This window comes from Amia ocellicauda, chromosome 6 (assembly GCF_036373705.1).
Source record: "Amia ocellicauda isolate fAmiCal2 chromosome 6, fAmiCal2.hap1, whole genome shotgun sequence".
Taxonomy (NCBI): Eukaryota; Metazoa; Chordata; class Actinopteri; order Amiiformes; family Amiidae; genus Amia; species Amia ocellicauda.
Genome location: NC_089855.1, coordinates 26,143,040 through 26,215,128, shown reverse-complemented (window position 1 = coordinate 26,215,128; position 72,089 = coordinate 26,143,040).

Sequence of the window (72,089 nt, the reverse complement as noted above, 5' to 3'; positions counted from 1 at the left end):
CCAGACTGAGCATTGAATGGAAGTCACTGAGGGATTTATATGCAGTGGAGAGGGAAGCAGGAGACCAGTGGTGGAGATGCTGAACGAATGGGGAAGAGGACAGGACGAACAAGTGCCCATGGTGTTGTGGAATGTTAATTGAATAATAGGACATGAGTTATGCACCATTATTGTACTCTGTTAATTGACTGACTGTAGCCCATCCGTTGCTCTGCACAAGTCACATCAACCTCTGTTGGCCTCTTTCATCAATGAACTGCTTATGACCACAGGAAAACCATTGTATGGATGTTTTGTGGGTGGTGGACCATTCTCAATACACCCATGACACTGAATAGCACACACTGAATCCCTACCTGCATTAAATATCATAGATGCTGTCATTGACTGCACAATTTTCTACAAAGTTCTACTATATTTTTTTCACTTGGAAGATATGGGTAAGATGTGTAGAATTTTTTATTTTTATTTGGAATCACCAATTATTTTTTATTTTCACCCTTATGTTTTGGAATTGCCAATTCTGCTAATGCATCTCGACTCATTGCTACGTCCTCAGCCACTACAGTTGGGAAGGGTGAAGAAGCCGATTGGAGGCGAGGCATGTTCCTCCTGGCAGAACTGCAAACCTGCAGGCATCCAGGTAGCTGGCATTAGATGCTTGTTAGCAATGAGTCAAGAGAGTCGGGGACAATTTACCTCTCCCTAGCCCGGGCGGCGGTGACCAATTATGCGCTGCCGCTGAGTACTCCCGGACAACAAAAGGTGAACATTTTGAAAGGGGGTGTAGACTTTCTAAATGCACTGAATATACACATAAACATATATAGTGCATCTCTGGCCTTATAACTGGAGATTCAAACATGCATTCTGGCAGAAAAGCTTACAAAATGCATTAAAATAGCTGCTAGAACTTAAACATTCAATTCTGTTTATTTATTTAAGTGTACATTATATAAAATATAGCAATTTTAAGATATATTAATTGTATTTTTAGTTTTACAGCTTTGGAATGCTTGTTCAAGCGTAAGCTCATTAATTTGTAAAGTTTAGGAGCCCTGTGCACCCAAGGGCACTCACTCCCTGCTGTCCCATTCCAATTTCTACTTTCTGAACCCAAGGTTTATAATAATTGCATTTTTAAATATGTATATATATATATATATATATATATATATATATATATATATATATATATATAGTTTATTAAAATATCCTGATTTATGAGTTGCATTTTTCTTAATTTTATGCAGCATGTGTACACTGAACACAGACATAAATATTGGCACCCCTGTGTTTCAAACAACTGGAATATTTTCTACTGCCTACTAGCAATGCATCTATTTTCTCTGGTCACATTCTTTTCTGATGAATGAATGAACAAAGCTGTGGTGTTTCAGTTTTGAGTTAAAATTAAATCTCCTTATTTTAAAAAAATATATTTTACCTAACTACAGAAAGACTGCTGTGTCCTGTTTTAAAATTCATTTCAATTTCAGCTACATATTTCCTTGGGTTATCTTCTTGGGTTGCTTTCTTTCTACTGTTTATATCTCTGGATGTTTTTTGTCACAGCTGGAAGGGTGGTGATTTTCCCCCATCTGGATGTATTTTGCATAAGCATGAACACTGTCTCAGATCAACATTATACCTCCTATTGTGGTATACCTGTTTAACATGTATCCATTAACATGGTTTTCTCTTATTGCTGTAAGCAGTTGTATGACTCCCACAGTTTAACATAGCTTAAGGGAACAATGCACATCATGCTTAGCAGTTTTTGAATCGATAGCTCAGGGTAATGACAGACAGGTCAAGTAAGAAGAATGATCAAATACTATTTAAGAATGTATCATTTTAAAATGCACACATATTCAGGAAAGATTGTAAAAAAAGAAAGACTATTAAGCTTCATCAAATTATATTTATGTTTAACCAAGCTTTAACACAAATGCACTTGGATCATACAGTATATTCTTCCTTAAGGATAAACTACAATTATGTAATTTTTTTATTGATCTTGGTAAATTATTTTTTAAAATATATTACATGAATTACAAGTTGATTAAAATAATTAGTTTAACTGTTTATTGTATTTAGCTTAAGCATCATAGAGAATATTAAGTGTGGTTTGAGAAAAGGTTGCTTCTGCTTAATCAGACTTTTGTTTGCTGAAGTTATTCTAAGGCCAAACAATATTATTTTAAGTATACTGAGATATTCTTAGTCTGGAAACAAATGCCTCTAACAGCTTTCATTAGCATTAACATCCATTATGGTATTTTCTTTCTTTAATGATATAAAGCTATGGAGAAGTAACATTGAGTGAACAATACGACACAACAGGGTGTGGGCTATACAATTCCAGACCTAACCCAGAGGTCCGCCCTAGAGCTGTGATTAGGAACCGTGAAGTGTGAGTGAGTGAGTGAGTGCGCGTGCGTGCGTGTGTATATATTGTAGAGATCTGGGACTCTGTATGTGGAGAGACTGCAATCTGTGTCTGTCTGTTCTGTCTGTTGGGAGTGGGGTGGTTCATGTTGAATGTTGGTATTCTTAGTAAACAGGAAATTGAAGTTTCCATTGGGTTTCCATGTCTCTTTTCCATGTCATGCCTGCAAAGTGTATGATTTCATCTTCCCAACGTCTTCTTTTTTTCCATCTCTTGGGATCCAGTCAATAATTTCCTATGTCCATCTTTGATCTGTTCTTCTTGCAATGTGTCCATCCCATTGCTATTTTAACATTTTCATATTTTGGTTTGTTCCTCTTGTTATTTCAAGCATACATCTTTCTATGTGTCATTTATATATATATGGTCCAAGTTGTGCTCTTCCTAGCACTAATATATATATAGTAATAATATATATATATATATATATATATATATATATATATATATATATATATATATATATATATATATTGCTAGGAGCACAACTTTGACAACACTACACCTCCCAGAAGTCCATAAGCAAATGTTTGTAACCAGGTCCTTCCTCTCTATTGTAGTTCACGTTCTCACCGCTGTCTGCTTGTGCAAATGACTAAATTCAGAGAAACAGTTGAGACGGAATATTTCCATTTCAGAAAGAACAATTCCTGAGTTTTTTTGTGTGTTGTTTGTTTTGGTGTAATTTTTCTGAATAATGTCAGATGACACCTAGTACATGGGTTTTTGTAACAAGAGCTTTGACTTAAATTTCAGCTCTCTTGCTTCACAACACCCACAGTACAGTAGACGTGGCAGTCGCTTATGAATGAGCCTCCAGGGTACCTCCTCCTCCATTAAGGGCAACTGCTGACCCATCACTTGCAGACTGCAAACCACTTGGAGATCCTGATAAATAAGTAATGGTAATTAGTATATTGATAGGCTCATATGAACCATAAAAGAGCTATAAACATGTTAATTATGTCTGTGAATACAACAGAAACGTTGCCACAATGTTAACAAAAATTATCCAATATTAGCAATATTACCCTTCTACAACATTCAAACATAATAATGTACTCAATTTAGTCCATGACATTATTAATTATTGAATGGATGTTAAATTGAGTTGTTGATATACCTTTCATTAATGTATTTCCAATGACTATGAAATGAAAATGAAATGAAAATTAAGTAATTTTTAGTTGTTATTTTTTACCTTAACTTTGCACCAACAGGTGTAATTACCATGCTTTTTCACTTTGTTTGGCCATTTAAACTGTGCATGGCACTCTAGGATTTTATAATGGAGCTTTGTAACAGTAATGTTGTTTACAGTAATGTTAAATTCATCAGTCAAACTGGATTTTAAAATTAGCATGTGCATGTAAATATGACATTTAAGCTGGAGCTGATGAAAACAGTACGGCCATTATAAACTTAAAGACTTTCTTTAATATTTTATTAATGGGATCATTAGTGCACAATTAATGCTTTGCAATTGCATGACTTAATGATTTTGAAAAACTGCAATAGAAAGTACATGAATTATGTAAACTACTACAGTAATAAATAACTGATGACTTTTAATATTTCCCTGTCTTTTGGTCCCTGTTAATTAACTTGTGTATCCCAACTGCTCTCCCTCATGTTAATTACAATAGAGCTCAATCAAATATTTTGATTACAGTGTGTATGGATTTAATAAATTATATATTAGCTGTTAAAACATTCTTTCACTATACATGCAATGCCCACAGCAATATTTATATATGTGCGTTATAAATGTAATACACCCAGGAGCTACAGAGGTTTACGAAAAATTATATCTAATTAAAATGATAAAAGACTCTGACAATAATAAGAGACATAAATTTGTAAATTGTTATGATTTCATGAATTACAAGTTGTAGCCAAACTATTTGGTTTAGAGAACAAGGTCTATATTTAATTAATTAATCTCAAAAACAACAGGTTTGTTCCATGCATGTGAAGCTCTTACTATAAAGAAACATTGTACAATTTGACTTTACAAACTCAATTATAATTTAGTAGCAGAATCACCTGCAAAATCTTAATTTACTTTACTTTAATTCTCACCATATCCTGTTTAATTAATTCCTTCTCCTGCACTGGGCTGACATCAACCCCCCAGTATGGCCACCCTGTTTGAATATTTTCAACTTATTTTATACAGCTACTCAATTAATAAAATAAAGTGAAACATAAATATCAATGTTTTCACCATGTTCTCTCTCTCTCTCTCTCTCTCTCTCTCTCTATATATATATATATATATATATATATATATATATACATATATGTATATATGTATATATATATACATTTATGTAATATTTAAAACAATAAATTTCTTAGTATTATATCTTAGATCTAGACAAAAAAGAAAAAATAACAAATTAAATGCACAGTTGATGTAGCAAGTTAACCAATTTATTCTAGGATTATAACAAAATAATGCAGCATTACTAGGGAGTATATGTTGACTAGTTTGATATAATACTGAAATCATTAACAACTTCACCCACTTGGTTTTAACACCTTTTCTTTGACCCAGAAAAACATGTTTTTCCACAGGCTTTTGAAACCACACAGGTCCCTTTATTAGATGTGAAATGACAATTAAAAACACAGTGAGCTCCTTTCAAAGCACTCAGCAGCTCTGCTCTGGCCCTAGCCACTTTTCAAATACTATTTTACACATGACAAAAGGACTTCAAAAGGTTATACAAATTAAATTGTATTTTACATAAAATGCTGACATGTTTACTTTAAATATCTGTAAGATAATCTGTAGAGTCTTGGTCCTATATACAGACGGGTGACAAATTAAAGGAAAAAACAACATAAAGTGTCTCAGTAAGGTGTTGAAGCTGCCAGAACAGTTTCAATGCTCTTGGCACAGATTCTACGAGTCTCTGGAATCTACTGGAGGGATGAACACCATTCTTCCAAAGATATTCCCTAATTTGGTGTTTTGATGATGGTGGTGGAGAGCGCTGTCTAAGATATCGGCTCAAAATCTCTCATAGGTGTTCAATTGGGTTGAGATCTGGTGACTGAAGGCCATAGCATAAGATTCATATAATTTCCATACTCATCAAACCATTCAGTGAGCCCTCGTGCCCTGTGGATGGGGGCATTATCATCCTGGAAGAGACCCCTCCCATCAGCATAGAAATGTTTCACCATAGGATAAAGGTGAACTCTGTAATGATTTGCAGTGACCCTTCCCTCTAATGGGACAAGTGGAACCAAACCAGGGCAGGAAAATGCCCCCCACAGCATAACATAGCCTGCGGACCCCCTCACTGTAGGGGTCAAGCAGTCAGACCTGTACCGTTCTCTTGGTATTGCCACACATGCACTCGCCCACTTGTCGAGAATATGGTGAAGGATGACTCATCTGACCATATCACTTTTTTCCACATCTCTGTAGACCAGTGCCTATGGTTTTTGCACCACTGAACTCTCAAATGTGCATTTGTCTTTGTAATGAGGGGTTTATGCACTGCAACCCTAATATAATATCCCTCTCTGTGTAGTTCTCGATGGACTGTTCATGCTGACACAGTCTGATCACGTCCTGCATTGACATTCTCAGTCACGTGGGAAAGAGTTGCTCATGAACATCATGGTCATTGAATGTATGCATTTGACCACAATTTCCAACCCTATTTACTGATGTCTTTCCCATAGATCTAAATGCAGATGTAATTTTAGTCTCTGTTCCTATTGAAACACTTGCCAGTTGAGAAGTCTTTGTGACTGAAGCTCCTGCCATTTGTGACCCAATAATGACTCCACTTTCAAAGTCACTTAGATTATTATTATTATTTATTTATTAGCAGACAGCCTTATCCAGGGCGACTTACAAAATATAAGTGCAAAACTACAGGACAGTTCAAGGCATAAAACATTACAAATTCCAATTTACATATTATAGTGCAATTCAAACCATAATACATTTTTACAAATTACACAAAGTGTATACAATATATGAGGTCTTACATCCTGGATTGTAAAAGCCGAGATCAGACAAGATGTCACAGTCAAGGGCCAAGGGAAAGGAAGCATAGGGGGAAATCAAAATAACAATGCGAGTACTAGTAACACAAGGCAAGTAGTATGATGAAACGTTGTATAAGTGCAATCTTACAGGAGAATGAATGACTAAATTACAAGTACAGTCTGAAAAGATGTGTCTTGAGTAATGGCCAGAAGGAGGTCAGGGACTCTGCTCTTTTGACTTTAGTGGGCAGGTCGTTCCACCACTTAGGGGCCAGGGATGAGAAGGAGCAGCTCTGGAGGAAGGGGAGTGGAGAGCAGGCAGAGTTAGTCTTTTGGCACCAGAAGACCGCAGCAGTCTGGAGGGGATGTATGGGGAGACGAGGGTCTGTGTGTAACTTGGTGCTATCTTGATCCAAAATTGAGGGCAACTGGGCTTACTCAGCATTTTTATACATGCCACAGAGCATGATAGGATTTTAATTGCTTAATTTTATCATACAGTACACCTCTTTGGAGGCATCTGCATTTGTTATGTTCCTCCACTCATTTATTCAGGTTTTTCCTTAATTTTGTCACCCATCTGTATATATCTACACACACATATAAAGAATAAATGCATCCATGGAAACTACCGATTCCACCAGTATTTGGAATATTTCTGACCTCTTTTGCCCCTTTACACTGAAAAACCCAGCTTGGATCTGACCCTAATATTTTGCCCCTTCATTGCCTTTGTGAGATATCACCTTTCCCTCTTCAGGGGCTTAAGACATCTGTACAAGCCTGGTTCAACTCACTCACTTTCCACCTGCAAAGCAACAGGCTGGTGACATCCCAACGCTGCTGGAGAGTCATGTGCTGGTGTGGAAAACCCTTCTACCTTCACCACAGAGTGACATTGAGTCCATTCTCTCAAAGGGAGGTGATTACCTCAGATGCCTCCAACATAGCTGCTTAATATAAAATGAATATGCGTGTCACCACCTAGTGGGTGATTAGGGGGTGACTACGCAAGACCAAGCCACCTCCTTTGATTAACGAGGGAGGAGCTTGTGTCACCCACACTTTTCTCCCCGATCAGGCTCGACAGAATCCCAAGACAAACTCCACACCAACAAGAAGAACAATAACAATATTTATTATTACAGATCCAGGCAGGGCACAAAGGCTGTCCTGAACTTTACAAAAGAGTAAATTCAAATAGCCTAGCTAAAACCGCCTTTAATCCCCGACGCTAAAAATAAGAAAAGAAACCCCGCCCCCCCCCCAAACACACAACAAAAGAATAAAAAGAAAAAAACAGAAAAACTACTAAAACACTAATACTATAAAATGACTCAATTGCAATATCCTAAAAATTACTAATGTTACTTCTCCCTCTTGACTCCCACAGACACAAGCATCACTCAGCCTTCTGGGTAAGTGCACAGTTCTCCCAGGCGTCTCTTTCCCCCCCAGGAACCCGGCCGGCGCTTCGTTGGCCAAACAAGCACCGACAAACTGGAAACAAAGGAAATTTAGATGAGAAGAGAGTTATAACACCTAAATCCACCGGTCACATTGGCAGTCCTGCAGATTGAGTACTCAATGTCAATATCTTGCCATACTACTAAGATGTCTTATACTTTCGCTCTCCAGAGGCAGTTCCACATGGAATAATCCCCCAAAAAAGAAGATGAAAAACCAGGAGAATGATCTGGCTGATTTATTAAAAGCCGTTCACAAATACAACTGCCTAAGTCTCTTAATTGCCGGTTGAAAATCTCTTCAGGTTCTTTTAATAAATGACCACTACTTCACCCTTCACCAAACCCATAGACTTGCTGCCCAAAGCCCATGCCGTCATGCTCTGCTGTTCAGTCTTCCGTGGGTCTCGTCGCCGTCTCCGGGCTGCAGCTCCGCGTTATTATTTGTAATCTGTTAAAGGGAACGAATGATCCAGCTCCAAAGGTCTCCCTCTTTCACCTCTCCAGCACTGGCTCTTCCTCCTTTACTTGAAACCCGGGCATGCAGCTACTACACCCCTTTCGCCGGTCTGTTCTCCTCGTCTGGCCTCCCGTCTCCCCAATGACTCGGTCTCTCAGCCTGAATACACAGGGCTGCAGGTGATGGCGATTTAGAGAAGCGCAGGTAAGTCCAGATGAGGATGCGGTGGGTGGCGTGCACTCGGCAGAAACAAACAATCAATAAAACCAAATAAACCAATAACAGAAGAAAAGTGCTTCAAACAATATAAGGAAGAAAGAAAACAACAGATTTCATAAGTGAAAATAACCAAAATCGTGAAACATATATAATTAGTTAAGTGATATATTAATTAATTAATCAATAAAGTGATGAACTGCCATCACGCCCCACCCGTGACATACATAGATATTGTTTAGTTGTGTTTGTTTTCCATTTTACTTAAGAGTTGAAATTCAGTATTAGTAATATTTGTATTTATCTGTAGATCATTTCTGACAGGAGTTCACTTTTTGGAGTCTTTTTCAATGGTATTCTGAGCACATCAGCTGAAGGGTAAATAACAAACTTGGCCACACACACACGTCTGTGTGATTTGGCTCTTTAAGCTTGATACAGATGGAATTTTCAGTTCTTGCAATGTATTATTAGATTCTGTGGATAAGCTTTTATCAGGACTCATACAAGTTATGGATCGTCTCAGCCAATCAGTCCATAAGAGGATTGAGAAACCAACTTTAAATGGCTGCCAGGCCTAGAGATTTCGTACACTCATGAAATGTAATATTTATAGTTTCTTTAGTTAACAAACTTCCTTCTTTACAGGAATGAAATCAACTGCATGTCTGATATATCAATTTACTTATGACTTTCTAGCAAAACATTTCACAGGGTAACCGTTTTGTGTACCCACACATATAGCCTCCTTTCTACATGTTACCAGTTGAATTCATAATATTATGATGAAAAACATGGCCAGTTGTCTCCTTTTGTATGATATATTATTATACTAATACAACATTTTGATTAAATAGTTAAGACAGTGATGCATATACAGGTAGTAATTAAATAGGTTATATTTTTATTGTGCACAACCATTTTACTCCAAGGATTATGGAAATGGAAGATAATTTGTTATAGATCATTTGTTTGTGTAAACACATGGTTGAATGCTTCACATCCCTGTAACCTGTGTTATGTTATTCAATAATATCATACAATAAAATACACATATGATTTTGTGAGACTTCCATCGTGAACCCTTTTTGTTTTACTGTATTATATAAAATACATTTGTCTACAAAACTCTTATCTTCACAAAACACTTTATTTTTTATCCAAACTGATTGTTTCATGTACATACTATGTGTCCATACTTATTAACATACAAACAGAATGGAATGTGCTGTTGGTAAATGAGGTCTGCAATGCAGTCCAAAGTAATACTACTGGTCTTTTCTCAAATAACTTTTTTTTATTATTTCAACTACTGGTTGTAATGACTATGTGCATGAGCACACACAAATATACCTGATCAAGCTTTAAAAAGGACAATCCACATCTCTCTCATCATTGTTACAATCTTGATTTTAAAATGAAGGAAATTAAACTATTGTATTACAATGGAATGCTACATGAGAATCCTTCCTTTACACTCATTATATTTAAATGAGTCTAACAATTTGTAGGTACATTCACACAATCTTCTATGCATGCTTAGCAGAGAAAGTGCTTCAAAGCTTGCTTTCAATCAAGTCCTTTCACACATCATATGTTGGGCTCACACTATTCAATTGACCTACTTACTCAATGAGCACACAAACCCATAATCTAACTTGGGAACTTTTGTAAGATATGAATTTCAAGGTAAGGTAAATTAATAAAGTGCACCATATTTTCAGAGTTCAGCGATGGGAGTGTTTTTTAAAATGCTGCCTGAATGAGCAGATTGTTAATGATTTGACTGAAGAGTTAAAGAGGAATTCAGTGTCACAGAACACCTTGGCAACACATTTGCCACAGCTGGAGACAGCTGGCAAGAGTCAGTGTGCTATTTGTCATTTTTTTTTTCTCAAGCTTATTGTTTTGTCGTGGGGAAAACAGAAAATCCCCTGCTTGCATGTCTAGGTAGATTTTTTCCTTTAATCTAAAGTAGCTTTCTTCGTTATTAACTTTATTTTGAAAACCATGCAGAGCAAATGTGTTCTTGTTCATTATGTCTGCATAAACAGTAAATGTAGCTACTAAGAGAATTATCATTGACAGGAAACACTTATAATCTTAAATAAATTAAACTTAAATATAACTGTAACACAGTCTGTCATGACTGTATCTGAAACCCTTTTACGACAGCATCCAATTATATAAACTTCTCAAAGTATGTTTTTATATAATGTGTGGAGAATTTCAGAATTTGGAGTAAAAGTAATGTGATTTTACTCATTAGACACTAAATAAATTACACATTCAACTAAATTGATAGATGGTACACCGCCAACTATGGTGTGCCAGTCACTCAATTTTTACAAATGACTGACACGATTGTAGCAGAATGTATGCAGCAGAGGTCATTAACAATCTACATTTTAAAATGAATCGTATTTACTTCTGAAAATAGTGCCACAGGACATATTTGACATGGGACTCTGTGCCTGATTTTAAATGACATAAAAAGGTAATCTTATGTACCCCCATCTGTGTCATTTACATTTCCTCAGTAGGAGTGCCTAATATCTAGCAAAACCACATTTCAGATGTTCTTTGGCTTGTTCCCTGTAGCAGGTGGAACATAGACATTATGCAGCAACTGAGGCCGTTAAGTCGGTTAACCGCTGCAGTATAACAGGGTTCTTTCTTCAGTGGTGCTGCAATGTTATTAACAGATTAAAGTAATTTATTTTATTCATAAACTTAGTCAATTAGGATAATTCATTGCCAAGTGTAAGAGGAAGTTGGTTTCATCGAGTTAATTTATTATTTATTATGGAAATAACTATTTTCATACATGCATGTTTGTGCCGTAGGCCTAAATGTGGTATAAACACCCAGACCTATGTGTTCTGCTTTGAACTCTGAAGCAGAAAGATACTAATTTCTTCCAGAAGAACATGAAAGAGAATACGCATATTAGACAAATCATCACATTTCTCTGAAAGGCAGATATATTTACTGCTGTGTGAATTTACTGTACATTTACAAAGTTGATAGTGACTAGTCCCTGTAATAACAGTTTACATTTCTGTTTTTTATAGTATAAACAGATACTATGTTTCTACACCACATATTATGAAAAATATGTGCAAACCAGATGTATCTGATATTTTACTTGGTCCATGTCATAAGTCCTAAATAGAATGTAAGACTTTAAGGACCACTGCAAATACAATTTAAGTCTACTACAACATTCCATCATTGATGGGAGATCAACACTGTTTATTGAATTCTTGTTTCTATGGCAATGCTCTGTATTCAAGTGTGTCTTTGGTATCCTTCTTATCAGTAGCTGCTGTATCTTCCACTGTAAGATGTTTCCCCAAATAACTTATTATCTTACATGTTGTGTTATACCTACTACAGTATGTGACATGTTGATGAATTAACTGGTTATCTTTCAAGTCGGAAGCACTGCCCAAGGGGGAGGGGTTTCTGCGCACTTCCGCTGCGCTCGTCACTCAGAACAGGTCCCTTCCCACTTCCCGTTCTATAAAACGTGACGTCAGCGCAGGTTCGTCCTCTTTTACCTCTTCAGACGCTTTCTGTGTCTTGTTTGTGCATTAGACCGTATTATTATTGTTTACAATAATTATTATTGCTGTTCGGTTGGCTGACTTCACGGCTGTGCTGTCACCACCGTTTACTTGTTGTGTCTATTTGTACTATTGGTTATTATTGATAGTTAATCCGACTCTGTTCCGTTCGTGCTCCGGTGCTCCGGTGCTCTTTCAGTTTCAGTTTCGGCTACAAATAGCATACTTTAAAAATAATAGTCGTATTTATATAGTGCCTTATATATTCCGATTGCTTACTGTGTTAGTTTTTTGTCCACAGGGCTTTATCCTCCACAGCAGGAGCACTAGCAGCGGCAGTAAAATCCGAGGCCTGGCTGCCCGGCCTGAGCCTCGGTGTGTCGTGAGAGATCTTGCTCGTGTGAGGTGCTCCTCTGCCGGCTTGCACCCGCACTACAGCCCACGAGCACTCGTTTCACTCGAGGTCCGTGTGTGCAGGCCTCGGTTTTAGATCACGCTATGGCTGGTGGTCTACTACCCTCGGCCCCCTCAGACCCCGGACTCCACGTCACCCGGTGTCCCCGGAAACCCCGGCACACATGATGTGGTTAAGCCTATGGGCCTACGCGGTGCTTGGTATACACAGTGTTCAGTCCGGCAACAGCAAGGTTGCATGTGGTTGGTGTCGCAGCGCCCCCGTGTATATAAACGTTGCTGGGTGGAGACGTACTTACAGCGGCGGGCCCGCTAGGTGCTCCACTTGTTGCAGAGGCATTCCATTTGTTGTGTGCCCCCGGTGCAAACACTGATTGGCACCTCTGCTGCACGTTTCCCTGTATACGCGCGTGTGTGCTCGGCTCGGCGATGAGCTCCTCTCACCCCCGCCACTGTGGGAGTGGGGAGGTCCTATGCCCCGTCTGTCTGGGCACCGACAGCCGCCAAAATCGCCGTGTCCAGAGATCCCCCACTCCGGCGAGTGACGGGGGGGGCCTCGGGGGTCCTGGATCTCCACCTCTCCCCGAGCCCCGGCAGCTGCGTCACCCACGCCCCTCCTGCCTGCAGTGCCTGCGGTGCGCGCCGCTATGGCACGTGAGCGACAAAGAAGAGCGGTGGAGCAATGCCCCCGGGCTCCCTCCCCCTCTTCTGAGTCTTCGCTGGCCTCCTCCCCGCTGCACCTTCGGGGAAGGAGGTCAGACTCAGTGGACAGGGAGCGCGATGAGGCCATCCTCACTCTCAACAGCAGGATGGACCAAATCTGCGCTCTCCTGGCCGCGCAGGCGGTGTAATCAGCACAACAGGTGCCGCCCCCCCCCCCACACCATGACGATCCGCCGCCGGCTCACGCCATGCCGGTGGAGACTGAGGGAAGTCTGTCTGCCCCATCCCAGGAGGAGGGCAGCAGAGGGGCCACCTGGGAGGAGGACCGCCTGTCTCTGGGTCCCCACCCCGCCACCTATCTCGGAGATAGCGGCGGCGGTGGATCAGCTGGTCATGGTGATGCGCCAGGGGGCAAGGGAGACAGGGCAATCCTTGGCAGCCATTGTGGCGGCGCCTCGACTCATGGACGCCCCTATCTCACTGGGCTTTACTTTTGGTCCTTCTGTGGAGGAGATGCTCTTGTGTACTCTTCAGGAGAGGGAGCAGTCCCTGCAGCTGGCCCGAGTGTACCCAGTGGCACCTCAAGTCCAGCAACGCAGGCCGTCTGCGGTAGCTCGCTTGCGCGGAGGCCCCCCGACCGCAGCTCCCAGGCCACAGCCCAGGCCACAGACCGAACCACAGCCCAGGTCACAGCCCCGCCCACCTGCCGATCTCCGCCAGCGTCTCACTGGCAGGCAGGCGCCCCCCCAGGCTCGCCATCCTGGCACCCGGCGGCCCACGGCAGCTCGTGGTAGGAGGGGACCCGGCCCGACCCCGCCTCCTCCACCACCCGAGCCCCACCCCTGAGGCGTTCCAGCAGCCTCTGGCCCACCATTACACCCCCCAGCAACTCTCCAATTGGCGACTCTGCACTCAAGGTGTTGCGCATCAAGATGCTCAACCTGCGCACCATGTCCCAGGCCATCAAGCCCGGCGACTGGCTCACCACGGTGGATCTGAAAGATGCGTGCTTTCACATCCCCATTGCGCACAGGGCTTCGCCTTCGAGGGCCGAGTGTTCGAGTTTGCTGTTCTCCCCTTTGGCCTGTCGCTAGCGCCACGCACTTTTTCCAAGTGCATGGATGTCGTGTTCGGCCCCTTGCATTGCCAGGGGGTCCGCATCCTCAATTATCTAGATGACTGGCTGGTTTGTTCTCACTCGAGGGAGCAGGTTCGGATACACACGGACCTGATTTTAGGCCGCCTCTCCGAATTGGGCCTTCGGGTCAATCGGGAGAAGAGCCGCCTGTCGCCAACTCAGCAGGCACAGTTCCTCGGACTGCGCCTCGATTCCGTTGCCATGCTCACCACGCTGGCACCAGAGAGAGTTGCCTCAATACACACGTGTCTCTCTCTCTTCCGACTGAGAGCTCGTGTCAGGGTTTCCCTTTGCCAGAGGCTGCTGGGCCTCCTAGCGGCTGCATCACAGACCCTCCCCCTCGGCTTCCTCCAGTTGAGGATGTTGCAGTGGTGGTTCAGGTCTCTCAGGATGCACCCTCGCCGCGATAGAGCATGCCGAGTCACAGTCACTCCGGCATGCTGGAAGGCACTCCGTTGGTGGCGGAGCCCCCACAATTTGACCCTCGGTGTGCCCCTGGGGCCAGTCTACCACCGAGCAGTCATGACGACAGACGCCTCCAAGCAAGGTTGGGGAGCAGTCTGCAACGGACGTGGAGTCCGAGGCAGGTGGACGGAGCCAGCACAGGCCCTCCATATCAACATCCTACCTATATCAACAGGCAAGGAGGTCTCCGGTCACGCAAACTGTACTGTCTAGCACGCCGTTTGCTTCTGTGGGTGCAGCCACGGTTTCCGCTCCATCAGAGCAGTTCACCTCCCAGGCCTGGCCAACACGGGGAGGCCCCCCGATTTCGGAATGGCGCCTCCACCCGCTTGTGGTACAACAACTGTGGAGCCGGATCGGCAGGGCGGACGTGGATCACTTTGCCTTGGCAGAGTCCACACACTGCCCACTATAGTTCTCCGTCCGAGACCGCTCATGAACCCTAGGGATCGACGCGCTAGCCCACACATGGCTGCTCTTTCTCCTTTACGTGTTTCCACCATTCCCCCTTCTCCCGGTGGTCCTGGAGAAGGTCAGGAGAGAACAAGCAACAGTTCTGTTGATAGCCCCACGGTGGCCTCGCAGATTCTGGTTCTCAGACCTGATTGCCCTCCTCCACGGAGAGCCTTGGCAGCTCCCAGTGAGAGCGGACTTGTTGTCCCAGGTGCAGGGCACGCTTTGGCACCCCAATCCGGGCTACCTCCAGCTCTGGGCCTGGCCCCTGAGAGGGAGCGATTGATTGCCTGGGGTCTGTCGGATGCAGTAGCTCCTAACTGCACTAGCAGAGCAGCCGGCTTTGCCCTTGTAAGCAGAGGGCGTAAGAGTTAACCTCTGTAGCCCCGTTTTGTATATGCTGATTGCAGACAGTTCCCGGTAGAATGTGACTACGGTCCTCGCTCCTGGTAGGCTCAGGTGTGGCCCTACTGGGCCCCTGAGGTTACTGTCTGGAGTTGTGTTGCTGAGGTCCCCTAGCGGTGCACCTCGGTGCAGGCTCCCTTATCAGCTCGCTGCCTCCTCCGTTGTGACAGTTTTGTTATACAGTAACCCCTCCCCCTTCTGACTTGAAAGATAATGATAGGTTGTGTATGCAACCCCGGTTATCTGAAAAAGGAAGCACTGCCCAAGGGTTGCAAGGTCGCGCAGGAGTCCTGGCTCCCAGAAAAAGAGGACGAACCTGCGCTGATATCATGTTTTATAGAACAGGAAGTGGGAAGGGACCTGTTCTGAGTGACGAGCGCAGGGGCCAATGGCAGCTTTGATAGAGTGACGTTTTGATCGGGTTCCTACAAAAGTGTCCAGAAACCCCTCCCCCTTGGGCAGTGCTTCCTTTTTCAGATAACCGGGGTTGCATACGCAACCTATCGTTATAGTGCACCTTAAGTATATAATGTAGTTATCACATTGTTGGGTAGGAAATTAGACGGTAACACTTTATAATAGGTTGATGTAGTTACAGTGTCTTAACATAGTAGGTACTCAGTAACTACATCTTAGTTACTCATATGAAGAGTGTGTAGTGTTAAGTGGGGGTGTATTTTGATAAGAGCATTCATAGCTCTGAGGTAAAGCTCTGATCTGAAGAAGACCTCTCCCCCAAAGTTATCAGATTTCCTGATCGGCACGTGAACTGTTCTACATCAAAGTGGCAGTCTTGGGAGGATGGCACCGAGAATGGGCCAAATGGCTTGCAATCCCTGCTGTGAGATGTCTGGGGAATAGGGCCTGTAGGTAATAAAAACTCTTTGAAGTGGATGAGAGCCGAAATCCCGACACAGAGCTACGAACCCAGGCCAACCGGCATTTCCAAAAGATGGCATGGATTGACATCAGTCATAAATCGAGCCTCCTCCAATAGGACACTAGAGGCTGAAACCGAAATCCAATCTCACAAGATTGGAACTCAAGAACCAATCATCTATTGATCTGACAGGCATATAAAGGGTAGCACATGACATCTATCTCTCTCTCTCACCCGAACCAGTAACCCGCTGCCACAGCTCAACCTACAGCTCTGTTGCCAGAACCGAAACGGAACCAACTAAGTCTTTGCCGGCAACAGAAGAGTAAAACTGGGAGAAGGAGATTGAGCCGTACAAATAAATATTTTAAAGGACTTTATTAAATAAAGAACTTTACAGACTGCACATGCCCGCCTGTGCCCACCTGATCATTAAGTTTTACAGCTGGACAATTGAATTAGTCGACTGAATACAAAAGTGTCAGTCATTTAAATAGCTATTGAGTCTTAAGAAACTCGACCCTTGGAAACTAACAGGGCCCTGCTTTCCTCAAAGACTTTTTCTTCAAATAAGTACGGTGGGAGACCCTGCTTACAAAGAAGATTTTGTGCACAACCTTGGAGCCTTCAAACCAGTGGAAAATCTGTTTGGAAAAGACTCTGCTTTTGCGAAACCCCAACTTCCAGGTGCATCAACTGAGTGGAAATTCTTGGACAAAGCCGAACCGGACTGCCTTTGTTTCAAACCACACGGACCTCATGCCGTGTGCTGTTATCTGAGCCCGAAGCCAGAGAGGCCTCTCTGCGACGAAGTTCAGATAATTTTAACAGTTTGGAGTTCATGATTCATGACATTTGAGAAATCAATTAGAAATGTTAATCTGTGATTCATAACTCTAGAATGTGTAATATAATTTAGTTTTGCTTAAATATAAATGTGTGTTGCATTAAACTGTTTTGTTGATAATTTTAGAAATAAAACCTGTCAACGCAGAGAAATATCTTCTCATTCCTGCTTAACCGTTTAGTCTGAAATTGACACAAGTTAATAGACGTTAGATTATTGGTGGCCCTGCCTATCCTTAATCATTGAATAATAATCAGTTAAGGGAAATTGTGGTAACAAGTAATGATAGGATCTTTCTCGGCACCTAAATGTAAATGAGACTGATATATATATATAACGAGAAGTTACCTGACATAAATACTAACCTGTAGTTATTTAATGTCTGACTAACAATACTAATGAGAGACTCACCTTCGTCTTACTAACTGGTATTGTAGTCAATGTGTTTATAACCTTTTTTGTTTAACGATTTGTGTGTTATCATATGCAATCCCATGGTCTTTGATTTGGTCACGAAAGTGATTTTTCTTAATTTGTTGATCTAGATTGAATTTTAATTAGTTTTTCCTTTTTTGTATAATTAGTGTAGTGCTACATTTAGTCTTTGTTTTTAATAAATTTGACAATTTATATCTTTGGAATTGGTGTCTGCATCCAATTATTGTGAGTTCTACAAGATTCTAGGATTCTTGATAAGGTGATACTTAAATTCACTTCTTTGAACTGAAATGTACCTTTCGCTACAAGTGTAATTATGCATTTACATGTACTTAATGTGTAAAAATGATTAACAGTATATGTAAGTACACATTTGTCTAGTAAGGATACTTACTATACTATACCAGGCATGGCCCACTTTTAACACAATAAGTACATATTAACAAATGCATAATTATGCTGTTCTTATGAGTAACTAAGATGTAGTTACTGAGTACCTTGCAGTAGGCAGGAGTGAAGGAGGTCCAGAGGTCTCTTAGCTCTTTCAATGACAGTGAAAATGTCACAAGGTTGAATACTCTTCAATATTATATTGGACTTTTATATTGGACATTATCCAGACTGTTAGATATTAATCGATATCACAGTTAAAGGTATGTATTGCAATACACGTTCTTTCTTTAAAAGTACATCATATGAATACCTAGCATGATCACTTTACAGTAAGGCCTAACTGCTGCCTTGTATTCTAAAAGTGATTCCTACAGCTTACAAAGTGGTTTGACATCATTGGAACCTTTTCTCAGAGTTATATACCTCTGAGCACTGGACGAGAGTGAAGTGGAAGATGGAATTTGTGTAGACATCAAATAACTCCATCGCAAACTCAGCTCAATATGAGCTTGGTTCTTTTCACACTGTTGTCGCCTGTGGTAATTGGACAGTTCAAACTCCTGGGCTGTGACCAGATAGTCCATTCCTCACTGGTGTATATTTTCTCAGGAGGGCCCACATCTGATTACTGGTTGGCTGAACAACCATTGAATGATAGGTGACCAGCATTATCACCAGATCCCATTTCTTGGATTTAATTGGGGCGGTCTTGGATTCCTGTGTGTGCACAGATTTACACACCTAATTCCATATGTCCCCCGGTGGTCACGTGGTTGAAGACCAGGCCTTCACCCTGTTTACGTGAACTGACCCTTCACCATAACACCAATCCATTTGAAGGGGTAAAGCAGAGGAAGGGAGAGAGATAGGGCTGCAAATCCATTTCAGAATTAGTATGGCACTAACAGCATGACACTGCTCAGATGTGTTGTTGAATGCAACTGTTAGACAAATAAATAATTTATTATTTTCACCTATTGCTGCCAACTCTTTTTGTTATTGCTAAATGGTACCAGACTCTTCTCAAGCCAAAGAGAGAACTGCACTTCAAGGTATCCCTGAGTTTTGTATACATTATGAAGTGAATGAAGATATAGTTGTACTCTAAAGTACCCTACCCTGGCTTAGGATTATATGAAGATCTCCTTACACCTGATGGATTTCAGACACTAACGAAGGTGGATTCAAGTTTTTTTAATTTTATATTTTAAATAATAGAATAAATAATAATCATGCCAAGGGGGCACAAAGGCAAATGAGAGTTTCAGATTTGTTTTATTACCAACTGGAATCAGTATGATTTAGCTGCGAACTGAGCCACAATAGGGAACATCTTATGTGACCTTCATTGTTTTTTTCCTGGGATACCGAGTCACTCTACTTCAATGCTGAGATCAACTTGTCTAGGAAGAAGACAGGGTAGCAGAAGAGGAGAAGATGTTGATTGCCTGAAGCAAAAAACAAGACAGTAAAACAGTTTTTATAATATCAGTTCAGGGAAAGGAGAGATGGAATGGAAGATTTATCAAAACCAGACTTGGCTGCAAGCCTCTCAGGCTCACAGCCAACCTTAAACTAAAATACAGTTTTCCACCATACCAAGTTTACAGCACATGATGGAAGGGGTGAAACAAACTTCTTATGAACCATTCAAAACTACTTAAAGAGCATCTTTTTCTGAACATTGTGTAATATAGTTTATTTATTTGTATGAAACAAAAATAGTTCAGTGATTTCACAGACAGTGACAAATGCTTGTATTATATCACTGTTGTTTCTTCTTTTGTTTTATTTCTTTTGATTTGCAGGTTCACTATTACCTTCCCTGTGTTTTCTGAATATTTTATTGCTTATTATATTATTGGTGTGCTGTTTCTTCATAGATCAGGTTTAAATTATTTTCCAAATAATAATCAAAGTCCTGAAGTCCTGAAGGATGCTTACCTGCTCTGCATTAAGGTGCCGCATGCACTACAATGCTGTTATCCTTAATTCACCTACAGCCCATTCCCTGACGATCTCTCGGCTGGAGATAAAAAGGGAGTGACGAGACAGCAAAGTGAGTCAAGCAACACAGAAGAGAGAGTACTTGTGCCTGGGAGAGAGAGCTGAAAAGTAGCAGGATAGCAAAGCAACAGAGATATGCACAGTTCCCCATTCAACAGAGGAGCACTATAAGAAGGAAATACTAGCACAGGTCGGGGATATTCCCAAGAGATCTCGAAGGCAGAGAGGCGAAGCTGGAGAGGGAATCCAGGCAATCCGAAGCCTCTGTATGAGCTAAGTATTGTGGCTTAAAGGAATCAGACTGAGAGATTGATTGAAAAGAGACTTTATTATAGTACATTGCAATTGTATTAGGAGAATCGTGAGGGGAAAGTAGCTGTGCACTGCTGTTTGAGCAGCTGCAATACCCGGCTCTCCTGGGCTACTCTTCAAGCCAGTGTGTCAGTATCTGGAAGTACAGAGGAAGAAACAGAGAGAGACGAAGCTTTATGATTGTTATTTAACCCTCTTTCCTGTAATTGCCCGAAGCTCTGAGAAGGGGTAGTCCTAGTGGTGGAGTCTCCCATGCCTATCATCTGCCCCCTGGAGGAAAAGCCTTCACACACACACCTATTATTTTTATCCTGATCTTGCTATTATAAGAGTACAATTTTGTGAGGGGTGTTTAGTATAGTTTAGGGTTTGTTTAGGGATTAACCTTATCATAAGGTATTTTGTATACGTTTTATGATATTCATGCAGCTATTTTGTTTATTAAAGGTGATTTTATTTATAGTGAGGTTTAGACTAGTTAAAATCTCATTCCCCTCCTTTGGTGGAAATGGCTAAGCTTCTTGCATTGCATGTTGTGTTGTGCTTATCCCCTGTGAAGAGAAATGAAACTGGGTTATTGTTAACTTACCCATGTCTGTCATTGGTGTCCAAAATTGTGCCGAGCCTATGTGGGGAAAACTAATATAGACGGTGAAAGAGGTGTTCCCCAGCCTCCATTAATATAATTATGGTGGTGTAGTTGAGGCTGGGTTTTGTCACGATCACGCACAATAACTCATGAATGTGGTACACTGTTGGGGAATCTTTACAGCTGTGGCATGTTGTACTTCTTAATAATGAAAGCTATTTATTCAAACATCCAAAACCTATTTATTAATCTCCAGGTTTAGTCCTAAACTTTGAGCACTATATATATGTGTGTGTGTGTGTGTGTATGCATGTATAGTCATGATGTCTTAAGTCTTGTGATACCTTTGTAATTTCTAACTAGTAACTGCCCTCTTTTCTTTGCTTTACCAAACCCGAATGAGTACAAACATTTTCAGAATTTGTTAGTTTAGAATAATTATTTGTTTGAAGAACATATTTAAATGGAAGTGTAGTCTTTTTTTTTTACTTGGAAAAATGTATGAAGATTTAATAAGTAATTATCTGGAACACACAAGCATGTTGGGGTCATGGAGAACCCAAGGCACATACTTTGAAGAAAGGAAAGCATTCATTTAAAATCCAAAAGAAAAATGGCATGTTAGACCTTTAAAACTAAGTAAAAGAAGCACACTAGCTTTAAAATCCCATATAAATGATAATGAAGACCAAATGAAACTGCACTGAACTGAAACACAAACATTTTACCTAAATGCTGCCAGGACTTGGCCTGGACTTTAATAGGGCTGGAGGTGTCCCCCGGGTGGTTGACCTGCTGATAGGCCAGCCAATGAGAACGCATCATACACATCAATCAGCCAATCTGACTTCTTCCAGGTGATAGCCCTCTAACCCTGCCTTCAGTCTTGCTGTCCTAGTATAAATGTTGTTTTCTCAGAAATAATTGTGGCTATGTGGAAGAAGAGAATGAAGAAAAATTGTAATATTTTGATCATTTATTTCCATTTTAATTACTTATTAAAATAAATTACTCTTGCCAATTCATTCTTCATTTTTCGCTTTCTAGACATAAAGTATTTCCAGCTTTTAATTGGATCAAATACAATACAGAGTCAGTGGCACTAGCCCCTGCTGATCTGACTGCTGATATTTAATTTGGAGTCTAAGAAAATATTTTTTCAAAAACTGCCCTAATGCTTGCTAGGTTCGGTTCTCTGTGTTACTCATGTTAACCTAGTGCTCTGTTTAGTTAGCTTAAAAATGAACAGGGAAGTTGCCTTCCAAATGCAAGAAAGAAAATAAATTATCCAAATCTGGTTAAAGAGGTAAAGAGAGCTGCACTACAGAAGCATAGTGGTGAAGAGCTGTTACATGAGAATAAATAAATAAAATCTGTGTGCATTATGCAGACTGTAACTTGGTAAGGAGTTTGCTGGAAGTGCCAAATAATTTCAATGAAAGTTAGCTTAGTATTCTGACAGAATCTCAAGAGGCAATACACTTCACATGTACAAACATGTCAAATTGTAAATGAGGCTTGACTAAATCAGTGTCACATCATTCCAGGGTAAGTACATGTGACATGGAATGACAGCATATACCATTAAAATAAACAAATCAATAAATAAAAACAAGCTGAAAACTCGAGAAAGGATATTAGTATTACCCCGTGAAGTGTTTTTCCAGTTAGTATTTATAAACTGCACCCTCTTGAATTCTCAACATGCATATGATTTCGACAATTCTATATTTTTACTTTGTATTTTGTATGGAAACAGAACCCACATTTGACTAAGACGTGCTGCTTTAGCAGTTAGGGTTTCAAAATCTATTTCTCTAGAGATATTTTCAGTTTTTCAGACTTAATCCATTTTAGCAGTTGTTGAACCCTTCTTTAAAAACCACAGACTTGAAGTACAGAGAATAATATATTTATTTAACATGCCTGGCCTGGAAGGCCCCGACATGGAAGCTCCCCAACTTCAAACAAAATGTAACAGCATTTATAGAAAGCATGACATGTGGTGCTGTGGGCAGGGTCCAGTCACATGCTCCCAAGAAGTGTTGCTTTGGGGTCAGGTCTCTGGCCTTTGGAATGGTTGTAATTGTCTTCCTGGGGGGAGGTGTGGGATCTGAAAACCAGATGTACTCTGAGAAGTCTGGTCCCATGGTTGTCATTAACAACTGTCAATCAATCACTATGATTTGACTTCACCAGCCTCCTTTGGAAAGACAATTAAGTCCACAAACAGACTGTAAACAAGTGAGCTGCAGGCTACCTGTGCACTGTGTGATACTTTTATCCATCCATTTTCAAAACCACTTATACTGGCAAGGGTTGCGGGGAAGCCGGAGCCAATCCCGGCAGGCATAGGGTGCAAGGCAGGAATACCAGTCCATCACAGGGCAACTTAGAGAGACCAATCAACCTAACCAGTAAGTCTTTGGACGGTGGGAGTAAACCAGAGTGCCCAGAGAAAACCCACACAGACACAGGGAGAACATGCAAACTCCACTCAGACAGGCTACCGAGCCGCGACTCAAAAAAGGGACGCCGGAGCTGTGAGGCAGCAGTGCTAACCACTGCGCCACCATGCGGCCTGATACTTTTATCATAGATAGGAATTTCTAACAGACTTTTGCTAGTCTGATAGATCCAGTTTGCTCAGTGTGTATACATGTTATTATTTCTAATGCTAATATTAATATAGAACATTATACAGGGTTTCTGCAACAGTCTTCTTTCCTATCCAGGTCGAATAGTAACACTCTGTGGAGCCACATTGAGGAGAAAGCTCAAAAGCATCCAGATTTAAAGTGACCAATGAGGAAGGACACCATGATTAACACACCGGCTAACTCCGCTTTTTGACTTTGTTAAGAAGTGATATCCCAGAGAGGCTGAGCTTAGCTCAAGCTCCCTGACACGAGTGGCTGTAGTTATCATCACTATAAAGGCAGTCCTGCACTCTGTTGAGCGGAGAAAACCCCCAAGCTCAGATGCCTTCGTATTGGTCCTCTGCTGTGACTTGCAGTACAGACCAGACCAGTAAGGGAAGTATATATTTGAAGAAGTTACTGTAACATAAAAAAGCCTATCAACTCATATATAATGGCTGCAAAAAATTTGATAAAGCTGCATAACAAAATAAATGGTATTAAAACTGCTGTTCGGAATCCATGAGTAAATCCTTTATCAACTTTGAAAAATCATGCCCAAACGTGTTTCATTTTTAATAGCCAGCATGTGCTCTACTGAAAACATGTGTCCAACTAGAGATGTGTTGTGCATTCTTTTCTTTGTTTTACTTTGCATGTTTTTTAATGTTTTTGTTTTCATTACCAATCAATGGGGTTGCACATATTTAGGATTACATAGCATATGAAAATGGAGCATTTTAAAATTGTTGATTCATTTGCTATTTATGAATGTATATACCTCAACCTATGGACTGAAACATGCATCAAATTACATGCTTACAAAAGCATTACATCATATCTTATTGCCTTAAAGCTGTGATACACTGACATTTCCATGAAATCCGATGTATGCATTTCCAAATCCATTTGATTTCCTTGGATTGCATGAAATTGCTCGATTTTCAGATGAAATTGTTTATGAAGCAATCGAACACTAATTAAAGGGTGTTTGGGAGTGAGACTACTAGGGTATTACCCTGACGGTATTTTTACCAGACTGTCTTTTTTATGGAAGATGTCCAGTAATTCGAAGCATTCTATTCTATTGGAAATGTTCTTAAAATGTGTTACAATAAACAATGTAATATACTATCATGTGCTTGTATGATTGAAATGTAAGTACTATCAGTCAGCTACTACTATGTAAATGCACCAGAAAGAATTGAGGTAACAACTTAAGACAGTAAAGCCACCGTCTGGTATTTTTGTATCTCAAAGGTGGCAACCATAGAGATTACAGTACTGAAGTTTGGAGTTTTGAAAGAGAAAAGCAATAGAGAAGATTGAGAGTGTAAATACTGCCTGTATACGCATATTTCCTGAGTTATGTCAGACAGCCTCCCGGCAGCAGTTATGTGTGCAATGCTGTACATTGTGGCAGAAAAAAGATGTTGTCATGTGACTCCTTGCTCTCTGATTGGATAATTTTCCAGGATGATTTCATGCGATTTTGATAAAATTTCAATGCAATTTCAACGGTGAATTCGGATTGCATACAATCAGATTTCATGGAAATTTCATAGTGTATCATGGCCTTTAGTTACAAAAGGAATACTGTACCACTTAATCTGATCCAGAATATGCTTACTCATTATGAGCATTTATAACAAGGAAATTACAGAAAATTGATAAAAAATACTGGTAATGACATTACAATGTGTACAATAGGTTCTTTACCATATCAATTATTACCTATAACACATATAGCTATAGCTTGACTGACATTGTTAGTGTAAGTATTATAAATGTAAAGGTAATAGAATATTGATAATGGTTAACTTAGATATTTACACTTTAAACACACTTTTTAACAATGATTATAAAAGAAAAACAAAGACAAAACAAAAAGGAAGTAAAATCTCTATAGCTATATGTTAGAAAATAAATAAAAAATTATATTGTCTAGTTTATGTTTCATCTTAATATATAATTGAAATTGAGTGGTCCTACAGCTTCCAATTGCTTCCTGAATTACATTGCAACCAACAATATGAATGCTAGTTAATTAATATTATAGGAAGCAATGACCCTCTTATTTCATTATTCCCCCATAAAGTTCAATCCACCCTGTTTTTCTTATAATTTAGAATTCCTTTTGACCTACAAATCAATTTATGCTGGAATGAATTGCAGCTCTACCATGCAGACCTTTTCATGAATGATAAAGTCTCATTTACCACAGAGGGTACTTAATCTCGTTTCTGATTAGGAACATCTGTCCGATAAATGACTTGAATAAAATGAACGGGAGGTAAATGCTGAGTAAAATACCTAACATTAAATAAATAAATAAATACATAAAGGTTATGGTTTCAGTGAAGAGAACATTGACCTCATAAAATATTTGTTTAAGACAGAACTATATGAGGGTTAGTCTGATTATATGATGTAGTAACCTCATAAAGGATAATAAAACAGTAATTAACTAAAATATTTATCGTTTTGTGCAAGGATCTGTAGTTAAATACACTCTTGATGAAAACATATTGTATGTCAAACACAGTTCTAATGGCTTTAATTAATTGAAATTAAACTTCTACAGTCATAGTACCCACTTATATAAGATTAAGAGTCATGTTCTGAGATGAAAATACTATCGCATTTCAGTACTGGTAATTCTAATGCTAAAAGATTGTTACTTTCTGATGCTGCCTATTCATTTTTATGTTCCCACAACAGGTGCAGGTGGTCAACACTGCAATTCACCCAATCTAACGGTAACGAAATCTAAAAAATGTGAATTTCTGAGACTTGATTAAAAAAATAAATGTATTAAATAAATAATGGGACATGACATAATAAAATATTATATTTGTTCATTTTTATATTAGGGAGAAATATTTTTCATTAGAAAAATTAAGCAAACATCATTTAAACAAGTATTTGTGGATAATATTGGCAATATTAAAAATTGTATTATTTGTAAATATCACTAATAAAAAGACAATTGACTGGCAGCAACTGTATTTTTTATAATCATGTAAACATTATAAAAAAAAAACTGAAATCCAGTAACTTTAATTATTTTAACAGTCTAAACTTGGAATATAATATAGGTCCTATCTACTTACTAATTTATGTTGCTTTGTTTAAATTGTAAATCTTATATAAAACAATGTATTAAGTTTATAGTTGCACATCCCAGTTAATACATAACATTCTCACAATGTTTTAGTACATTCCTGTAAGGTTGTGCTTTGAATGTGGCAGATATAGTGTTCTGACAATGCTTAAACCATATTGGTTATTCGATTCTGTCAGATATAATTGTTTATCTTTCAGATCATACCTAGCTCATTTAGAATTATGGCGAAAATGTAATGAAGGCTGCAGTTACAGCTATTGTCATTCCTACTAAACTCCCAGACAGCAATACTTCCAAGGTTGCTTGGAAGAAACAAACAAAACAAAAGAACAATTCCATCAGCACAAAAGCGGTTAGAAAAAAAAAACATCATCTGAAGCAGATATTCCACTGCCACCCCCAAAGGTCCAAGATCATTGACAAGAAAAACAGCATAATTTGCTGGTGCTTCTAGCAGTCATCTGCATTGAGAATATTTTATTGGAGAGAGCTTCATCCTTACAAATTATTCAAGTGTTCAAGTGATCTACACAGAAAGCAATTCTAGGGAATGAGTAAAAGCACAAATCACCAATATAGGACATAACATAATCTTCTCAGATGAGACAATTTTTCCCCTGCACAGATCTGCAAACCACAAAAATAATAACATGTTCCGCAACAACATCAACAAAAAATACTCACATGACTATGAAATACCTCATTACTGTGGTCGAGGCGGTAGCTGCATTGGAAATTGTCTATGTTTTGTTTTCTAAAATTTTCTTATAAAATATATACACAGAAAAAATAAAATCTCAGTACTCGTGCCAAAGTGTGGTTTGGCTATGGCCTGGACCTAATCAAAACTTTGCCCTACCTGCAAAACACAAATTACAAACATTTATCTTATTGATGTGGAATTTATTGTCAGAGACCACTTTCTACTACTTATAACTTACAAAACCTGTACCCTATTACAATTTATAATTTGTGTTTTACAGGTAGGTCAAAGTTTTGATTTGGACTAGGCTGATGTGTTTTTAAAACCTGAATAGAAGCACATTGCATGCCTGTCCCTCTAAATGTGTAAGAAAAGAGTACTAACAAAACCATTTAGTAAGACATAATAGAAGTTTAAAAAACAAGTCAGAAGACAGTTAAAAGACTATACTTATAAACCACCCACTCATTCCCCCACCCCCCAAAATAGAAAAGAAAGATCCATCTTACAAAAGCACCTGGAGGATCGATTAAAATTAAAAAGGAAATTAATAGTACCACTCTTTTAGCTCTGCTTCTGAATTTTAAAAGGATGCAATTGAGAATATTTAGGTCACACACTTTGATGTATGTAATTGGGAGTTAAAGTGAGTGCTAACAAGGTTAACAAGGCAATTGTGTATGTGGAAATTGATTTGTAAGCAAATTTGCAATCGATTTAGCCCAGTTGAAGGAACTGTTGTCCAAGTTAATGCTTGCTTCATTTCTGGGAAAATCTTTTCTGAGGTCTCTAATGGCTTTCATGAATTCATTGCATATTATATTTTTTGCTTGCTTTATTGCATCTGTCCCCCAACAACACATAGTAATGAATCTAGCTGCAAAAATAAATTATGAGTTTTCACTAGGGCTAAAAATAAAGCACAAACATTGATATGTCCTTGCACATATATGAATATAAATGCAGGGTTGCTCCTAAGACAAGCAATGTGTAAGGCATTCCAAAGATTTAATAGACAACATCTTTCCAAATCTAGTTTGTCCCCTTATATTACTCATTGTATGCCAAATAGGAATTTGATTTCTTAAGCAAACTTCAATCTTGTCATGATTTCAATTTTATAGGTGGATATTCATTTGATTTTAAATCTTTGTCTTACAAGCAGTAAATATCTTTTGCCAGTCTTCAGACAATTGAAAAGCTGATCTGGCAGTTCCATCCATCCATGTTCAATCATCCAGTAAAGGGTTGCGGTGAGCCGGAGCACAATCTGATTGCCCGATTGTTTTATTTTTTTTAATCTATAATAAATAATACATGTTATACGGAGGGTCAAGTTTAACTGGTAACGTGTTACACAAGAAACATAACACAGTTTACAATCGAGAGGAGGCCATTTGACTCATCTTGCTTTTTTGGTATCCATTAATATCATAATTAAGTGGTCCAAGGATCCTATCCTGTGTATTTTTAAATGTTCCCAAATTTTCAGCTTCAGCCACATCGCTGGGGAGTTTGTTCCAGATTGTGATGCCTCTCTGTGTGAAGAAGTGTCTCCTGTTTTCTATTTTGAATGTCTTGAAGTTCAATTTCCATTTGTGTCCCCAGGTGAGTGTGTCCCTGCTGATCTGGAAAAGCTCCTCTGGTTTGATGTGGTCGATGCCTTTCATGATTTTGAAGACTTGAATCCCCACATAGTCTCCTCTGTTCCAGGGTGAAAAGGTTCAGTTCCTCAGTCTCTCAGTAGGACATTCCCTTCAGACCTGGAATAAGTCTGGTTGCTCTCCTCTGAACTGCCTCTAGAGCAGCGATATCTTTCTTGAAGTGTGGAGCCCAGAACTGCACACAGTATCCAGATGAGCTCTAACTAGTGCATTGTACAGTCTGAACAATACTGCCCTTGTTCTCAATTCTACACTTTTGACAATATACCCTAACATCCTGTTTGCCTTTTTTATTGCTTCCCCACATTGTTTGGATGGAGAAAGTGAGGAGTCCACATAGACTCCTAGGTCTTTCTCATGCGTTACTTCATCTAGTTCTATTCCTCCCATATTGTAATTATAGTGGACATTTTTGTTACCTGCATGTAATACCTTGCACTTGTCCACATTGAATTTCATCTGCCAGGTGTCGGCCCACAGCTGATTATTATCTAAGTCCCTTTGAATAGCCTGTGCTGCCAAGATTGTATCTGCTGATTAGAAAAAAAGCACAGGCCCTATTCCTGATCCCTGTGGAACTGCACTAACAACCTCACTCCAGTTAGAAGCGACTCCTCTAATCGACAGCCTCTGTTTCCTGTACATCAACCAGTTCATAATCCATCTACTTACATTACCCTGAATGCCTACAGCTTCCAATTTGAGGATCAGTCTTTGGTGTGGAACCTTATCAAAAACTTTTTGAAAATCTAAGTATATCATATCATATGCTTTCACATGATCTACAGCTGCAGTTGCATGTTCAAAAAGTTCTAATAGATTAGTAAGACATGATCTGCCTCGTCTAAACCCATGTTGACTAACTCCAAGAATATGGTTTTCATTAAGATGCTCCTCTATTTTCAGTCTAATCATTTTCTCCAACATTTTACAGGTGATGCAGGTGAGACTGATTGGTCTGTAATTTCCTGGCTCAGTTTTGTCCCCTTTCTTGTGGATTAGTATGACATTTGCTGTCTTCCAGTCAGTTGGCACATCCCCTGTTCTAAGTGTCATTTGGAATAATTGAGTTGAATTTCCTCCACTCTAGACGGTGCACGATGAGCAAACTAGAGTTGTCACGATACTAGAATTTTGAACTTCGATAGGATACCAGTTCAATTTCACGATACTCGATACCAATTCGATACCACGCCAAAAAAAAATGCCCACACAACATACATTAGCATTCCTTTCATAAAGATACCCAGTCTTCACTCCAGATCAAGTGGGCTGGAGCAGTAAAAAACTTTTTCCAGAATTCAGTAACCATTCAAATATTTTCTTCAGAACAATATAGTTCAGGTAGCTATGACACTCATGCATATTTTGGTAATTTCTTTGGCCCACATAACACAGAGCATTCCGTGACTGGTTTAATCTAGCTTGTTGTAGTAACATTCATGTTTTACATTTTACTGCATTATTATTGCATAGATTTATAATATATTGAACATGTGTTCCATATGGGAATTTAATGTCCTTTTATTTGATATACAGAACATGTATGTAACACAAACCAGTGATATACAGACCAAAAAATAATACAGTAAATAACAGGCAAATATATCTACACGGTCTTGAGCCATAGTTGATAAACAATATAAATACTGGGTATAGTAAAGGGAACTAATTTATACTGTGTAACTTATGTTTTAATAGTTAAAGCCATGTCGATTCAGAATCTTAAAGGCAGATAACCAGAAAATAATAAAACGAAATCGAGCAGCATTCCCTAGGCCTATATTATGAATATGCCTTTAGACATAGCTGAATCAATAATATTTGTTTTGTAAATACATGTTATTTTTAAATTTGTTATGAATCAGTGAATACCAGAACCACACAGCCACATAATTTGGGTGGCTTTTGCAATGCAAAAGTAAATCTCTGCGTATGTGAATTTCTCCCGCTTATCTGTCCTTATATGTTACAACACATTGTTGAATGTAATAAGTTATAAATACTTTCTTCAGCCGCTGGACTGCAGTTTATGCTGTAGGCTTGAATACAATAAAACCGACAATCTGGGCTTTGTAATGAACTCAGTCATTGTGAAATAATGTGTATTGTGTTGAGAGCTGAAACACATAAATGTCTACACATATAAGAACATGAAGTTTAAAAACAAGAGGAGGCCATTCAACCCATCGTGCTCGTTTGGTGTCCATTAATAACTGAGTGATCCAAGGATCCTATCCAGTCTGTTTTTAAATGTTCCCAAATTGTCGCTTCAACCACATCGCTGGGGAGTTTGTTCCAGATTGTGATGCCTCTCTGTGTTAAGAAGGGTCTCCTGTTTTCCGCTTGGATGTCTTTAAGCCCAATATCCATTTGTGTCCCCGTGTGCGTGTGTCCCTGCTGATCTGGAAAAGCTCCTCTGGTTTGATGTGGTCGATGCCTTTCATGATTTTGAAGACTTGAATCAAGTCCCTGCGTAGTCTCCTCTGTTCCAGGGTGAAAAGGTTCAGTTCCTCAGTCTCTCAGTAGGACATTCCCTTCAGACTTGGAATAAGTCTGGTTGCTCTCCTCTGAACTGCCTCTAGAGCAGCGATATCTTTCTTGAAGTGTGGAGCCCAGAACTGTACACAGTATCCAGATGAGCTCTAACTAGTACATTGTACAGTCTGAACATTACTGCCCTTGTTCTCAATTCTACACTTTTGACAATATACCCGGTGTCCCCGGAAACCCTGGCACACACAGTGTGGTTAAGCCTACGGGCCTACGCGGCACTTGTATCCAGCACCTGGTGCTTGGTATACACAGTGTTCAGTCCGGCAACAGCAAGGTTGCTTGTGGTTGGTGTCGCAGCGCCCCATGGATATAAACGTTGCCGGGTGGAGACGCACTTACAGCGGCGGGCCCGCTAGGCACTCCACTTGTTGCAGAGGCATTTCACTGATCGGCGCCTCTGCTGCACGTTTCCCTGTGCACACGCGTGTGTGCTCGGCGCTCGGCGATGAGCTCCTCTCACCCCCGCCACTGTGCCGCTTGCGGCCACCGCACCTTGCCCGCCTGGAGTGGGGAAGTCTTATGCCCTGTCTGTCTGGGCACCAACAGCGGGTGCGATTTGGCCGCGACTTCCAGGTCTGCTACAGCGCGCCACTGCCCCCCCCGCAACAGCCGCGCCGCCCCTGCCTGATGTGCCCGCGGTGCACACCGCCATGGCCGCGCGCGCCCCCACACGTGCACACGAATGATGAGGAGGAGCGCTGGAGTGACGCCCCCGGGCTCCCTCCTCCTCTTCTGAGTCTTCGCTGGCCTCCTTTCTCTGGGTCCTCACGAGGACCAGCGTGCTGGAAGGCGCTCCGTTGATGGCGGAGCCCCCACAATTTGACACTCAGTGTGCCCCTGGGGCCAGTTTACCACCGAGCAGTCATGACGACAGACGCCTCCAAGCAGGGTTGGGGAGCAGTCTGTGATGGACGTGGAGTCCGAGGCAGGTGGACGGAGCCCTCCATATCAACATCCTGGAGTTACAAGCAGTACTCCTTCTGTCTCGTTTCCTGCCAGTCCTGCGGGACAGACATGTGCTGGTCCGGACGGACAACACAGCGGTGGTTGCCTATATCAACAGGCAAGGATGTCTCCGGTCGCCGTCTGCTTCTGTGGGCGCAACCACGGTTCCACTCCATCAGAGCAGTTCACCTCCCAGGCCTGTCCAACACGGTGGCGGACCTCCTCTCTCGGGCGCCTCCACCCACTTGTGGTACAACAACTGTGGAGCCAGATGCGGACGTGGATCTCTTTGCCTCGGCAGAGTCCACACACTGACCACTATGGTTCTCCATCCAAGATCACTCAGGAACCCTAGGGATCGACGCGCTAGCTCACAAGTGGCCGCGCTGTCTCCTTTACGCATTCCCACCGTTCCCCCTTCTCCTGGTGATCCTGGAGAAGGTCAGGAGAGAACGAGTGACAGTTCTGCTGATAGCCCCACGGTGGCCTCACAGATTTTGGTTCGCAGACCTGATCGCCCTCCTCCACGGAGAGCCTTGGCAGCTCCCAGTGAGAGTGGACTCGTTGTCCCAGGTGCAGGGCACGCTTTGGCACCCCAATCCGGGCCTCCTCCAGCTCTGGGCCTGGCCCCTGAGCGGGAGCGATTGATTGCCTGGGGTCTGTCGGACACGGTAGTTGCCACTATTCAGTCGGCGAGAGCTCCCTCTACAAGGTCGCAGTATTCCTACCGCTGGCGGACGTTTAGCACCTGGTGCCAAGACGGTGGTCAAGACCCAATTAATTGCCCCATCGGGGTCATATTGCAATTCCTACAAGAGCTGTTGGACATGGGCAAGTCCCCGTCCACGCTCAAAGTGTATCTGGCGGCCATCTCGACATGTCATGTTCGTATTGATGGCGAGCCTCCTGGGTCTCATTTTCTGGCTGTGCAGTTTATGAAGGGAGCTCGACAGCTACGGCCTCCTCGAACCCTTTCACTGCCCGCATGGCGCCTTGATGTAGCGCTGGATGCACTTTCCCAAGCCCCATTTGAGCTACTGAACTCAGCTGAGCTGAAGCTGGTGTCACTTAAGACTGCGTTTTTGCTGGCAATCACCTCTGCAAAACGCGTGAGCGAGTTACACGCCCTGTCCGTACACCCATCGTGTGTCCGTTTTGCGGGAGATGGCTCCAGGGTCACACTACGGCCTAACCCTGCGTTCCTCCTGAAAGTGCTGTCTCCATTTCATTTCAACAGGCCTATTGAGTTGATGGGTTTTCATCCTCCTCCCTTCGCTTCAGAGCAAGGGACCTCAGGTGCTATTTGGAATGCACTAAGGACATTCGGCGCTCAGACCAACTGTTTGTGGCAGCGCCTCTCGCATTGGATTGTGGACACCATTACCATGGCTGTAGCGTTATGTTGGGTGTATTTTGATAAGAGCATTTTAGCTCTGAGCTGAAGCACTGATCTAAAGAAGACCTCTCCCCCCCAAAGTTATCAGATTTCTTTAACTCATCAGCTTGGAACTGGTTTACATCAAAGTGACAGTTTTGGGGAGGATGGCACCGAGAAGAGGCCAAATAGTTTGGAATCCTGCTATGAGATGTCTGGAGAAAGGGGCCTGTAGGTAATAAAAACTCTTTGAAGTGGACGAGAGCCGAAATCCCGACATAGAGCTACGAACCCGGGCCAACCGGCATTTCCAAAAGATGGCATGGATTGACATCAGTCATAAATCAAGCCCCCCCCAATAGGACACTGGGGGCTGAAACTGTAATCCAATCTCAAGAACTCAGGAACCAATCACCTATTGATCTGACAGACTATAAAGAACAGCGCACAGTCTCTCTCTCTCTCTCTCTCTCTCTCACCTGAACCAAAAACTCGCTGCCACAGCTCAACCTGTAGCTCTGTTGCCAGAACCGGAACCAGAAACCAACCAAGTCTTTGCCTGCAACAGAAGAGTTAAACTGGGAGAAGGAGATTGAGCCGTACGAAGAATTATTTTAAAGGACTTTATTAAATAAAGAACTTTACAGACTGCGCATGCCCGCCTGTGCCCACCTGATCAGTGGAGTTTTACAGCTGGACAATTAACTAAGTCGACTGAATACGAAAGTGTCAGTCATTTAAATAGCTATTTGAGTCTTAAGAAACTTGACCCTTGGAACAAACAGGGCCCTGCTTTCCTCAAAGACTTTTTCTTCAAATAAGTACGGTGGGAGACCCTGCTTACAAAGAAGATTTTGTGCACAACCTTGGAGCCTTCAAACCAGTGGAAAATCTGTTTGGAAAAGACTCTACATTCGCGAAACCCCAACTTCCAGGTGCATCAACTGAGTGGAAGTTCTTGGACAAAGCCGAACCGGACTGCCTTTGTTCCAAACCATACGGACCTCGTGCCGTGTGCTGTTATCTGAGCCTGAAGCCAGAGAGGCCTCTCTGCGACGAAGTTCAGATAATTTTAACAGTTTGGAGTTCATGATTCATGACATTTGAGAAATCAATTAGAAATGTTAATCTGTGATTCATAACTCTAGAATGTGTAATATAATTTAGTTTTCTTAAATATAAATGTGTGTTGCATTAAACTGTTTTGTTGATAATTTTAGAAATAAAATCTGTCAACTCCGAGAAATATCTTCTCATTCCTGTTTAACTGTTTAGTCTGAAATTGACACAAGTTAATAGACGTTAGATTATTGGTGGCCCTGCCTATCCTTAATCATTGAATAATAATCAGTTAAGGGAAATTGTGGTAACAAGTAATGATAGGATTTTTCTCGGCACCTAAACGTAAATGAGACTGATATATATATAACGAGAAGTTACCTGACATAAATACTAACCTGTAGTTATTTAATGTCCGACTAACAATACTTATGAGAGACTCACCTTCATCTTACTAACCGGTATTGCAGTCAATGTGTTTATAAACTTTTTTGTTTAACGATTTGTGTGTTATCATATGCGATCCCATGGTCTTTGATTTGGTCACGGAAGTGATTTTTCTTTGATTTGTTGATGTAGAGTTGAATTTTAATTAGTTTTTCCCTTTTGTATAATTAGTGTAGTGCTACATTTAGTCTTTGTTTTTGAATAAATTTGACAATTTATATCTTTGGAATTGGTGTCTGCGTCCAATTATTACAGAAATTGAGTTCTACAAGATTCCAGGATTCATAATTCGTGATTCTTTAATTGAAATTTATAAGTGTACCTTATGCTACATGGCCTATGAGTCTACTGGGACCCTGGTGCCTGATCACCTGGTGGCCCACTCGACTCGAGGCGTTGCCACATCGTGGGCCCTTTTTCAAGGTGCCCCCTTGGCAGACATTTGTGTGGCTGCAGCTTGGGCCTCGCCGCTTACATTTGCCCGGTTCTACAGGTTGGATGTGACGGGACCAGTCCCTTCCATTGGGAACCCGGTGTTGGCTGCAGTCGAGCCCCAGTAGCCTATGGGCTCTGGCTCCTGCCTTTCCTTTCCCAGTCTGCCCCTGTAAGTGCATCCTGAGGGAGCTGGTGAACCGTGTCTTTCCCTTCCACAGGACTATGCCTTCCAGTCAAGCACCCACGCGAGCTGCTCCTGGATGTACAGACAGCCCTGTCGATGTGTTCCCGGGGCTTGTCGTGCGGCCTACAGGCATGTTGCCTTAAGAGGCCGCCCTGTATATAGTTCATTCATTGTAGTTGTGTTGCGGTGGTGCATGCGTTTGGCCTGTACCCCGCTCTGTGTATTGGTCAGCAGGTCTGTGGCCCGCTCTGGCTGTATTACGCCATAGAGCAGGGGACCGCTGCTGTTGTCCTCCAGCGGAGGGCACTTGAGTTCTCCAGTGCCCCGCTGTGTACATAGTTAATTTATTCGCACAGTAGAGCTGTAGTTGTCCTGCGTTAGCTGCGCTATTCGACAGGTGTCAACTGCTCCTGTGTTCCACGTGTGGCGCATGAGCCAGCTCCTGCACCCCGTGATGTATATATGTGTATATATGTATTATGTGTTAAACAGCAGGACTGTGGCTCCATTCTAAAATTGTAGAATGGAGTTCACTGCCGCTGTTCCCAGCTGACGGTTCTTGAGTTTCGCTGCCTCGCTGTGTATATAGTTCCTTTGTTAACACAGTAGAGCTAATGTTGCCCTGCGTTAGCCAGTCTAACCAGTAGGCGTCAACTGCTCCTGTGTTCCATGGGTGGCGCATGAGTTCGTTCCTGCACTCAATATAGTTAGTTTGTACGAAATCTAAATTGTCAGCACAATGGAGCTCTTCCACTCTGTACTGTTTAGTCGAGTTGGATGCTCTTGTGCTGCACGCTGACAGCATGAAGGTCTTGCTGTCACGCGATATGTATGTATTGTATATTGTTCAGTTCGGCTACTCTGTTGACTAGCCAGCTATGTATTATATTGTATTTTTCTCATTGGGTCTGTGGCCCCGCTCCTATTGGAACAGAGGTCCACTGCCATGATATTGCGCAGAGGCCGCACAAGTGCTTGATTGCCCGCGCCAGACATTGTGCAAGTAGATTACGGCCTCGCTCCTAGCTGCACTAGTAGAGCAGCCGGCCTTGCTCTTGTAAGCAGAGGGCGTAAGAGTTAACCTCTGTAGCCCCGCTTTGTATATGCTGATTGCAGACAGTTCCCGGTAGAGCGTGACTACGGTCCTCACTCCTGGGCAGTGCTTCCAACTTGAAAGATAATGATAGGTTGCATATGCAACCCTGGTTATCTGAAAAAGGAAGCAATGCCCAAGGGTTGCAAGGTCACGCGGGAGTCCAAGTTCCCGGCAAAAGAGGACAAACCTGCGCTGACGTCACATTGTACAGAACAGGAAGTGGGAAGGGACCTGTTCTGAGTGACGAGTGCAGGGGACAATGGCAGCTTTGATAGAGTGACGTTTCGATCAGGTTCCTGCGTAAGTGCACAGAAACCCCTCCCCCTTAGGCAGTGCTTCTTTTTTCAGATAACCGGGGTTGCATACCCAACCTATCGTTCTATGACTATGCACCAATTGCATGTCTGTCTAAAACAGATACATATATTTCTCCATGATCGATGTTCAAATAGATTCATAGGCTCTGGCTTTGATAACATGGAGGAGTGTCTTGTAATAGGATCATCAAGTTCTAAGGAGGAATAAGGACCTGTGTTATATTTTGATGCAAGGACAATGAAGGTTATGTGGAGAAGAACATGATAACTACTGAGAATTATATAATACATTTCCTACACAATGCTGATAGTTAATTAATTACTTTTATGTATTTGTATAGATAAGTCGCCATTTTTATTTGATTGAAGTATAGCCAGCATATTTTCAGATTGTGTTTATATAGACCTATTTTGCCATGCCTACATTGTACTATAACTATATTGCTATAAGTAAGTAAGTATATATAACAATCTGAGCTCAGCTTTGTCTTCAGAGCTTTTTTATTTCTAATGACGTTGATATTTCTTTCAGAAGAATACATTTAAAATAAAGCTTCTTTCAAGGAAGAGGATTTCAAGGTTAGACATGCTTTAACAAGAACAGTATATAAACTATATGATTGTAAAGTATGCCTTATTCCCTTGAAAATATTGCTGCACACACTCAAGAAAAATTCTTAATGGCTTCAGTTTGGTATTTTGCTTCAAAAGGTCTCCTTTGTAAAAATATGTCCTTCCAATCCTGATTGTGCTTACAGTGGCAGTAACAAAATATAAATGACCAAATATAAGCTAGCAAAGATACTAGTCTGGCTCACTTCCAAAAATGATTCCTTTGTATGAACAGATACAAAAAAAAAATCACCAGTTACACAAATTCGCTATTCCAAAGTCTTATTTATGTGCTCTATTAGACTGTAATACATCTATCTCTTCATACCGTTTAAGCCCCGCTTTTGGGTCCATTACATGCTACACACTTGTAGCAATGATACGATTGTGACTGTGCAATGGATTCTTAATAGAAAATGATATGCTTGTTAGAGAATGGAGACCTGCGTTGCACAGTTCAATGATATTGCAATGACCTCTGGATTTTCCAAGTGCAGAGAGCACACCAATTTTGCAGAACAGAAAAAAGAATAAAAAATAAAAAAATCATTGCCTTACCAAAACACAGCAGCTGTTTTGTGCTGATTCACTGGGAAATGCTGTCTCTAGTTTAGAAGCCTGTGTTCTTGGAATTAATCATCTTAAATGTTTAATAATCTTGTTTTTCCAGCTCTCATACTAACATAAGATATGCATCATGTATTTTACAGTTGATTATTTCTACTACTCTTTATGATTCCGTGTTAACAATGCTTTGCTAGATTTTTCTTAAGATGTGTCATATTAAATATTTATGCTTACTAATTAGTGTTACTTTTTTCAGTTTTGTTAATACCTTACATCTGTATCTGCATTCCTGTGGTAGTGATCAAAATTGAAGGACAAGGAAGATGGTATAGTTTGAACTAAATAAAATATATATATATATCAACTGGTACATATCCAGATTATAGTTATATTACAAACTGACGAATCTAGAGGATTCATTTGTACAACACATTCTCTCTTCCGCAGGTCAAATCTTTTCCTGCAAAATGCAGTAGGCGGCAGAGCTTTGAACAAGTGCAATAAAACCTACAAAACTAAACACTTTCAATAAATATATACTGATATGAGCAATAGTTTAGGATGCAAGTCAACCCTGCTTTACGATGAACAAATGTAATATATATATATATATATATATATATATATATAATTAATAAATCAATGGACTAATATCAATATCAATGGACCAATATCAAAGTGATATACCAATAGTAAATGTACATATACCTGACACTTATAATTCACACAGCTTTAATATTATTTTGAGCTTTAAAAATAAACCTATACTTTTCTTATTTTGTTCAAAAACAATTGCTTATCATTGCCTTAGCTACTGGTCTAACAACTCATAGAACAAAGCATGAAGCCTGGTGTTTGATTAAATGGATTTTGTCTATCTACATGAAAGAGGCGCACAGGGGAGTTGGAGGAGTTGGAAGGTCAGCTGGGTGTTTTTCAATTGTTAAATATACCTCTTCAGAGATAATTCATGTAATTGTTCTGGATATAAAGTCTTACAGCTGACATTCAAACAGGGTTGACTATAGTTGATATCATGACAAATAATAAGCTAATAATAATAAACACTATATTTACATTCAGTATGTGGCTTTTGAGGATGATCAGACCTGATCCTGCATAGCTTAGGGGTTTGTTTGTTTATGGTTATTTACTTTTCATTGTAAAAACATAATTGTGCACAGCCTATACACACTGGCATCCATTCTGTATAGTCTGAGTCTGAGTTCTGGATGAACACAATAATCAAAGCAGCAAAAATGATACCACCATGAATTCAACCAAGAAGTATAAAGAAAATTGGTTGTATACTAGTAATGTTAGGTTGGGGATGCAACCCTAGTTATCTCAAAAAGAAAACAGTTTGCAAAAGGAATTATGGGATATTACTACACACAAGGAAATGCTGAAACCTCATCACAAAGTGCCTGTACGCTGTGACAAACTTCATCCTTCCTCTTCACTGAGTAAAGAACAAAGGAAAATAACAGTATAGAACATAAGTTCTTATTATATTTACACTGCTGGTCAAAAGTTTTAGAATACCTACATTTTTCCAGTTTTTATTGAAATTTATGCAGTTTAATGTCTCAATGTATTCTTTCTACAATGGAAATCAAAAGTTGTTTGGAAAGTTCTTCCCAACACTGTTGCAGAAGTTCCTACAAATGTGTTGCACTTGTAGGTTGGTTTTTCTTTCACCCTTCTGTCCAGTTCACCCCATGTTTTGAGTCATTATCTTGCTGTAGGATGAACCCCTGACTAACTAGGCGTATACCAGAGGGTATGGCATGGTGCTGCAAATTGCTGTGGTAGCTGTTTTCATTCAGAGTGCCACTCACTCTGTGCAAGATGCCAACTCTGGATCCAGCAAAAGAGCCCCAGACCATCACCTCCTCCATGTTTGACAGTTGGTGTCACACACTGAGGAACCATCCTTTTGCCTACTCGATGGAGTACATAAATCCTGCGTGATGAACCGAAGATTTCACATTTTGATTCATCGGTCCATAAGACCTTCTTCCAGTCTTCAGTAGTCCACTAGCGGTGCTTCATGGCCCAGGCAAGCCTCTTTTTCTATTTTGCCATCTTAGCAATGGCTTTCTTACTGCCACTCGACCTGTCAAACCTGCAGCTCGAAGTCTTCTCTTCACTATTATAATTGTAATATAATATATTAATGGATATGTACACTATTTTTTTAGCAGAGTGACATATTTTGTCTGGTATATGATATAACCACTTTGGTATACAATTTTCTTTCTGCTATGTGAGATATCCACTTTGGTATATGACATATCCATTTTGGTATACGATTTATTTTTTCTGCTATATGACATATCCACTTTGGTATATGATTTATTTTTTCTGTTAATTTTGAACTGAACGGCCCCTCAAATCTGTATATATATATATATATATATATATATATATATATATATATATATACTGACAGCAGCAATGGATTAATATCCATATTCACTACTTTGCAATGAAAAAAATAAGTGCAAATGGAGCACCCCTCTCTGCATTTGAACCACACATATTATGTCATTTGGGCTGATATTTTGATGCACAAGGCTTGATTTTTGATGGTTATGTCACATGTATTGTGCTTATATACCATACCAGTTACGACAGCAACAGGGGAACGATCATTCAGTGAGCTAAAACTACTCAAAACATATTTGCGCACTACAATGACAGAAGAAAGACTTTATGGGCTTGTGCACCAATATAAGGACCTCAAACTAATGTCTGTTGATGTTATTGATAAATTAGCGTGTCACAATAGGAGACCTTGCATTTACACAGAAACTCCTACATCAGTAGCAGAAACCACTTATTTCCAATGATGATGCATTTTTCTAGGGGGCACACAAATAAAAATGTATCCATCCTCACCCATTTCAATTGCAGAGCTCTACCGAAATAGATCTCTTTGATTGACAAGCACCAGAAACCGCATCTAGTTTGCCTTCATAATGTCGGTTGATATGTGATTTCTCTCTGGATTTGTCCCATAGTGATATGTGGTTGTGAAACAAAGATAAGGTTGAGTCAAAATCGACCTGATTTCATGGAGATTTTGAGTTTTCTGGGGGAGGCCCCCCGCCGTTAATTCATCATTCATCTTCGCCCCCCCCCTTCACAAATTCCTGGCTACACCACTGATATCTACAATACAAATGATTTAACACAATTTAATCACATTCAGAATATGTGGATCAATCATTTGCACAAACAATATTACTTGAACTGTGTATTACTAATATAGTGGAGTAATTGAAGACTAATATAAGTCTACATCTATCAATGTATATATATATATATATATATATATATATATATATATATATATATATATATATATATATATTTACACACATCCATTACCATCACAAACACCTACATCAGTCCACTGCCTCCTCAAGATGTTTCTACGTGCTTCAATCTGCAGCTTCTCTTTTCCATGTCACGCCTGTAAAGTTTATCATTCCATCTTCCCATCTTTTATGTGGTCGTCTTCTATGTCTGTTTTCATCTCTTGGGATCCATTCATAGCTTCCTTTGTCCATCTTTGATCTCTTCTTCATGCAATATGTCCATTCCATGCCATTTTAACATTTTCACTCTTTCAATGGTGTCACATTTTTGTTTATTCTCAGATCCATTCATTCTTCTTGTTATTCCAAGCAGACATCTTTCCATACTCCTTTTGTCATCCATATTATTTTTGCATTAAGCCACCAGGTTTCACAGCCATTAGTGCGTGTGCATTAGTAATATGCATTGATCAAATACTTTTCTCTTCAGGCAAATGAGTAGATTTCCTTTCAGCAGTGTGCTGTTTCTTCCAAATGTACTCCATCCAATTTTCACTCTTCTTTTGATGTCTTCCATAATTTCCATCTGCACTGATTTGTTTTCCAAGGCAGACTTCAATCTTCTTAGATTTAACAAAGCTGAAAAACATAACTCTGGTTTTACTGAGTTTCATTTTCAGTCCAGTTGCCTGCATGTAAATTGAACTGAATCAAATCCTAAATTGTCCAAATAAACTCCATTTGAACTTGCTTCCTGTTTCCTCACTGTCCAGATTCTTGAACACTTCTTCAAGAGTTGCTGTGAAGAGTTTTGGAGAGATTTTGTCTCCTTGATGTATTCCTTCAGAATATATATTTATATTCAGACAGGTGACAAATTCAAGGAAAAACCACCATCATCAAAACGCCAAATGAGGGAATATCTTTTGGAAGAATGGTGTTCATCCCTCCAGTAGAGTCCAGAGACTCATAGAATCTGTGCCAAGAGCATTGAAGCTGTTCTGGCAGCTCGTGGTGCCCAACGCCTTACTGAGACACTTTATGTTGGTGCTTCCTTTAATTTGTCACCAGTCTGTATATATTGATGCAATGCTCAGAGAAGCACTGACCTTCCCTGGATCCCAGGGGTGATCAGTTGACTGCAGCATCCCCATTAATGGCTCCCGGGCTCCATAAAGCTTGTCCTCCATCCCACCAGATAACTAATTCTTTCATAATGCATTGTAATACATCTTCTGTTCTTTTTATTTGTTTGTTTAAGCTATAAAAGGCAAAGCAATCCACAGCAACACCCTCTTTTCCTTAGAAATGTTTCTTGTGTTTTTTATCATGAATATTTAAGTAAGAGTCTGATAACTAACAAAACAACACACACAAAAGTCTCCCCTCTGAGGGTAGTGAACGAAAGCATTTCTGTTATGTTTTGTTTTTGTTTTGTTGTTTTTCTTTTTTGTGTTTGATTTTTATGCTTAATCCATTAGTTCCATTTATGTTGGTTCAGTTTCTGTTTACTTCTGCTTGGTGCATGTTATTTTATCTGTCAGGTCCCATGCAGCTTTTGTATTATTTCCTAACTAATTCAATACGATACAAATAGAGTTTGACTCAAAGTATATAAACATTATGGATACTACTATAATCTAATGATTAACATGGTACAGGCAATTATTAGCTTTGTAATAGAGCTATTCCCATAGTTTCTACTCAAGCATGATTTGGTATGTGAAAAACACACAAAACAACTTATATATACATTATTTCACAATATTGATTTTTAATAAGAATTCAATTGCAGCTTTTGTGCATAGCATTTAAATGTTACAAACAACGGGAGACATTTCAGTGCTAGATTGCGCAAATATCATTAGTGATTTCTTCTTGATATATGGGTGGTCCTTCTCATGCTATGTAACCTGAATTAGTAGAGTCTGAAAATGACAGAGAACTTTAACAAGTCTCAAGCAAATGATTGGATGTGTGACAGTGTCCCTACTTCACATGGTAACTCTATACTCTACCCTTGATGTAATTAAGCCACCATAACAATGTACAGATTTGACAATTAACACTTCAATTACCAATATATCAATAAGGCTTGAAAAATATTTGTTAATATTAACTAATTAATTAAATACTGCATGAATTCATGTTTGGGTTTGTCTTAATTTCTGAATATTTGGATGCATTAACTAATGGAAACACATTACTTAATTAACATGACTAAACATTACTAATTTCAAGGATGACATATTTAGATGTTTGTTAATGTTAAGTTTTCAAAATATTGACCATATTTTCCATGTTGGATTAAAAAAAATATAGAAATGGTGTCCAGCCCCTGTTCCAGAGAACCACAATTACATTCTCAATCACTGGATACCTTGAACACAGTCATGCTCATTAATTAATCCTAATAATGTAATCAGTTACATAGTTAACAGTTTCAAACAAAACATACAAGCTTTTTCAACAGTTTTTCACTTCTCTGATATTTCTTTATAAATATATATACTGTACACAAATGTTTTCCACTTGCTTCTATTCTTCCTTTAACTTGCATGCATTCCTTAACAAGGTCTTCAGCAAGCATCACACTCTCTACTTTAGTTGAAGCTACAACAATTTCCCTTCCATAGAGTGCAGCAATAAATAAATTACAGATATGGGATTCTTGAAATGAGAAAGAGAATGGTCCTATAATAGACGTGGGTATGGGACAAGCTTTGCCTTGTTTATTTTCTAAGACAAGTGTTCTTTGAAACTCCAAAATGCTCCATCAAGGTTGCTTCTGCTGCTGATGCTGTTGTTGCTGTTGTTGTTTGGTTGTTTTACATTTTTCAACAAATACTAATTAGGACACTATACTACCTCCTGGATCTTTGCAATCTGTTGCCCTACATGTGACTTGAGGCAGTTCTAATGCAAAAATATATATATTTTATGTATGCTCCTTGGTTTTAATTTACTGTGACATCACAGTGATACACATTTTAAAGTGTTTCTTGTGTGTGCATGTGACAGATTTAAATACATGCTTAGCTATGTGTGTTGCACAGAAAAATATATTTCATTTTAAATTACATCATAATTTATACAACAAAAAAGGCTAGGGAAACATAATTGATTTAGTTCACAGTATTTACATATGTGTGTGTGTGTGTAAAGCTATACACTCACCTAAAGGATTATTAGGAACACCATACTAATACTGTGTTTGACCCCCTTTCGCCTTCAGAACTGCCTTAATTAGAACAAAGCAAACGTGGCATTGATTCAACAAGGTGCTGAAAGCATTCTTTAGAAATGTTGGCCCATATTGATAGGATAGCATCTTGCAGTTGATGGAGATTTGTGGAATGCACATCCAGGGCACGAAGCTCCCGTTCCACCACATCCCAAAGATGCTGTATTGAGTTGAGATCTGGTGACTGTGGGGGCCAGTTTAGTACAGTGAACTTATTGTCATGTTCAAGAAACCAATTTGAAATGATTCGACCTTTGTGACATGGTGCATTATCCTGCTGGAAGTAGCCATCAGAGGATGGGTACATGGTGGTCATAAAGGGATGGACATGGTCAGAAACAATGCTCAGGTAGGCCGTGGCATTTAAACGATGCCCAATTGGCACTAAGGGGCCTAAAGTGTGCCAAGAAAACATCCCCCACACCATTACACCACCACCACCACCAGCCTGCACAGTGGTAACAAGGCATGATGGATCCATGTTCTCATTTTGTTTACGCCAAATTCTGACTCTACCATCTGAATGTCTCAACAGAAATCGAGACTCATCAGACCAGGCAACATTTTTCCAGTCTTCAACTGTCCAATTTTGGTGAGCTTGTGCAAATTGTAGCCTCTTTTTCCTATTTGTAGTGGAGATGAGTGGTACCCGGTGGGGTCTTCTGCTGTTGTAGCCCATCCGCCTCAAGGTTGTACGTGTTGTGGCTTCACAAATGCTTTGCTGCATACCTCAGTTGTAACGAGTGGTTATTTCAGTCAAAGTTGCTCTTCTATCAGCTTGAATCAGTCGGCCCATTCTCCTCTGACCTCTAGCATCAACAAGGCATTTTCGCCCACAGGACTGCCGCATACTGGATGTTTTTCCCTTTTCACACCATTCTTTGTAAACCCTAGAAATGGTTGTGCGTGAAAATCCCAGTAACTGAGCAGATTGTGAAATACTCAGACCGGCCCGTCTGGCACCAACAACCATGCCACGCTCAAAATTGCTTAAATCACCTTTCTTTCCCATTCAGACATTCAGTTTGGAGTTCAGGAGATTGTCTTGACCAGGACCACATCCCTAAATGCATTGAAGCAACTGCCATGTGATTGGTTGGTTAGATAATTGCATTAATGAGAAATTGAACAGGTGTTCCTAATAATCCTTTAGGTGAGTGTATATATATATTGAAAAGTATAAGAATGGTGTTACTTGTTAAGATTTTAATATATTTGAGAAATACATTGATTTGTGTAGTTAATCAAGAAAAAACTTTAATTTAATAAAAAAACTAATTATTATGTTATAAATTAATACAATCCCATTGGTCGTCTACGGTACGACTAGGAATAAATTAGAGGATGGAGCTAATTGATAAAGTCATACACTGCTGTTAAAAGCTGCTCTAGACAATATAGAGAAATGGAGGATCCACCTACATTGTGTCACGCACTAAATGGATTATCCCAGACAATGTCATTAAGAAAGATATTTGATGCAACATGTTGTCTGTGCAATATATATGCACACACACACACACACACATCTTACATAAAGCCCTGTTAATATTATTTTAAATATAGATTTTAACATTGTTTTTGCTGATTTGGTTTGGACATTGTGGCCTCTATTCTGTACTCTACACCCAGTAAAGTTCACTAAATCTCTTCATATATTACAAGACATTTTTTTCTCTCTCCCCCATAGCTCTTGTTGGAATGAAACTGATAGCTCTTTTATCTTAAAAAATGCTGACAGAATGACAATCTTAATAAAACACCAGACTCAGCACCTTGGAGTAGTAGATTCTAATGCCAGATGTAAAATGTTTCCTTCATGTCCCAATCAGATTGAACAAGTGATATAAAACGTGGTCTAAATCACTCAAAAATGCAGCATTTTTACATAAATACATATGTCATGTTGCCCCCCCAATCAGTTAATCTAGTAGCAAATTACTTGCTCCCATTAATAGAACAGGTACAACAATTCATTGGCATTCATAATGATGGGGGGAGGTGTGTGCGGATCAGGTTTGTGAGTTGCTGAACGTGATATATATATATAATATATAAGTGCATTCTTAACAGTATGACATTTATAATAGTCATTTATTTAACATAAACTCACAAAGCCTATAAGGTTTTGTTTTTTCTGTTTGCTTTTAGCAACAGTGGAAACAAAACAAATGTCTTAAGCAAGCCTTTCTGTTTTTTTTTTTTCTGTTTTTTGGAAGTCAGAGATTGTATACTCTATCAGGGGTAACAACTACTCTTATATACTTATGTCTGCATTTGTTCTGAATTGTGATGAAATCAACCAAAAAGTCTTGTACAATCTATGCCAAACAATTGAGAAAACAATATAAACATAAAACAAGTGGGGGACCTATTTATATTCCTCCAATTCCAATTAAGAATGGTGGCCAATCAGGTGGTCTGACCAAGTATTGATTCAGGGGGCTGAATACTTATCCAACTAAGAATATATATACAGTTAGGTCCATAACTATTTGGATAGTGACACAATTGTCATCATTTTGGCTCTGTATGCCACCACAATGGATTAGAAAGGAAACAATCAAGATGTGCTCTAAGTGTAGACTGTCATCTTTAATGTGAGTGTAGTTACATCCAAATTGGGTGAATGGTGTAGGAATTTCACCTATTTGTACATATGGTCCCCCCTATTTTAGGGGCTCAAAAGTAATTTGACAATTGGCTGCTCAGCTGTCTCAACTGTTCCATGGCCAGGTGTGTGTTATTCCCTCATTAGTTCAATTACAGGTAAGCAGATAAAAGGTCTAGAGTTGATTTCAAGTGTGGCTTCACTCGCAGTGGCAGCCCTTTGGATTTCATATTGAGGGTTAACAGCAACAGATTCCAAATGCAAATTCTCCTACCTCTTCAAAGTGTTGAGTAGGTTGTGTATTTCAAAGGAAACACATACACATGTATGTATAATTATCTGGTGGTATAAGTCTATTTTATCTTTAGCTATAAAGGAACATTGCAAATATTTTTCTATGCTCTTGTTGTTGTTTGTCTACGGTATTGCATTCTATTTTAATTTAACTACTAGATGGCTAATAATTTTCCCACTGTCCTGAATACAAACACACCTTCCCCCAAGTCACTTACATCACCCCAATTGAGGTATTTTAACACACGGTTGATGTATTGTATTTCATTTTGTTTTACCCGCTGCCAGCTATTTCATCTTTTTCTGTGCTGGAAGATACATTCACTGTGACACATATACAGTATGGGGTAATCCCCAGTGAAATACTCCACAGCACACCCACACCTGTGATAAACAGACTAGTGTATTAAGTGTGGTGATAGAATATCTGACCTTTGTGCAACGTGGTCTAGAAGAATGCAGGATTGCTTCAGGCTCTCCTGCTATTACATCTAGTACATGTCAATTATGTGAGGATTTTGTGAGCACTGAAGGTATACTTAGTGTAAAAAGGAAAGGCATGTTTTGTTATTAATTAAATTGGTTACAGAAACCCAAAGAGAAACACTTTGCTCAAAATCCATTAGATGGATACTGTACAAGACTGAATCAGTGGGCTATCCTGGGAGGTAGTTACAAGTAAATTAGAGTATGTATTACTAGTAATCCTTAAGTATGTGCTTCAGTGAAACAATTGTTGAATTAAGAGAACTGATGATGTCAGGATTGAGGATCCATTATATACCAATGGCACATAGGGCTCTATATGAGCCATCATTATAATAATGTCAGCACCATTTGATAAATACAATTCTGGAAGAGAAAACTGTTAAAACTAATGAGAATATTAGTTAAAAATTAAAGAACCCTATATAAATCATATTTAATATAGTACACATTTATACATACTTTGTATTTTGCAAAAGCTTTCTGTATTAAATGACTAATCGGAGAGAGAGAATAATAGATAGCCTCAATCACCTTCAATTTGTTTTGAAGATATGTATAATAAGTAGAAATGTATCGGCTGTAAATTGTGTATACAATTATATTTAGTTCCCTCTTTCCAATCTGCTTGAAAGAACTGTATTTCTATGTGGTGGAAGTGCTGAAATTAGATAGAAATTATTTATATTCCCCATAGCAAAATTATATGAATATCATATTTAATACAATTCATGTTACATTGCCATGGTTACCTCCCAAAATTTCTGTATCCCATAGTTTTTAAAAAAAATCAGTGGGATGTTTAGCCCTGAAGGCTTTTTTTTGTTTTGTGTGATGTAAGACTATTCAGTCTTTGCATTTTAATTGTAGATCAAAAACTGCAGTGTTAAATGTGTGATGGATATGAATACATTAAAAAAATACAGAAGGGACCCAGAGGGAAGAGTTGTTCAAGTCTTTAAACAGAAATAATGTATAAACCTTGATATGCTTTCAGCGGGGAATTGAAATATGCCTGCTGCATATAGCAGAATGGAATACATTATTATTATTATTATTATTATTAATAATAATATATATCAAGATCAGTTAATTCACCACAACGTAAAAAAAATATTATTTGAATTGGTTAGATGTTACACAGCCGTCTGTTAGATTTTGTGTTCTAATAAAAATATTAGTAGCAGTTAATAAAAAGTAATATGTAGGAAATATCGATGTTATACTTATTTCTTGCAAATAAGTTTCCTATTCAACTTATAGCTCAACTTATAGCTCTACTACAAACTCATCTCACACTACCTTAGTGCATGGTGCTGTCTCTTTACATTGATCAGTGTCCCAGGCTTGATATGTACTGATGTTGCAAACAAGAGGCAAACACTTGGGTAATTCAGCATTGTGCTAATACTGACTGAATCTCATGGCTTTTTGTAGACATACTGTGGAGAAATTAGAAATAGAGATGCAGAGTAGAGCATCAAAAATGGCAAGCAGTCATGAAGAACAATGAAGCATTAAACATTTCACTGAAGATACAAAAAGGCGCAGCATTATGAAAAGCTGTAGCAATACCTCAGATGTGGACAAAGGGTCCATTAGCTGGAGTCCATTGCCTGATTCTAGATATCTGATGTACAATTTGTCTCCACACAAAGCTAGGGCTGAGCTTTCAGAATCACTTTTATCTCTCTATACACTCCCCTTTAAATACATGTTGGTCACAAAATTAAAATAAGTTTTTGTTGGTGTTAAGAATGAATAATTACATAACTTTCTTTTGGAAATAATTACAGCTGAAAAAAAAATCACGACTACGGAATGTTTAAATTAAGCTTTAAGTAGGAAATAGTTTCTTTGTTCGGCTTATATAATTAGTAGTAAATTGGATTTCTGATATCAGTAGCTAATCAGATGGATCAAGTCAAAGGAGCACAGCAGGGGGGCTGGATTGGCATTGACTCATTTGCTGGTGCTTTGTGAAATCCAAGGAGCAAGGGTATCTGTGAATGAGCTGCTTGTGCAGGAAGATCACATAATGAGGAGAAACTAAACTGGAGGCTATAATGCTTGATCCCAAAAAGGTAGCTAGTAATCATGTTGTAAAAATGTAATCAGTACCTTAAAGGTGCATTGGTACCAAACCTATTAAAGGTAAATCACATAGTACACGTATTATGGTCACTCAAATACATATTTTTTCTTCTTTCTATTACATATATGTGTATATTTAATGTGTAATGCTCATGATCGAAAATAAAAAGAAGAACAAAAACCAGCACCTTTACACTGAGCACCTCACCAATGCAGTTTTCTTTCCTCTGATTTCTGCCTGAGATGATCAATAGCTCCTCACCTCACTATTTACAGAAGTGATGTGTTTGTATTTGTTATTACGCTTACATGACAGAAGGGTTTATGAACTTTATTCTTGTTATATTTTCTACATTTCTGTCCTAAAATGTCCACATAACAATAACACATGTATTTTATGTATCCCTAAACGAATAATCTTAGGGAAAATACATGACCTCAAAATGCTGCATTACCAAATTAATGTGTGCTTCCAAACTGCCTTACATTATTACCACAGCAGCTACTGTGATTGCTCTATCCTGGAAAGCTTTTTTGAAAGCTTACATAACACATATTTCACAGGGAAGCCATTAGCTACCATATGTGACCAAAGGAATCAACTAACATGATGGCTTGACCTTAAGCTATTAATTAATAGAATTTACAGAACATTTTTAGCTCAGATGTTCAGAGAAGTAGTGCAGTTTACAAAATAGAAGTATACAGCAGAAACAGGAAATCATGCTTTTAATGGCAATCACTACTCTTATGCAATTGTACTAAACTGTCTATAATCTCATCAGATTTCCATTTGGAAAGGGGGAGGATGTCAGTTGTCAGGGGACACTGTTCAGAATAATGCATGATAATCAGAATCTAAACAGCATGGCTTGTTCTTGTAATAAGGTCCAAAAACTGAAATAAGGTTGATTAAACAGGGCATGTTATGACATGTTCATTATTACTTCATAACTGTCCACATAAAAGACAGTCAGAATTGTGTGACAGGAAAATAAATAATCACAGACAAGAGTAGAGTAAATGTCAAGATTAATATGACATTCAGGGAGCAACAAAAGTTGGCATGGAGACTAGGTAACGAAGACATCAGCAAGTTGAGCATAAACACTGGGAAAATAGATGACAGGATGAAAAAATAAACATTAGAGAAATGCCCAATAGGATGAGAACAAATTAACTGAAACACATAAATAAGTACCTCGCTAAATAAATAAATAAATACAAATAAATAAGCATATCACAACTTATGACAAACTGATTTAGATTAATTGCATATGCTGTGTAAGAATGTATATATTGTATTAAAACATTTTATTTGGATATCAATAAAACACATGGAATAATGTTTCTGTTTCCCAATGATATAATACTATACATTTCAGTACTGGAAAGGCTAGCTTACTTGTTTTGGTTTCCATGCTTTGAGCTATTGAACATATGTTACTTTATTGGTACCTTGAAATCAATATTGAAAGAATAATGACAATGTGTGAACGTTCATTGCTTTTCTTATTATCTTATTATCTTGCTTTCCTTGTTTTCCATGAGTGAAGCTATCATGACACTAGAGAGGCCTAATAGCCACAACCTGCCAAGCACGTTACCATTTTTGGCAAAAAACTGGACTGCCTGTGGTGTTAATACATGCAACATGCTCCTTGGATCTGCTCCAAGGCTCCAGGTTATATGGCCTCCCTCTCAGCTTCAGCAAGCCCCCTTCCTGCCTTTTAGCAAAGCAATACCATGCTTGACTGGGGCATGGGAGACAGGGGTTCAATTCGCAGCACCATTGTCCGTCCCCTTCAGTGTTACAATAGTCTATACATATAAGAATACTGCCTTCAATACATATTGATGTACTACATATGGATCTTCCTTATCAAGCTAAATAAAGTAAAATTTACTCTTATTTGTTATTCTTGTTTTTGTGTGTGATGATAGCGTACATTTCAGCTGCAATGTTTTTGATGTTTCTTAAACTGACTGCTTTACTTGTAGATAGTGTCCAACCCCACTATAATAATAATTATCACATTTTATTGGTGGAATACATCAGTGAACCTGAAATGTACACCTAATGATAATAAAGTGAATAGTTACATCTTTGTAATCTGTTATTTTCTATAGCTTTTGGAACCAAGGAATGTAGAAACTAAAAATAAAATGTAAAGAAACAGTGCATATACAGTTTGTATAGTATCTAGTAAGGTGATGCTACATTTCTTTCAGAATATAAATTTTGCTAAAGAAAAATATACTTTTTTGTACTAAAATATATACGTAATTATTTTCCCCCAATAATATATTTTAACAATATAATTTTCCCAGAAGTGCTTAAACAGTTATTGGGATCTTGAACAGAAACTATCTGAGTAACACAGAGTTCAGGCATATGGCCGATATCAATATAATCATGAAACTGAAGGAATTCAGTGATCAGGATCTTAGGTCATTTTAGTGTCATTTACAAGGGGTTTATTTTTTGCTAAAATATAAGCTCCATGAGGCAAAAGCATATTTTCAGCAGTGTCATTTTGTCAAATGATAGCCATTGGCTCAGGTGGGATGAAACAAAGTGCAGAGACAATGCAAAGAGGAGTTTGGCAGGCAACTTCTGGGGGTGTGTGGCAACTCTGCCAACAATTCTGAACAATTCTAGAAACCTCACTGTTTCGTCTGGCATGCAATGGTTTGTAACATACATCATAACAAACATAATCATCTATTTACTTTTTTTTTGTTTTTTGATTTTTTAATGACTGCAGGCTCTGGGGAACTGGGAAAATTCAGAGCACTTGAAACATAAGCATTGATAATAGAAAACTACTTACATTTATCCACCATTTGGCATTTCATATTTACCTCAAATGTTCTAGTAGTATAAAGTATTTAATTTAGTGGAAATGTTTTCTCTTGTAAATATTATTATCTGGAAATCAGGGTATTAAAAAAGATGCATTTTGCTTGATGTGATCATAATTGCTTTTATATCAAATATTCACAATTATAATAAGACTGGCTGATTCACAATATATATATATATATATATATATATACTGTATATATAGATAGATAGATTTGGAATTGTATCTGAAAAATACTTCATTCTAAAACAGGTTTATTGAGGGAAAAAAGAAAAGAAATACACTCAGTTAAAAAAAATAACTTTCCACACTCCACCTATTCACAAAAATAAAATAGTTTTAATGTTATACCTATATCACTACTGCTTTAATTTCTGTAAGGCAGCAGTGTTCCCTCATGGATCCGTAATAGTGGGAGTAATAATATCAAGCAAAAAATAAAAATAAAAGTTCTTGCAAATATTAGTATTCAGCTATCTGATATCACCATAACTGCTCAGAGCTATAATTTCACTGACCTACAAAATGGAAATGAATTCAGTATTTTATATAAAAAAAAATACTGTTATTGCCTTAAAGGACTAAGAATTAATTGATCATAGCTCAGCCTTGTTTTCTCTCTCACCTTGAACACCAAGGCTCTCAGTAGCGTAGCCAAATGGTATGATCTGTCTGAACTACCGTATGAAGATTGACAGAAGCAGAGCCAACTAACTCTTTTTATGGGCTACAGATATGAAGTATAAACTGCCCTAGTCTAGGGATGTAATTTCGCAAATCAGAATTGCTGAGAATTGAAGTACTACAGAATAGTAATATACTATCACTTACTGGCAGCAGTGATGAGTTACCCTCTATCACAGTCTAGTAATATAAAGTAAAATGTTTCATATCTGACTGGATTAGGTCAAACGGAAATTGTGGTTATATGAAAAACAGTCCAGATCAAGAACACATGCAGATCATTCACAGAGACAAATTTCTCATCATTAAAGTTTTACAAGTATGATAACTGATATAACAAAATCTTAGTCTTTATCTTTTACAGAACATAGTTTTTGTATGGTAGTTTCTGAAAGGACCACACTTTTTTTTTGTCATAGATGGAGTTTGTGTGTTTTGATCTTATTTGAGACAATATGGTCGAGCCACAGATTAAATGACCCTCTCCCTCTGTTTTTAGTTTATTGCACTCAGGACAAGCTGCAGTTTACCTGACATCATGCAAATGAAGGGCAAAGGACTGAATTGTTATGTAAATTAGGGTGGTTTACATGTGCGGAGAAAAATACTCGAGATGACATTGAAGACTCTGTATAGGAAGTTGAAGAAAGTGTTTTGTGATAATTATATAATGTTTTATATTAATACTAGCATTAGAAGTAGTTTGTACACAAACTGAGCAGATTAGATTTAGCAGGACAAGTAAAGGGTCAACAAGGTCGATTTGTTAGAAACTCCTGTCAGTAATGAAAGATTACACAGTGCTGAAATAGCCTACAGATGTCTGCTGTGAATTTGTTTATGACTTAATCGTTTCTCCAGATAGGCAGGAATTGTTTCTGTTAAAGAGTGATTGACACTAGGTAAATGACGACCGTGGGATCGCATCTTCCTAGTGCACATCAAAGATGGGCATCTGCTTTGGATCCATCACCTCTTCACGGGAGGACAGATCGTGAAACAGACCCGGACCTGTATCTTCTGATTGGATGAATGGCCATAAGATGTTACGTAATTTTCCTATAAAGTTGTACTCATGTTTGTAAACATTAAGTCCTCACTGAAGGAATTATTCCTGATATGGGGCTTCCGAGCCAGCTTGATTAAAGTTCTATTTGCTTTATCTCCACGACTTCTCCACTTATTTCCGAGATGGTTCTACAACATCATGGAATCCATGGCTGTCATGTGACAATGTGTACAAATGAAACAGTGTACAGCTGTGGCTTGTGCCTGTTATGTTTTTTCCTATGTTTTTGTCCTTCCTTGTGCTTCTCTGGGACCATTTGTTTGGGCTACAAAACAGATTCTCCAAAGTTTTTGGACCAAACATGCACGTGCATCACCACTTCACAAGTTAATAACACTGCATGTAAGTTCCCCCATTGTTACTAACAGGTTTATTCATCCTTTTTGCAGTTATTGATGTTGATGTTGTTTTCCTACCAATTTCCATATATAATATTTACTACTACCATTTAATATTTCCTGTATCAATCCACAGAAATTCTGAGTTTGTTTGGTTTTACCTATATTATGTTATTGTTGTTAGCTACTGTATATTTATAAAGCTTTTGCAAAAATCTGAAAACTTGCTATCCTCAGAATAGATGCAAGGGGGTGGTGCTCAATGGAGTTTTGTCTACCTATGCTTATACATACATTTAACTTCTTAGTTTCAACAGCAAGAGCACAAAGGACTATGTGGTGATATGCAGGGTTTACCTACACAGATTCCAATCAACCCATAACTCCTCAGGTAGGTTGACTGCTGTGTCAACATCCCCGCATCACCTACCTCCCCTACCTAGCCAGTCTGACCCAGTTAACTAACTCTAGACATTGATAAATTCTTGCTCTCACCCAATAAGATCTCTGTACTTCATATTTTAGCTTTCTCTCAGACGTCTTTAATGATTTTCTTATGTTTCGCAGTCATATACATAACTTTCTCAGAGCTATTCCTCCACATCCTACTGAGTAGATAATTGTTTTTTCTTTTCAACTTTGCTACACACATCTGACAGCTCTATATGTTTCTCGAGGGATATTAAAGCTGGGGGTTGGAGGGGGGGCAATAGAGCATTGTGACATTTAATTGTGAAAAAAAAATGTCATTAACAAATACAAGTATTTGCAACCTAGGATGGTTCTCAGTTCCTTGAAACCCTTAATTGTTTAATATTAAAAATTCAGTTTGAGTGAGTTGCTGTTCAATTAATTATGTGACAAGCATCATCCCTGCCAGATCTCCCTCTGGCTGTCACTCTGTCTCTCCATTCTTTTGTTTCTTTTGATTCATAAATGATCTTTGATGTGCATTGATGTTTCTTTATTTTAGACAGCTAGACCTTGCTTATTCCCTAACAAAGATTATAATAAGTTTGTGAGGCCCTCACTCACTTGGATGATAATTATCACCTTAACATATATATAGCCTGGAATTAAAATAAAGTACAATACTATTTTTAATTTACCTACATCCTATCCCACAACTTTCTAGAATTTTATAGAAAATTAATTACAAATATAAACTGAAATAGCTTGGTTGGATAAGTGCCCACTACCCCTCCTAAACTTTACAAATGAATGAGCTTATGCTTAAACAAGGATTCCCAATCTGTAAACTAAAAATAAAATTAAGATATCTTAAAATGGCTTTATTTTATATAATGGATCATGTACACTTAAATAAATAAACAGAAATAAAATGTGAAGTTTGAGCAGCTATTTTAGTGCTTTTTGAAAGCTTTACTGCCTGTAAATATATATCAAGTTATATCCTCCAAAATGTAATTTATAAGGCCAAACTATATATGTTTATGTATATATTCAGTGTATATAGAAAGTCTACACCCCTTTCAAAATATTCACCTTTTTTGCCTGCGAACAGGGAGGAGTGGTTTCTGAAATGGGCGGACAGCACGAGAGGCACAGTGAGTCAATCACAGTGTTTGTTTTTCAAGAGAAAGTGGAGGGTGGAAACTGCAATTCTCTCTGCCAGTAATGGCTCATGAAAGCATATACATACAGAAACCTAGCGCTCCGTGCTGTAAATCGAAGCATTAATCTCCCTGCTGATAGAAAACTACAAGCCTGTACTTCGTAGCAGTTACAAATATGAGTAGAAGAAAAAATCATAAAATGAAAACGAAAGCCACCATTGGTGACAGCTGTGTAGTTATTATTATTATTAATTATTTATTGGCAGATGGCTTTATCCAGGTGTTATCTGTTACCAGGTGGTTCGATGCTGATGTGTTCGATTATAGGTGAATTACAGATCAATACAATTTTTTTTGTCAGCATCTACTTATGTGTAGCGCGCTGTGACCCACCAACTAATAGCAAACTATGAAACTGTACATCATAGTCGAAGTTTTGATTTAATTACAGCCATGGACACATTATTGTGATATAAACCCCTTTATTGTAATATGATTTTTGATTATCATCATTTGAATTACAAAATACATAATTTGTTTAACATTACTACGAGCTATTGTTCAGTGTAACTGCATGTGTCTGGCACTGTATTTGTCTGTATTCAGATATTAAGTGGCCATTAATTGTGCTATTAGCAGTCCTGCGTGGGAGGCAGGGCCATCCTGACCAGCCTTGTGTCATTCAACGCAACAGGTGTGCACTGTCCTCATTAGTTACAGGTGTCGTATTTAACCGCCCCCCACACCTCTGCGCCAGCAGTCAGCACCAGCAGCCTTCAGTGCCCCCCTTCTGAAGGGCCACATCTCCAAAGGGCAGGGACTCTAGCTGCGGGGACTCCAGCGAGGAGAAGACTGCGAGGAGATGCTGCACAGCAACAACAGGCAACCATGACGATCTCTCCGATTCCTGTCCTGCTCTCTCCGTCTTTTCGGCGTGCACGCCATTGTTTCCCTAATCCCTCCAACCTCATCTCTCCGCCTCTCCCCTCCTCCTCCCTCCCCGCTACTCCACTCTCTGGAGGCCTGTGGAACTGCCACTCAGCTTCCAACAAGGCCGACTTCATCTCCGCCTTCGCCTCCCACCAGTCTCTGGATTTCCTATCTTTCACCGAGACATGGATCTCCCCGGACAACTCTACCACCCCTGCTGCATTATCATCTCTGTTCGTCCTGTCCCACTCCCCTCGTTTTACCAGGCGGGGAGGAGGAACAGGGCTCCTGCTCTCCCCTTCTCTCCTCTTCTCTGTCTCCCCCTCTCTCCTCTATCTCAACCCACAGCTTTGAATTCTATGCAGTGGAAATCACCTCTCCCTCTCACCTCTTCCTTCTAGTTCTCTACCATCCACCTGGTCCACTCACCTCCTTCCTGGATGAACTTGACTTTCTTCTCTCCTCCCTCCCCTCACTGTCCTCACCTACCATCCTCCTGGGAGACTTCAACATCCACCTCTCCAACCCTTCCCACTGTGCCAGATTTCTTCCTCTCCTTCACTCCTTTAATTTCTCTCTCCCCCCATCTCCCCCCACACACAGGGCAGGCCGCCAGCTTGACCTCATCTTCTCTAGAGGCTGCTCCCCTTCGACACTCTCTTTGACACCCATGGACATCTCAGACCACCACTTAATTTCCTTCTTCCTTTTTTTCCCCTCCCTCCCCACCCCACCCATCTGTCACCTTCCACCATAATCTCTGCTCCATCTCCCCCTCCACCCTTGCCTCCACTGCTCTCACTCTCTTACCTTCCATTGACTGTTTTTCCCATCTATCTGTCAACTGTGCTACCTCCTCTTTGTTCTCCTCCCTCACCTCCTCCCTTGACTCTCTCTGTCCTCTCACGTCTCGTCCTGCCCATCTCTCCCCTCCTCAGCCTTGGCTCTCTGCTGTTCTCCGCTCAACCCGAACTAGTCTGCGTGCCGCCGAACAGAAGTGGAAAAGGACCAAACTCCCAGCTGCCCTCGAAGTCTACCGCTCTCTACTGTCTACATTCTCCTCCTTACTCACCTCAGCCAAGAAGTCTTACTTCCAATCTCTCTTCAAATCCACTGTCAACAACCCTTGCAAACTCTTCTCCACCTTCTCCTCCCTCATCTCTCACTGCTGATGATTTCACCTCTTTCTTCTCCTCCAAGATTGCAGACATCCGCAGGCTCTTCAATACTCCACCCCCATCTCCCATCACACCCAAACCTCCCTCCAATCAAGCTTCCTTTTCTTCATTCTCACCTCTCTCAGAGGCTGAAGTTTCTGCTCTCCTCCTACGTGTGCCTTGGATCCTCTCCCTTCTCGCCTCTTCCAAGCAACCGCTCCTGATCTTCTCCCCTTCATCTCCTCCCTCCTCAACTCCTCACTCCTTTCTGGCTGTTTCACCTCTGCAATTAAACAAGCTGCTATCATCCCACTGCTCAAGAAACCAACTCTTGATGCCACCTCTCCTCAGAACTACCGCCCTGTCTCCCTACTCCCCTTCCTCTCAAAGACTCTCGAGCGGGCGGTCCACCGTCAGCTCTCTGAGTTTCTGTCCCAACACTCACTCCTTGATCCTCTGCAATCCGGCTTCCGCATAGCTCACTCCACTGAGACGGCTCTCCTGGCTGTCACTGACTCCCTCAACTGTGCTCGTGCGGCCTCTCTCTCTTCAGTCTTCATCCTCCTTGACCTCTCCGCAGCATTTGACACCGTTGATCACTCCATCCTCCTCTCCTGCCTCGCTGACCTTGGACTCTTTGAGACTGCTCTCACCTGGTTCTCCTCCTACCTTAGCGACCGGTCCTACCAAGTGACATGGCGAGGCTCCTCATCCACACCCCAACCTCTCCTCACAGGTGTACCACAAGGCTCCGTCCTGGGCCCGCTCCTGTTCTCTCTCTACACTCGCTCCCTGGGCCCCCTCATCGATTCCCATGGTTTCTCCTACCACTTCTACGCTGATGATGCCCAGATCTTCCTGTCTTTTCCCTCTTCCGACCCTCTCATCCCCTCTCGCATATCTTCCTGCTTGTCTGCTATTTCCGCCTGGATGCACTCACACCACACCACCGCATTCAGTTCAAGACATTGACTCTCACCTACCGCTGTCTCGACCACACTGCACCAAGTTACCTTCAGTCACTCGTCTCTCCATACATCCCCTCCAGACCACTGCGCTCCTCCAGTGCCAGAAGACTAACTCTGCCTCCTCTCCACTCTCCTTCCTCCAGAGCCGCTCCTTCTCATCCCTGGCCCCTAAATGGTGGAACGACCTGCCCACCGAAGTCAAAACAGCAGAGTCCTTGACCTCATTCCGGCACTTACTCAAGACTCATCTTTTCCGACAGTACTTGTAATATTAGTCCTCTATCCCTGCTAGATAGCACTTCAGTTTTATTATGCTTCTTGTGTTTTCGATTTGTTTTCCACCTTGCTCCCTTTCCCGTAGCCATTGACTGTGACCCTACTTCTTGACATTATTTAGCTTTTATCATCCAGGATGTAGGACCTCACTTACTGTACTTGCCTGTTTAAATTGTAAACTGGAATTTGTAAAATTAAAATTTGTATTATTTTGAATTGCTATGTTTTAGTTTAATTGAATTTGTAATGATTGATGATTTTTACTTACCTGTATTTTTGCACTTTGTTTTACACTGGATAAGGGCGTCTGCCAAGAAAGAAAAAAAAAAAATAATAATAATAATTTTAATATCACTCGATGCCATCTACTGAAAGAGGCAATAATGTTCAAACTTTCTTTTCAGTGTCACAAGGGGCAGTACTTAATCTGACAGTAGACCCTGCAAGTACAGCATGCTAGCTCAAACGTCATATTCTCTCCAAAGAATATGGGTACTGTGGCCACACTGACAAACTATGAAATGCAGAAACCAGTGTTCAATGTTTAGCAGATGTTTTTATTTATTTATTTTTGTATCCAACCAGTGTGCACAAACGTCATACACTTAATGTGTATTGGCTTGCAAGTTAGACAACCATATATGCCTGTAACAGTACTGAAGACTCTGTATATGTTTTATATTATAAATTGTTTGTATACAGACTCAGCAAATTAGCTTGATCTAGCCTAGCAAAACCAACAAGGTGGTAGTTAAAGATACATCCTATTGAAATTATTCTCTCTGCTTCCACTTCTGTTTAATCTATGATAAGGGAAATGGTCCGAATGTATCACCCATGGGTTTGTCTGTGTGTGGATTTCCTGTTTCTCCTCTTAAAGCCAAAGATGTTACCTCGTTGTTAAGAAAACCACAAAATAGATTTGTATGCTGTAACAGGACCAGACATCTGCCTCTATGATGACCTCCTCCCTTGGGAAGGGCAGCCTACAAACTTTCCAGGGCTTGCATCTTTTGAAGCCTTTGATTGAATGAACGGCCACAAGATTCTACATCATTTTTCTATAAAGCTTCACTCATGTTTGTAAACATTAAGTCCTCACTGAAGGAATTTTCCTGATATGGGGCTTCCGAGCCGGCTTGATTAAAGTTCTATTTGCTTTATCTCGACGACTTCTCCACTTATTTCTGAGACAGGTTCTACAAGTACTCCCTAAATACCATGTAGACATCTCCAAATGCTTCACCTATTCATGTAAATATTCATAATAGCAATTATACTGTATGTTTACGGGGATCCTGTCTTTTTGTCACACACTTTTCATTACGAAAATTTGTGCCAACATAAATAAACAATTAAATAAATAACAAAATACATAGGCCTACATGAATATATATATATATATATATATATATATATATATATATATATATATATATATATATATATATATATATATAATCGATTTATTTCCTAAATGTCTTTAATGTTTTTTTTAATTTTGGCACAACAATGTTGTATATAAGGGAAATTGAGTTTTTAACAAATACTGAAACCACCCCACACAGGTCCCTTTCAGTTAAAGGGATAATATTGACATGTAATTCAAAATGATGCCCCAAAGAGCAGTTTATTCACACAACAGAATAGAAATAGGTCAGTTAAAACGAGCCGACAATAACATTAAAAACTATTTAGCACTAGAACCACCGTAGCAGCTTTTTGTGCAGCTTTTGCAATTCAAAAGTACATATCTCTGCATATGTGAATTTCTCCTGCACATCTATTCTTATATGTTACCAAATATTTTTATTTAATACATATAGACTGTTTCAGCGGTAAACTCCTCAAAATTCATACGTTATAAATACTGTCTTCACCAACTGCCGGACCTGCAGTTTATGCGGTAGTCTGAATATAAATAGCCGACAATATGGGCTTTGTAATAACATTAGTAATTGTGAAATACTTATAATTGTGTTGATTCCTGAAACACATAATTTTCTACACATCATATATTCATATATTTTAATCATAATTTATTTTATTAGCAGATTTGCACCTGATATCTCTCGTCTGCCTGATCAGATCAGATCAGCAAGTTTCTAACTTTCCTTGCAAACTCCGGTCTCTGGATCAATGCCTTGATCATTCACCTGTTTGATCATGAACGCTATTTCTTCTGTATTAGTGTAGGGCACTGTAGTGTTGAAAACTGCATTTTCTACATTGATACGCAGCTGTAATAGACAGAACCATTTCATATTGGTTATTGGTTATTTATGTTTTATAATTGTCTGCCAAGATAAAGTATGTGCATACCGATTTATACACCAGTTTACACAGTTTATTGCAAAAAGTTTATTTTATTATACATTGTTCTTGTTTATGCACTTCGAAGTTGTCTAAAACAAGCTGCAACAGCATTTTCATGTTGTTTTCTCTCAATTATTTTATTGATTTAGTACAGTGAAAATGTGACCACTCCCACTGTATTGTTGAAAGGAATTACAGTGGCTCTCAAATGTATTCACCCCCCTTGACACTTTTCCACATTTCATGAAATCAGAATGGCTTTCATCAGGAGCTTTTGCCACTGATCAACACAGACAATATCCTTAATGTCAATGTGAAAAAGATAATCTGCAAATTATTCTAAATTAATTTCAAATACAAAACAGAAAATACTTGAATGCATAAGTAATCACCCCCTGTGCTATGACACACCTGATTGAGCTGTGGTGAAACCTATTGTCTTTAGAAGTCATGTAATTAGTTGAATGGAGTCCACCTCTGTGCAATTAAGGTGTGTCACATGATTTCAGGTTAAATACATCTGTCTCTGGGAGGTCCCACAGTTGGTTAGTATAATTCCTAATAAAAACAACATCATGAACATTCAGATCAAATCCAGAATAAGGTTAATCAAAAGCACCAATCAGGGGTAGGATATAAGAACATTTCCAAGGCATTGAATATCCCTGGAGCACAGTAAAGTCCATTATTAAGAAATGGAGAGAATATGGCACAACTGTGAATCTGCCTAGATCAGGCCATCCTCAAAAACTGAATATCCAGAGGAGAAGGGCAATAGTCAGGGAGGCCACCAAGAGGCCTATGGCAACTCTAAAGGAATTATAGTCTTCCACGGCTGAGCTGGTGACACTGTGCATACTGCAACAATATCCTGGGTGCTTCACAAAAGTGGCCTTTATGGGAGAGTGGCAAAACGAAAGCCATTGTTGAAAAAAACTCACGTGTGAATCTCTGAAACCAAGCTGAGGAAGATGGTCTGATGAGCCCAAAATAGAGCTTTATGGCCTCAACACTAAGCGCTACGACTTGGGACCTTGGAGAAGATTAATCTTCCAGCAGGACAATGACCCCAAACATACAGCCAAAGCCACACTGCAGTGGCTTAAAAACAAAAAGGTCAATGTCCTGGAGTGGCCCAGAGCAATTTTGCAAAGAAGAATGGGAAAAAATTGCTGTGTCCAGATGTGCAAAGCTGGTAGAGACTTATCCACTCATAGATAAGAGACTCATGGCTGTAATTGCTGCCAAAGGTGCCTCTAACAATTATTGACTGAAAGGGGTGATTACTTATGTTCTGTTTTGTATTTGTAATTAATTTAGAACAATTTGCAGATTATATTTTTGACATTGTGGATATTTTCTATGTTGATCAGTGGCAAAAACTTCTGATTAAATCCAGTCTGATTTCATGTTGTTACATGAAATATGGAAAAGTCCAAGGGGGTGAATACTTTTGAGAGCCACTCTAAATACAACTTTAACCAGCCGCTAATAGCAAACTACGAAACTTTACCTCATGGTGGTTACATAACTGAATTGACGAAAGTAGCATCTTACAAAAAAATCAGCCATGACTGAATTTTCTAGTAGTGGGTGTGTGAAAGTTGTGTTTTATTCCCTCATATTGTGCAAGAAAAGAACTGTGATAAGATTGTATGGCATCACAAATCATGTTAGATGTAATACCACAAAGGTTTAGCACCTGCGTTATCCATTTGCAGATATGCCGCTAATGCTTCTGCGAGCAACACCGCTATAATTTTTTTTCTCGTTTGTGGTAGCAGTTACAACATTACAAAGACAAAATAAAAAATAAACAATAATCATCCCCTCGTAATCCACTCAGTCTCTTCTGGTGCTGCTTGCTCTTTTCAGTATAGTTCAGGTCCAAAACCCCACTCTCACGCTAGTCTGCTACTAATCTTATACTCTAGTTATATATCCCTCTGGGGTTATAGAAACAAAACCAGTCAGCATAACCAATTAGTAAATATGCACAAGGTCATTACACACAGACACAATCCAGCCAGTACTATCATTATGGGAAAAGTCAGAGAATTGTGTGCAAATCTTAGGCAAGAGGTCATCAGGTCTAATGATCACTACAAAATATGATGAACATCCCAGTGTGCAGCACGGTGTCTGGCTCGGAAGAGGACGCAACACATTTTTACCAACTCGTGTGATCAGAAAATGTGAGTGAAATGGTGTTGAATCCCCTCTGTGCCACTGCTGTCTTTTGTTAGGAGATTCCAAGTGCCACTATGGGGGTGGGGAGTGTGGGGGGGTGTAAGTCGACTTAGGATAATGATCAGCCCATGTGGTTTCTCAGGAGCCTGCAGGTTTGCGATATTAACCTGTTCTATCATCTATTCCCCCAACTGATGTGATAGATAGGTAGTTGGGATACTAAGTTTGCAGTGTGAAAAATAGCAGATGGGTCTAATGGTGTGCAGGTCAATGGTCACGTGCTTTGTCTCATCCCTCCTGCAGACGAACAGTGGGCTTATTGGAAAGAGTAATTTCATGATGAGCAATTCCAAACTGGAGTGAAAAAGGGGGGCACTCGTTTGATCATATAAATAAGAAGACAACACCCAAGCCTGAGACCAAATGCTTAAGCAAGCTTTTGATTGGTTATCATAAGCTTAAAACTTATATTATAGAGAGCAGCTTACAATCACAACCCATGCAATCTGTAGTTCTGCATGGATTACCATAGAATCTAATATATAGTGAGTGCTGAGGTGTGAATATGTTCAATTACTCTGTATTTAGATGTATGATGTTTTTGGTAATGTATGATATGTAACAGATACATAAAATCCATATAATACGCCAACAAACTCACCTAAATCTCTGCTAATCAAATTTCCGGTTGATCTTATCAAGAGTGTGAATACATTTGGAGGTGACTGTATATCTACAGTTTATAGACATGGATATAGATGTGTGATGTGGGTTATTATACAGTCCAGTTCCTACATTTTCTGTATATACTATCTCTAAAACTTATTTTCCATTATAAATAAATGTTATTTAAACTTGGATACTTTGCTGTTGGACTATAAGATAAAGGTAGCATGGACTGGATTTCATGAAAGTAAACATTCTCTGTGTCCTTCACCTCTGTTCTGCATATCAGCTTGAAAACCAGTACAATTTCCTTCCCCTTTATGCGTCTGCTGCATACAATTTGAGACCTTGTCAACCTCTGCTATATTTTATTGCATACCTAAGCCAAACCAAAATGTATCTATGTGTATTCTTTTCTGTAAATTTATTCCTACTCAGACAACCATCAAGGTTACTATGCAGGTTTTATCAAGGGTAATATATTATTGTCATAGGATGCTGATCCGAATGTAGCAGTGTACTCTAAAATGTTAACACTTTTTTTTTTTTTTTTTTTAAATATAAGCAAAATATGACCACTGTTCTGCCTGTATATCTGGTTGAATTCAAAGTTGTTTTCAAATAGAAAGTAATTATCTGTTAGCAAATATACTGTGAATACACATAAAAACACAACAATTTGTAACATCTATCTAATATTTTATTTCTTAATACAGATATAAAGACTTCCTTAACTATATGTATTTGAATATCAGACCATTTAAGTTAGCATTCCCGTCTAAATGCTATTCACTCATAGATCCAAACAACTGTTGCTGTTCATTCTTGAAAGATCATTAGCTCCTGAATTTGTCCCCAAAACACTGACTGTGCTTTGCCGGTTAACCAACACAGATAATGCATTGAAATATAAGTATCAAAGAAAGCATGGCAATTAAAAACACAGCTTTTAAAAAAGTTTAATCATTAATTCATATTTTTCTTGTATAATTTAACAATCTCACATAGTTCAGTGATCATAAAACAGAGTAAACATTATATTAAACACAAATGACCATGTTAACTTAATTTTTCTTCTTTCATAATGTTATGTTTCCACATACTGGACATTATGTTTGTTGTTGTTGTCCATATGTAGAATTTTAAACCTCTTTTAAGTGTGCTGTTTGCACAGTTGGTTAATTAATTGAATAACCAATACGAAGAATGTATTCCTCATATTCTCACACTGTATTTATTAGGGCTGTGCCGGTAAACAGTATACCGCCTCACCATGGTGACACGCACTCATCACGGTGAAAATATCATCAATATTTTTATAACAAAGTGGGGCTACTTCTAATTATTCAACATATTGAAAAATATATAAAACATATATAGGTAAAGCTTTTTCTGTCAAATAAACAAATTTAGATATGTAATTACGGTCGTTCCATGAGCAAGCACATGCAAGAATAAAGTGTTATTCTAAATTTGACTCCTCATAGCCTATTACACAGGAAAATACACTTGGGTATTTTTCCCCCTTTAATATTCATATTATTTTTTATCAATTTAGGCTATTTCATTTTGCTTTAGTATTTAGTAGTAACTATGTTGGAATTGTTGGCAAGGAAACCTCCACACCCAACATAACTGAAAGTAATTTTCACATTTTTCTTTTAAATATATATTTAAAATATATGCATTTAAAAAGTGTACATCAAATGCTCTTTTTAAAGTTGGGATTTGAAGTTAGTAACTATAACACCTGAATCAATGGAGTCAGTTTGTGCTTGCTCCTTCGCTTGCTCCAAAACAGTCTTGAAGGGTCAGGCAGTCTCGTGGTCAGTTGTTTTTGCCAGGGGTCATTACCAGGGTTATAGTCATCCAAACTAAAACAAACTCTGTACAGGGTCCTCAGCCACACCAATTTGTCATCCAATAATCAATCCAGTCAGTTTGCGCTTGCTCCTTCGCTTGCTCCTTCGCTTGCTCCTTCGCTTGCTCCTTCGCTTGCTCCTTCGCTTGCTCCTTCGCTTGCTCCTTCGCTTGCTCCTTCGCTTGCTCCTCTAGCCACCCTCCTTGTCTTTCCACCAAAGAGAAACCATAAGGTAGGGTTTAAATAGCCTACTATACACTGATCAGCTGCATCTGTTCACAGTCTGGGTGATTATTAGTCCAAGGCAGGTGTGGCTGCTCTGCTGCACTCTGAGTTTGTTTTCCCCGCAGCCTGCTGGGTGGCAGACCCAGTTGCCGAAACACCAGAACACTATAAAACAACCAAAGTGCAAAGTAAACAAAGGCAAACACAGAGAGGGAATTTGGAGAATAAAGACAAACAGAGAAAGGAGAACCAACACCACAGATTTTTTGAGGACCCACGAGGAGAATTGACACAGATAGGATGATGGACTACAATTATGGAAACAACCCCCCTTTTGAACTAAGACCACAACTTTTTGGATTTCGATTAGACTTTGATGTACAACCGCTCCCTGTTTACACTGAGATGTTGTTATGGCTTCTAGTCTTATTCCAGTTATCTCTTTCATTCGTGATATCCTCACCCATATCCAGGCAGCTCATTCCCTGAGCCACACCCAAAAACCCCGGATGTGTCACTATATACACATATAAGGAATTATTATTATTAAAAGCATGATTTAATTAAAAATCGGACATGAATTAGCAGTATAAATAAATACCAACAGTAAACAATCCTAATAATGACATTCCACTTAAACAATTATATATTTACATAGCAATTCCATTTTACATACAAAATTTATGTCACATTAAGGGAAGATGACTGATGTATGCTTCTTCTTCTGATAACTTGTATACATAATTCAACAAAAAGATAGTTTGTGCTATGCAAATGTTCAGAAGCAGTTAATGAAACAGAAGCAATTTATTGCATGGTAGATTTTAACATTACATTTTCTTTGCCAGTGTCAGCATCCAGAATTAATTTGGTGAAATAAACCCCACATGGATATACACACAGAACTTTATTCCAATCTTGCAACTTCATCCCAGGCCTGTATAATTCTTCATTGACTACTACTAACTATCTAGGTGGAACAACAATGGTAAAGCTGTGCTTTAAAATACTTGTGTACTTCTCAAATGAAAAAAAAAATCCCATGCATATTTAATGGCTGTACTTCATGGGGAAAAAAAGAATAAAGAGTTTGAGACTATGTCAAGAGCCTTTTGTGGTAAAATGCTAATTTCATGTCATATAGTATTACATAACTCCAATTTCTCCACCTAATCTTGATTCAGAAGTGCTCATTAGGTGAGGGACAAAATAAAAATGATCTGAGAGAGAAATGTAATTCTTCAGCTGTCATGTTCGAAATGCTGATGGTTTTAATTGGGTCAGGCATGACCCTTAACACTAGCATACTGAAGTAATCCTCCAGAAAGTTAATGTTATTGTTGTTATATAAAATCATTCTTGGATCACCTGACTTTTACCAGGAAAGCACTTTTAATTTAATTAAAAATTAGCACATAAATCAAGTTTTGAAATGCAGACTTGAGTAGTGGAGAAAGTTTTATAGATGCTCCAAGACAGTTATTTAGACTTTTAAGAATGTACTTTGGTTGTTGTCTATTGTCCAGGTATTTTTGCTTAGAACCTGGGTTATATCATTAGATCACAATAGATTGACCAGAACTCTCAAAGTGGTGGTGCACAACTGGCCAAACATCACTGGGGTTTGGTGCATTCAAACTCATCTTGAATCGCATTGCCTTTCACACAACAGTGGTCCCTGTAGCTGGCTGGGAACCTGGGAGTTTACAGCTCATTGAAAGCTCAATCAGTTTACCATCAAAAAATGTATCTCTACAGTTTATGCTTTAGGCAAGAATGGATGTAATAAGAAACACTTTATTTCACATTTCACTTTTCAGAGAATATGTGTGAATTGTATACAAATACACACTGGTTGTACTTATAACACATAGATTTCCAATCAATGGGCTTGAAACGCTTTCATGGATTTAATTGGCCTTTATCCATAATTTCTTTAATCTAACTAGTAATAGTTAAAAATAATATGTTGTAAGACCAAATCAAACCTTTTACCCACACACAAATCACAAACAATCCTGATATCAAAAAGACACATTCAGTTATACATTATTTAATTTCTGCCCATATTCAAGTTATTTAATTAAACAAGTCACGTAAAAAACTTTACAAAGTCTGTTGTTAACCTTAGCATTACTTAGTAATATAAACAACAAATCATATGGTGGTCTAAATCTAATTAACCCTAATTATTACTCAATTAACCAACCAATAAAAACATTCCATTCAAATAATGTAGCAACTGCCTGGGTTCTCACACCTGATCTGATCCCACAATTTGTTGGTTTATGTTTTTGCTTTGATGTGTGTTGGATGTTATTTACACTGTGGTTTTAATTGTATTTTAGTTGCAGTGTACATACAAACAGTGATGTACAAACTGATCCTAAAGAAGTAACTTGTAAACTAAAACTATATTAAGTGTTCTGCTGCAAATTACATACAGATATACATCATCTTGTGTCAAAGCAGACGGTGCTACGTGGGCATATCATGCATTGTGCTATAGTTGTTTTGTTCACACTGTTACCAAGAGGCTGATACATGTGTTCCAGTACAATTTCATAAGCATTGACATTTAAAAAATAATAATGTGTTCATCATTGTACATAAAGAAAGGGGAAATTAAAGGTATGTCATATACGGATAGATTTAAATGATGTATTCTTTGTCTGCAAGTCACTCTCCCAACTCAACAAAGAGATCAGTGCCACCAGTGGGTGTAAATTAAGTGCAACTACCGTGCATTCATTACTGACACTAACCACTTGTATACACAAAGTATAGTGTTTTTTTTCCCAATATAAAACAGGCTGTTAAGTCATATTGTGGTTACTGAGTCACTGGGAACTATTTCAGAAGGGCCTTTATGGGTTTTGTGGACCATTAAGCCACTTACAACTAGTTGAACAACATGGGCCAAATGGTATCCTCCCATCTGTAACCTTTCTTATGTTGTTATGTTACAAAGTCAAATTAAACTGGACAGCATGTCTCAGTTGGCTGGGTTTAAAGTGCTGTGCTGCCAAGATGTTATACTTTTTATTTTGACTAGACCAACATAAAACAATGTTCTACCAATTTTTTACTGGATAAGGCAAGCCCAAGATTCTAGATAGGAAATATTTTAATGGACATTTATATACAGAACAAGGTGAACATAAGGACAATATATGGGTCATAACATGGAGAAGAAGGGGTTTGGTCTGTGAATGTCTATTACATCTCAATTGAATCTTTCTTTCTTTATATATATTTCTCTGCTGTGTTTTACAGTAGTGGAAGAATTAGTTGCATGTCTGCAGAAATAGAGGTTTTTACCCTAGCCAATCAAAAAGACCAACCTTGGTGGTCATCCTAAATAATGTTGCCCATATCTACTTTTAATTACCAGAAGACAAAGATGAGCCAAATAGCATCTGCTGGTCAACACATGTCATATTGTAGTCATTCAACCTAGAACAATCTGTTGCTCGCTGAACACCCTACCCCAGTTTAAGTCTTACCCTCTTTAAGCATTTCTCAGTAAATTATGTTTTATACTTGATTGTCTTAACAGTAAAAGCTGTTAATGATTCTTAGAACATTACATCCATCTTTTAACCAACAGTGCATTTAATGGTAATAAATGTACACAATGATTCTCTCCAACTACCATAAATGTCATGAAATGACACTCACGGAAACAACAAATTTGATTTATGCATATTGGAGTGGTATTGCAACACCCCAGAGATACAGGGGCGTCCATAATATCAAATCTTGCTTCGTAACATCATACCACATTGCTCATTAGCCACAATATACCACCTTGAGATGAAGGTCCTTATTTAAACACATTTTCCAAAAATATAGGTTAAATGCAATTGAAGTACATATTTCAGAAAACTATTAATAAATATGAATGCAAAATAAATACAAAAATAATGATTATTTATAAACATTACAAAATGTTAATATTGTTTAATACAGTATATATCCCTGTTGAAAAACAACTCTTTCA